The 72,089-nt window shown below is 40.8% G+C and overlaps 1 protein-coding gene across 1 annotated transcript; it reads right to left on the bottom strand.

The window, feature by feature from the left end:
• Window positions 1–29,364: 29,364 nt before the first annotated feature.
• Window positions 29,365–43,547, bottom strand: MTX3 (metaxin 3). The gene is made up of 9 exons (XM_047088475.1): window positions 43,467–43,547; window positions 42,889–42,958; window positions 42,444–42,520; window positions 41,392–41,484; window positions 40,697–40,879; window positions 40,478–40,554; window positions 39,815–39,972; window positions 38,479–38,567; window positions 29,365–34,742 (listed from the first exon to the last, which is right to left on the bottom strand). The coding sequence occupies exons 1-9, from the start codon at window positions 43,545–43,547 to the stop codon at window positions 34,632–34,634; spliced, it is 939 nt and encodes a 312-aa protein (XP_046944431.1). The 3' UTR covers window positions 29,365–34,631.
• Between the last annotated feature and the right edge of the window lie 28,542 nt (window positions 43,548–72,089).

Genomic DNA, 72,089 nt, shown 5'->3' on the forward strand with positions numbered 1-72,089 from the left:
GCAGCTCCTGCCCATGAGGTGGGCAGGAGACCACTGCCTCACAGCCCCTGGGTTTACACATTGTAGGTCCAGACACTGGATTGTGACTGTCAGCCCCAAACCCAGTTTCCTGGGGGAGTCACCCCATTGGCTTAGCCCGGGATGGCTTTCCACTCCTGCTCCGGAAAGCAACAACATGGGGCCAACAGCGCTGCTGAGGCCCAGATGAGTTTGCTAGGAAGGCTGTGTCACTGTTAGCAGGGCAGAGATCTGAAGTGTGTCTAACACTGGCCAAGGATCAGCCTCGGAAGAGCCTGCATCCCTCTCTGTAAAATGGAGCTGTGGAAGTGGCCTATTTCCATATATTCCTGAAAAACAAACACCTTTTCATGGACTAAGAAAACACTCGGTAATATTCTTATGATATTTTCTTTTATTCTTATGATAAATTCTTTTATTCTTATCCTTTGAAACGTTGGAAAATATAAGAATAGATAGGTCTGAGATCAGGCAGGAGTATGGCAAAGAGTGAGTGACTGTTTCCAGATCCTAGGCATTGCCAAAAATAGTGACAGTCCAAAGCTACAGAAAATATTTTTAAATTACCTTTTTCTCATTATAGAAGAGCATATGCTTATTATAAAGCATCCAAATAATACAGGAATGTATTCAACAATAAGTAAAATATCCCCCATGATCCACTCTTGCCCCCAACCTGAAAAATCCCAGAACAACATCGCTACAGTTTAGTTAATCCTCCTACGTGGTTTTTATGCATGTTTGCTTACATGCGTGGACTCGACACACACACACACACACACACACACACACACACACACACTCACACACTCACACACTCACACGCACACACACACGCTCTGACTCAGGTTTGTTGCTTTTTCCTACAGGACAGAGTTCTGTGATACATATTCTTTTAAATGTGTTTTTAATTAACCTGTCCTGCATCAATATATATAGATCTAGTATCTATAACCGCTGTGAAGTATCCCTTTATAAGGCCATACCACAAAATATCTATTGTTAGATACTAACAGTGACCATCGAGATACGGCTAGAGAACACTGAAGCTAAAAGAAAGTTTATTCTTTTTTTTAAAACCTTCTTTATCTCTCTCCTTAGAACATTCCAAAAGCCTTTGGAAAAGAAAAGTGGCAGGAAACCCAAATAGAGGCAAAGGTAAAAATAAATGCAGTCCCTCATCGGGTAGGTAGCTGAGCCACGGCAAGATGTCTGGCAGTGCTGGTGACCCTTATGGCACCTCAAGGGCTCAATGAATTCATGTTGAAAATATAAATGGCTGTAACTTTATCTTCAGATGTAAGAGCTCAGAATAGTATTGCGACATGTTTAAAGACATGGTTCAAATGACTAGCTGGAGGTTTCCACACAGATATCTTTATTCTGATATCCACAAATTCATCCGACATGCATACTCTGAGTCATACAGGCTTTAAAGAAACACAATTTTGCACTTATGGCAAGATGGGGTTTCTCTCCACCTGCCATCTCATCCTGGAAATAGAGCACTTATTCAGTTTTCCTCTGGTGCCTTGTCCTTATCAAACCAAGATAACAGAAGAGGTCTTCGGTAAGACCTGTTAAAATGTCCGGTTTGTATTGCCAGTCAGCAAAAGGTCATCTGAAAAGTCCCCTGTCAGTGTCATTAATCAGGAGGAAAAGAGCCCAGGCTGGACCTCCTGAGTTTGAACCACTTGTATGGGAAAGTGCTTTTCTTTTTTTCCTGTTGATAACTCCTAAGCCTTTTTGATTTTTGGCCAGATGCTTGTCAACAAGAGATAAGTGTGTGGGGGATCTTAGAAGGAGGATGGGCAATTACGGGGGCAGAACTGAGGCATACGCTGGAACTGCCTGTCTAGCCTATGCTTAGCACACGTGCCTCTCCTTCCTCCTCAGAAGGACAGACAACCACCCAGGTGGTCATGGAACCAAGTCAGTGTGCTCAGAGGCAGACGCATTTCTGATGACCTGTATGAGGGGGGATCGAGTAAGGAATTGTCTGCTTTCCATTAAACACAACCACGATGACTGGTGTCTGATGATAGGTGAAGGACTGTGCCAATTCTGGGGTGCCAGAATGAAGGAGATGCCATCCTTGGCCTCCAGGAGCTTACAGGAGGGGCCCAGATGTAATACAGACGGAATGACCTAAATAAGTTATAACTAAATACCAGGAGAGAAAAAGAAAGAAGTAAAAGAGGCTTATAGTGAGCCTGCCACTTTGTAATACGCTTTCACATCGATATGCTCATTTAGTGGAGTTGACATAGGAGTACCGTTAGTGGTATGGGACTCTCACTCCCAAGCTCTTCTACATTCAGGCTGTATTCACTGTTCCACAACATTTACCTAACTCTGGCTTCCTTCCAATTCCCCCCTCTGAGTCAAGTTTTAAGCCCCACCTATTTTTTTTTTCTTCATCTTGACTGATGCTACGCACCCCAAGACCATCTTTGTGTGTTAGGTCAAATTAAAGTCTCTATAGACCAAGTCAGATAAAAGGATGGATAAGGATTATCCCATGAGGGCAGAGAAGATTTCCCTCTTACCTGATGAAAAGAACTTGCAAATGGAGTCTTTTCGCTATGCTAACCTCACAAGGCAGCGTCGCATGTTGCTCCCAGTGAGTAGGGATGGTCAGTGGTAGGTGTGCTTAAACTCTTCAGTCCAATCATGCCCACCTCCTTCCTAGCTAACTTGGTCACTTCATACCTTTGCTGGAGTCTTTTTTAGGTTTAAGTAGCCCTGGGCTGTCTACATCCTTCAGAGCCCCCTCAGAAACAGTTTGACGGGACTCAGCTTATGGTACTGCCCTGCCTCATGGCCATGGGACTGTAGCCCTGGATAAAGTGACACGTGGTGACTAAAATGACCCTTTCCATGTCCCCAGCTGTGCCTGGCACCACAACCTGTGTTTCAGTCCTGGCCTTGAAGCTCCTTTGGAAACCTTTTACAAAGGCGCTTCCTTTCACAACGAATAATTCCGGATTTCAGGGTTGTCCTCGCAAGAACTCAGCTTCCACTTGTTGATGTGTCATAGGCTCCAATTTTCATTATTTTTTTAAACACTTTTTTCCAGATTTCGAAAAAATTTTCTGGGGGAACTGCTCCCAGAGTCCTCTGAAAACATTAGCTCCTTGGCCTTCTTTCCCCATAAAGCCTAGTCTAGGCTGTCAGATGCATGGACTTCATGGAAACTTTCTGGAGTTACCTCTAATCCTCTGATCTCGGAAGAAGAGGGATCCAGTAAGCAATTTCACAATGCCACAATGCCACCAGGGAGGCTGCAGACCTTGATTAAAGAAAGGTGCCTTCGGGAGAAGCAGAGAAGAGCCCCTAGAAGCCCCTACACTGTGGCCATTCCTCTTGTAGCCCTCTGTGTACTCCTACCTACCCTCATCATTCACCACCCCTCCAGCCCATTGGAGAGGGGAAGATGTCTGTGGCCCCACATTTCTGAGGTTCCATTCATGATCCATGCCCCACTGCATGCTACAGGTTATTGAATCTTAGGGCTCCATGGAAATCTTAAACTTGAAAAATCACTTTTGGCCAGTTGGCATCCATTTTATGTCTTGGGGTTACAACACCTCAATTTTCTTTATGGAACTGTTTCCCCCACAGTGTGTGGCTTGGTTAAAAATGTGTCAGTATGCCCTTATCTGCCTTCCCCGAGGGGTGGGCAGTGATCTGAGTGAAGCTAGTTAGACTGAATATTAACAAGTGAAATAAGGAAGGGGGAGGCCGTCAGAACTCAGGCATTCGAAAAGGACCCCACCACCACTGCCTGACAAGGCCACTGATTAAATCTTGCCAACTAGCCCCTGAAGCTGTCCTGGTTCCTGTCCTTTTTCAATCCTAGTTCTCTAATCTTTGCTTCAATTCTGTAAGCTATTAGATAGCCCCATAATAGATTTTCCTTTACTTTTTCCTTCCTTTCCTTCCCTCCCTCCCTCACTTCCTTCCTTCCTTCCTTCCTTCCTTCCTTCCTTCCTTCCTTCCCTCCCTCTCTCTCTCCCTCCCTCCCCCCTTCCTTTCTTTCCTTTCTTCTTTGTTTTTGCTTAAGTTTGCTAAAATCAATTTTTGTTGCTTACAACCAAAGCAACTTGGCAAAGGATTTATCTGACTCCACTGCTTTATTTCATGAAGAAACTGAGGACCAGGGCAAGTCTTGCCAGAAGTCACACAGCAGAAGAGAACAGAGCTAGACAGAGAGCTCACGTCCCCTTGGTCCCTCTCCAGGCTCTTCAGACTCCCCCAGGCTGCCTATGTGTCTTTGGTAACTGAGGCAGCATGCAGGACACAGGACCCCTTCCCCTCTGTGACTGGGTGATGGTGGCCCCATAGCTCTGGAAACTTCTCTGCACCTCAGGTGCTAAAAGCTAAGAAGAATCTTTAGTGTCTCTGATATAATCCATTGTCTTCTTGATGTTTTGGGGGCGTGAGTTGCTAAATGCCTACTAAGAAAATAGCTCTACACCAGATCTGGGGCTGAGGGGAGGCTTGAGAGGGTTATAGTATAAAGGAAAACACTATCTCAGCACCCAGAGACACACCCTCTGGGTGTGTGGCCCTCACCCTCTGCCCAATGCTGTATTGTGGGAGTCCAGCTGTCATGATGGCTAGTATTCCAGGAAGTGATACTTTTCAGGGTGATGGTGACATCCCTGGTCCCCTCACCTCCACAGGGTCCTTGCTTGTCCCTGCGTCTCCACTCCCAGACCCACTCTTTAAGTCAGTTCCATGTCATTTTGCACCTGGACATGTGTCAACAGCCTTCTACAAGGCCTCTCTGCCTCCCTCCATCCCATTTTAGGAGATATTTATGAGGGTAGATCAGGTCACACTGCCCTTTCCAACCTTTAGTAGCTTCCCACACCTGTGCAAGGGTGGAAAGATTAGAATAGCAGCCACAGCCTTCCCAGCCCCTTATCTGACCTTGATTTCTATTCAATGAGATCTCTCCCTCTCCCCCTCCCTCTCCCTCTCTTCCTCCCTCTCCCCACCCACCCCCCCCACCCCCCCTTCCCTGCCCGCCCTCTCCAGCTGTGCTTCCCAGCCTCCCTTCAGCTCCTCCTTTAGAAATACTTTCTTGTTCACACTCCTTGCTGCGCCCTTCCTCCTCTCGCCAGACTGCTGTCTCTTCCCTAGTGCTCCCTGCAGCGATTTGCTACTGCTTGTATTGTGGGGTTCCCACCCTGCTTTGCAGGAACATCAGTCATGGCATACACTCTCTTGCTGGATTGTAAGTGCCTCCAAGGCAGGAACTAAGTACCCCACCCACAGTGCCTAGCACATAATGCTCAGAAAGAATGTGTTCAATTTGTTCATTCAAAAAATATTCACTGAATATAGAACAGTAGGCGTATTAGCCTTGATTGGATGCCAGTTCTGACCGGCCCCTTCTCCCTCAAGAGATCTTTCTCCTTTTTCACCAAGAAGCTCTGGTTCTCCTCTGTCCCCCGACTTCGTTCCACCTTGTAGGTTCACATCTTGCCCTCTCCCAGCCGAATCACATTATAACATTTTGTCACACTGGCTCTCTCTGCTAGAAAGAAAGAAAACATTAGAAAGAAAGAGACACGTTACATCCACTAGGATGTCATCTTGTTTCCAGTTTTATTGAGAAAGAATGACACACACTGCTGCATGATTTGAAGGCATAGAGCGTGAGGGTTTGGCTTGCATGTATTGTGACACGATGACCACAAGAAGTTTAGTTAGCATAGGGCATCTTCTTGATCCCCTTCTCTCTTGTTCCTCACCAAAGGTGACCGCGTTCCTGAAGTCAGTATTTATGTGCTTTACATGTACTTATCCTATATATATGATCAGTCCATTGAACCAGGAACTTGAAGAGACCTGCTGCTTCAGCAAATAAATAAAACGTGGGCGTTTGTAAGTGTGGTGGGGCAAGAAATCTCTGTATGACAATACACTGACCCCCAGATTAAAAGGGCATTAACGGCAGTGGGCCCAGAGGTCCCCTCACTCTTTGATGGCTGTGAAGACCACGTCCTTGAGAGCCTGGGGAGAGGACTCCCCTGTTACCCCCACACAACCTTGAGTGTAAACCAACACGGGTGTCATCCCAGCCTTGCTCTCCACCCACCAGCCTGGACCAGCCCTTGTAAACTGGTCTAGTTCCTTATCTTTCATCCACAATAGCAGATTAAGTTTGCATATTTTCAATTTTATATAAATAATGTGCTGTTGTCATTTATATCATTCTGCAAAGTGCCTTTTTTTTTTGCTCAGCCTTATGTTTTGAAGGTTTGTAACTCCGTTATATCTCAAAAAAAAGTATGCATATAGCAAAATTTGTATCTTCTTTTCCCGCTGAAAAACAACCCAAATTTAAAATTCTGACAATCTACAGTGAACATACTTGTACATGTATGTGTCTTTGTTACTATGTGTGTTTCTTCCTTTTCTCACTTTATACTTTATGACAGTCTGATGGGAGTGTAAAGTCCTGTCTCCTTGTGATTACAATTTGTATTGTTCTGTTACTAGATGGAGTCCAACCACTGAGTCAGGCATCTATAAACTTTTTCTGTAAAGGGCTAGATAGTTAATATTTTAGACCATTCATCCTTTACTGCAGTACATAACCCTGCCCTAGAGGCATAGAAGCAGCCACAGACATTCATTCATAAGCTAATGTGCATGTTTTAATTAAACCGTATTTATGAAAATGGGCGGCCAGCCAGTAGGCTTTGGTTTTCTGACTTTTGTTCAGCAGACAGTCTCTGAAAGACTCAAACCAGTAGAAAGATAGTCAAGATCTGAACAGGCAGTATACAGAAGGTAATGTGCAAATGGCCAATAAATATAAAGCAGTTCAATCTCAAGTTACCCAGAAAGTTGTGATCAAATTCCCTCCCTGACACCGCCCTAAAAAGGTACTTGTAGGACAGCAGGAGGCAGCATGCAAGTGAAACCAGTGATAAGAGCATCCTAAGACAGCTCTCCCCACACAGAATGAGGGGGTAGGCCCTGTCATTTACATACACTCAAAGCATCCAAGACCATCCTTGGCACCCTCAGATGCACGTAAAATATGTACCTCCTGCCATTCAGCAAGGCAGGAGGCAAGAAGTGCATCTGGTGAAATCACTGATGAGAGACAGAGAAAATTTCCAGACCATCCTTCCTGAAGGGTAAATTCTTTCTTTGCGAAGGGAGAATTGGACAATGGAATAATAGCAGAGGCAAAGAGGTTTCCAGAGGACTTTCTGCTTGGTCAGCTGTAATATGTTTCCTCTGAACATTGCTGATGTCATACATTTTAAGTGACTCAAGCTTAACAAGAGTTTACCATTAGAGAAGCGTCCCACTACCCTGAAGTGTGATTAGCAGGGAAACTAATAGCTGCAGAGTTTGCAAAACTCTCCATCTTCCCTGGATTAAGTTTGCAACCTGGGAAAACATTGGAAACAGATGGTTCAAGATCATGGCTTAACGAGCAGACCTGTGAGGCACTGAATTTTTGCCCGTGGCACACTAATGGAGGAAACTGTACCCTGCCCCCCACTCCACCCCTGTGCAGTTGGGAGGACCCTGATATGATGGTTCTAACGTCAGGGACAGGCCCCAGGGGACAGGGCTTTAAAACACAGGCCTATCTCACCAATTAAGGAAGTGCTAATGCTCTTCTAACCCACCAGGGTGCTCTGAAGCCTTCCTTATCTCAAATGTCAAACAGCTCTTAGCTGGATGACAAGGCAGATGCTATGGGCCACAGCCAACTGAGGCACATAAGGAATGAACATAGGCCACCTCTATTTCCCCAAAGATCCCCAAACCATATTCCATTGCAGAAGTCACCACTGCAGGATGGTCCTCTCATCCGCACCCCATCCCCTGCCCGCAAACCAAGTGAGGGAACAAGTAGCCTGAGAAGCATAAATCTGCTAACACAGAAGGAGAGGCCTCGGCAACGTGCGTGGCTGGCCCAGGACTCCAGTTCTCTGTGTTAGGTCAGATTCCATAATGAGCTAACTCTAGTCAAAATGCCCCCACTGTAGAGCATTTGCAGAATGATACCAACACGGGTCTCTGGGAAAGGGCAGCCTTTCAGTCCTGACAGCTATTTCTCAACAACTAAGGTCTTTCTCAGAAACTGTTTTCTTCTTTCTTTCTTTCTTTCTTTCTTTCTTTCTTTCTTTCTTTCTTTCTTTCTTCTGACAGAGAGCACATGCTTAGGGGAGGGGCAGAGAGAGAGAGAGAGAGAGAGAGAGAGAGGGAAAGAGAGAATCCCAAGCAGGTCCCAAGCTATCAATGTGGAGCCCAACTCGGGGCTCATCCCACAAACTGTCAGGCCATGACATGAGCCAAAATCAAGAGTTGGACACTTAACCAACTGAGCCACCCAGGTGCCCCTCAGAAACTGTTTTCTTAAAGCCTCTGTGACCCAATTGGTGCCTCAGATTGTATCAGAATATAGGAACAAAGGGTTCGAAAGGGACCATTCTGACTTGGATTACACAGGCTCTTGTTCATCCCCACCTTGCTCTAAATGGGTATCCCACAAATAATATGGACATTCCCCAGAGGCAACTCACTCTTCCCTAACAAGACCTCTCCCACTAGTGGTGCAACTGCCCAGGCTGCTGGGAATCACTCTCATTCTGCTGTGGGTGAACACATTCTGCTGGGACCCCTGGGCATCAGCGGCCCCCTGCTGAATCTGCTGGGGTGAGGGGGGGGGTCCAGGTGGGGTGTGTGATGCACATGCCCATATACATCTGGCTGGACCCTACCTTGTACCGAACAGTGTCTTTTCCTCTTGGGAGGGATGATTGGCCCATTCTCTGACTCTGTGTCTCGCTTTGCTACTTGGACTGAAGTACTTCTTCGCACTTGCACTCCCATGTCTCACTGAGACTTTAACGAAATCAACTCTTTCAGCTTCTCTCTGGAGGCTTTTTCTCGGTAAAGGCTCAGGGGCAGCTGATCCCAGCAAATCGAGGCATCACACCACCCTTTCCATCCCCTCCCTCTTCTCATCCTCCATAAGCTCTCCTACCTGCCTTGCCTATGGGGCCAGTAGCAGAAGCCCTTCTGCAAACCACCTCACATGAAATGCCACCAGCACCGGGCTGCCTTGTAGCTCAAAGACAGACCTAGATATGCTAGAACATCAATTTGAGTTCAAGGTTGAAGACCCTCCTCACTCAAGGAGATGAATCACTGCAAAAGCTCACTGGACTGAAGGGAAAGTTTGTTTGAACTAGGAAAAAGCCTACATTTCTATCCACTCATCTATTCACTGGCAAACTTTATTGTGCATTTACACCCAGGAGGCCAGATGCCTTCACTCCTTGCACCCTGGCCCGTGGCAGACATTGCTTGCCAATCAAGTACTTCACCATGGAATCTACATGAGGCAGCATCTTCGTCAAAATTGCAGGAAATCATTACCAATCAATAGGAATTGGCCTGTGAAATAAAATCAGTGTGCTGTTTCTAACCAACTGCACATTGGTAACATTTGATCCTGCATATATCAAGATGAATAAAAATAAGATGCTTGCCTTTGAGCAACAGCTGGATAGGCAGACACGGGGCACCTAACTATCAATACAGATTTTGAGGGAGGAGAGCTGTGGCATTCAGGGTAGGCTGAACTGTGGTGGTGATATTCACATAAAAATAGTAAAATGTCACAGTGGGAAGGAGGAAATAGGGCAGGCCAGGCAGACAGAGCAGCACCATCAAAGGCAAGTGGGCATGAATGTCCACAGTGTATTGGGGAGTGTCTCACAGAGATGGATTGTAGCATACAGAGGACAAGGAGGGAAAAGCAGGTTGAAGCCCAACTTTAAAGGGCCTAAGGAGATGGAATGTCAATCAGAAGACAATGAGGAAACCCTGGAAAGTTTCTGAAAAGGGTAGTACTGATAGGATCAGATCTGTTTCGGAAAATTATTTCTGCTACCAGGGTGGACGATAGATGGTGGAGACATGTGACAAGAACCAGGAGGCCCAGTCAAGAAATTAAGTTGACACACTAGGCCAGTGGTATTTGTTAGTATTTATTGAATTCCTATTTATTGAATAAATAAATGAATTAATGATGGAGGCAGGGATTCAAGTAGCAGGGATCCAGGCCCCAACCTTGCTTCAACTCTCTTTTGTTTATAAATTGGATTTCCATATAGATTTTGCTTGAAATCTCATTCTGTGATTTTTTTTTTTTAAGTCTGAAAGCCATGCTCAGAGCAGGAGGTCATGGCAGCATCCATGAAAGAAGAGGTATAAAAGGCAGTTTAAGAGAGATTTCCTAGAGCACAGGAAGGAGGTGGTGACAGGGTAGGAATATGGTTTTTGTTTTTTGTTTTGTTTTGCTTTCAAGAACAGAATAACATAGGGGCACCTGGGTGACTCAGTCGGTTAAGCATCTCTTGATTTCGGCTCAGGTCATGATCTCACATCAGGTTACAATCTTCATGAGGTCAAGCCCCTGCAGAGCCTGCTTGGGTGTCTCTCTCTCTCTCTCTCTCTCTCTCTCTCTGTCTCTCTGTCTCTCTCTGCCCCTCCCCTACTTGCACTCTCTCTGTCTCTCTCAAAATAAATAAATTTTTAAAAAATTACTTAAAAAACCAGAATAACAAACAACAGAGTGCAAAACAAGATCTACCAAGATCTGTCTCCAAAATATTTGTTTTTAATGAAGACTAATATTTTAACATTGTTTTAAAGATCACATTCCTATGGAGATAAAATGTTTCCCTGTAAATTTGTTGTTTGATTTGCTTTGTCACTTCCCCTTTCCCTCCACACACCTCAGGAGGTAGTAGCTCCTAACTGAATGATTAGTCTCTCTGAAATATCATACATTTCTAATGAGTCCTAATTAATAAACTTTGAGAGAGGTGCCCTTGGGTCACCCAGAACTTTTCTTCTAAACCATTACAAAAATATTCCTTTGGAATATTTAATTCATGAGTGAGCCATGTGCTCCTAGACATCAATGGTAAAAGACTAGGGACCCCCATTTCCCATCTGGTCTTCTATTCCACTTTTGGTTCACCCCTCCCAAAGCCCTGAGGAATGAACACTACAGCAAAAAGCCTTTGCCTACAACCCAGAGAAATGGGAAGGCATTGAGCAGTGGTTCTCAGAATTGGAGTTCCCAAAACAATAGAATGAAGTTCTAGGGACTGACAACATAGGACTTGCTAATATGTTCTTTTTCCAAGAAAGAACATTCAGAAAACATGTACAATCATTTAAAAAAAAAAAAAAACCAAAAAACAAAAAACAATTTAGCACCAAAAGGCAAGAAAAGTCATCTCAAGGATAAAGGTGGTTCTTTAAGTTGAGTACACTTTGCTTTGTGAGAAACTTCCTGCACTGGATTTACATGTTGTATTTCATCTTAGACCAGTGAGACCTTTGCCAATGATGAGCACTTTCCAAGTACCAGGTTTGAGAGCCAGAAGTTAGCAACTTCCCAGGCCTTGGGGGAGAGTTCCTGCCTCTTCTCCTGACCCCAGGAACCTGGAGTCCCAGGCAACTGCAAGAGAAACCACTAGCCTGGGAAAACGAGGAAGACAGGTTGCTGCCTTCTGGGCCTGGAATGTTTTTTTTCCCCTATGAATGAAACAAACTTATAAATCCTGTCTTTTAACAGCTGGAATGTCAGAAATTGTCAGGTGCTTCAGGTAAAGTTAGGTGTTAAATTAGCTTGTCTAGATTGACCTGGGAATTTAACCAGTTATACCATTGCTTTTCTCTGGAAGTATATAGGGTTTCCAAACAAATGACTTGGAAATGAACTTGAAATGCAGACTGATCAAAGCTGGAGGCAGCCTATATTCTTCTTGGTCTCCTGGTCCCTTTGGATTCAACATGCAGTGTTATTCTTGTCCCTGGTCCTCAGATGCTATATATAGCATATATATATGCTATATGTATATATGGCACTTCTTCATTAATGTGCTTACTTTCTGAAGAGGTGTGCTCTTGGCACCTCTGGGACATGTGCCTGGTTGGTGGAAAGGACCCTATCTGTGAGCTGGGAGCCAGGGTTCTAGTCCTGAAGATGTCTTATGTTAGCTTTAAGCCTTTGGGCAGGGGGAAAGGACTGTGATGTGTACCTTTACAGTTCTTCCATTGCCAACATTCTATGATTTATGATTTTATGGCAAGTAGATCATAGATGGTGACAGGATCTTTCCATCATTCCCTTTTTCTGGTCCAATGCAGTGAGAATAGTCCAACCACTTTATTAGGATGTCTTTATTTTTATGACTTTTCCACCAACTGCATTGCTTTCTTTAGTTGGCTGGGGTTTTGGGGACATAGACTTGGCTATTATGACCACAAATGCTCTTGACAACAGGCAACAGAGGATGTGGGAGCCAGAGGCTTTGGAAGTTCTATAACTTACAGTTCCTGCTGGGATTTTGATTTGATGAACCTGTTTCATCCTAATAAGTTGCTGAGGCTTCTCTTTCCTCTGAATCTTTACTTGTGTCTTTGTTCCAAAACAGGCCAAAGAATGTGCTCTAGAAACTGGCCATTTCCCTGTTTTGAAGGTGAAAGATTGCTCGGTGTCCCCCTGAAAAAGAGACCTCTTCTCTTAGATGTTTCTGTGGTTCCAAGCCCACGGAGAGCTGTGCCTTTGACTTGGCAAAGAAAGTCATCGTTTGAAAAGCTATTTCTAACCCAGCACAGCTGTTCACAGCTTAGGTTCAGCAAATGCCATCATTTTTGCATACTCAGTCCCAATACCTCCAGAGAAATTATGACAACCCACGTATGTGACTTTGATGAGTGAACAAAGAGTGACCACACGTCCAGAGTCTCACAGAAGTCACCTATTGGACGCTGGATTATGTTCCGTCTTCTCTTAGCTGGCCTAATGGAGGCTCTGAAATGCAAAAATCCAAAGAGTCTGCAACCTTCTAGGTTCCTGCCCTGGTTTTTCACTAGTGAAATGAAGGGATTAGGTGATAATAGTGATAATAATAATAATAATGGTAACAAAAACCGCCATAGTAGCAACTCCCATTGATTTGGTCCTTATTGTACAGCAGGTAATATGCTAGTACTTTCAAAAGCTGTTATGTCCAGGGGTGCCTGGTTGGCTCAGTTGGTTAAGCTTCTGACTCCGCCTCAGGTCAGGGTCTCACGATTCATGAGTTTGAACCCCGATTCTGCTGTCAGCACAGAGCCCACTTCCGATCCTCTATCCCCCTGTCTCTGCCCCTCCACCCCCTCAAAAATAAGTAAACATTAAAAAAAAAAAAAAACCTGTTATGTCCAATTGCAGATGAGGCGAAAGAGATCATGTAGTTTGCAAAGAACTCGATAGCTAAGAAATAACCTGGAATTTAAACCTAGGTCCACCTAGGTGGAAGGTTCATCTTATTCTGTGGTGCATGGATTAAAATTCTGACATAGAGACAGGTGATGTGGACATCTGTAATTGCCTCGGCTCCTCCTAGCTTACGGGTTCTTGCTAAGGTTCTCTAACATCTTGTCCTTAATTCTGCTAAAACAGCCACCTCCCCAGCCTGTTCCTGCCCGAGGAATGACAGAACTTTCTCCTTTAGCCCTTCCTCTGTGCCTCTGGGAATATCCAAGCTGTAGCCCACATACCAGCTGCTGCTTGCCCCTCCTGTCTTGCTCCTCTCTGCTGGGCGCTTGATCAGCCAAGTGATGCAGACCACAACATCCCGTGACCAGCCAAAGCTCCTGTGACCTCTGATAGACTTTGGGCCATCTACCCTCATTTCTCCAGTTGGTTCTGGGGCCCTTGGTGTCTCTGTGACACCCGCCTACCCACCCAGGCTTCTCTATAGCAGAGGGGGAAGGACTCCACCTTCTGTGCCCTGCTTTTTTGTGCATTTCATTTTGCCTATTTCTGGTGGGGTGGGGAGATGCAGACTACTAGCAGCCTTGCCTGGGCCACACTGGGGCTCTGGTTCCCTTTCTCTATACTGTCCTCCCATCCAGGGCATAGAAGTACCTGGGCTGCATCAGGGTGGTTCCCTTGGGTGACTGTTATGCTCAGCTCATTGAGCCAGGGCTCCTTCACCAGTTACAGGAAAGTCCCAGTCCTTCCCCATAATTGGTGTGCGTGTCTGTATGTGAAGCCATAGGCTTGTGGGTCCCTGAAAATCAGTAAATGTAGTTAGAGGGTGGAAGGTAGTATTTCCTAACAAACACTGGGTGTTCAGGTCTCGGGACAGCAAGTCAGGGAGGTGTGTGTTCAGGCTAGATAAGATTTTGAGCTATCTGTCATGATTTCATCCATTTCTCTTCCTTTTCTTTCTTTGCATTCAAGCAGATAATAGCTGACTCTGCAATGCTACCTCACAGGAGGTTTGTGGCAGGACACAAGGCAAAGACCTGCCTTCCAAGGGTTGAAGACAAAGCCTAAGCCCTTAGTAGATGAGGATTCAATTAAAAAGAACACACACACACACACACACACACACACACACACAGAGACAGACAGAGACAGAGACAGAGACAGAGACAGAGACAGACTGTCCTAGAGAAACTGGGAAGGAAAGAAGTGATTTCTCCAAACTGGGAAGATACTCTGTTCAGCTAGGAGGAGGTGAAGGTGGAAGTGACAGGATTATGGTGCAAAGGCGACCAGGCAAAGATGCTTCAGAGTGAGGTGCAGGAGTGGGGAGGGAAAGTGGTTGAGCCTGAGGGGGCCCTGCAGGCTGGGCCAGGACAAGGCTAGGTTGGAGATCAGTTGTGTAGACAGGGAAGTGAGGACCAGGTGGGCCCCACCCCACAGGTCTTGGCTCTGCCTGAGCTCCAGAAACACTGGCATAAATAGCCACAGGGAGGGGACCCCAGGGAGGACTGAGGTTATGCATTCTTTTTTTTTTTTTTTTTTTTTCTGTTAGGAGAAATGAGACCTTGGCATTAGAAAATAAGTTATTCTAGAAAAATAAGGCAGTTATTCCTAAACTTTGAGCTTCTGGACTGGGATCCGTGCCAACTCCCCCATCAGTGCCCCTTTGGGCTCCCTCTGGAGGGAAGAGGCTGGCTGGTGCTCTGGCCAGGCATTTGGCAAGACTCAGACCTTTTGTCCTGAACCCCAGAATAGGTAGCCTTGACCACAACTGCCTTCGTATTGTGCTTTCTTTTCCATTCCAGTAGTCATTAGTGAAATGGTTTTAAATGGAAAGCATTCAGTAAACCATGCTGAGTGTTTCCAGGACCTGAAACTTCAGAGGGACGTCACAAAATCATCTGCAGAGAAGTTGAGTACTTGTAAGGTCAAAAAACAAGAGTCCTTAAAGAAAAGTTCTAATCATGCAGAGCAGAGCACTGTATTTTCTGCCTTGTAATTGTGATGAATGGTATGCCTTTGTTTTTAAACAACACCTAATCTTTAAAATGACTCTGCTGAGAAGCCTAGCATTTTTCCCCAGAATATGTCCACTGTGTATATTAAATTGACTAAACATTCAGAAGAAAGAACACAAATCAGACCCTGGAGAGTCTATTGCTTAGTGAAAGCAGGAGGGAGAGGGAGATGTTACCAATACTGCAAATACACTAAAATTCTGATGAAAATACCAGATCCAGTCCCATGAAGTCTCTCAGGAACACTCAAACTGTTGAAAATAAAATGGAAAAAAGCGATTACCCGCTGGCATCAGCATCTAATTGTTTAATGAACATTACATGGCCTGGATCCTATTACTAATGTTTCTCTTCTTCGACATATGTCCACTGATGAGGGAAAGTTTTTTGGTTGCAAAGTGGCCTTCAGAATTTGGACACTCTGACAGATGACAAACAGGCAACATCTTTTTCTTCTTGCTCACAAGTAAATTTCTGGCACTTTTTGACAGGTCATAAACACACATGAAATGCTAAACTTAGTGAGTTGCTAGATGCTTTTCTTAAAGTTGAAAAACATTTTTAAAATAAATTTTCCTTATGTCTCCTTTTTTCCACTGCTCAACTCTGACATTCAAGTGTACTTCTCGAACCGATGCGTAATAACATTTGAAGACCAAATTCAGAAAACCCTCATGAATCCAGACTCCACTCTTAGAGAATTTCTAAGGTTTTAGGCTAGGGGACTACAAGGAAGCTTATCTTAGCATTCTTAAGGACAAACAGATGAATACTGTAAATAAGATAGTTAAGAATAACATTTACTTCAGTGAGAGAAATGTTCATATGTGTTAGATAGCCCAGGCAATTCGTTACTTTGAAGTTCTCTGTGTTTTGGTCTTTTGGTTGAAGCACTGATGGTCATTAGACCCTTCTGGAAAGGGTCTTATCCACTGGTTTCCCTGACATCACTCTTCCTTGGGATTCCAAATGGCTGTTAGGACACATCTTCTCAAATCCTTTGTTGACTCTTCTTCCTTACTACCTACTTAAATGGTGGAGTTACTTAGGATTCCATCCGTGGACCTCTTCTTTTCTCAAGCTTCACAGCTCACTGGGTAATCTCAACCCCAAAAGTTTACCTTAATTCTAGGGAGAAAAGGCTTACATTTGGGTCTTCAGCCCTGACCTCTTCCTTAGGCTCCCTCATGTGCCTCTTGTCTCAGCAGGTGACCTCACAATCTACTGCTAGCTTCAGCCTTAAACCTGCACGTGTCCTTCATTCCGTAATCCCTCACCCATCATGATCCTAAATATCACTTTCGTAATCCACTCTGTTCTTCCCACATTTGCCAACTTATCCCTGCCCTTATCATTTCCAGTCTGGTTTTCTGGAACAATCTATTAACTGGTCCTTCTGTTTCCAGGATGTTCCCCTCACTGAGACCACTGGGACCTTTCTAGAGTACAAATCTGAATGCATCATCCCTCTGTTAAAACCCCGTGTTCAGGCCTCTCACTGCCCTCAGGATGAAGTTCAAACTCTGAAGGCTGACAAGGGCCTTCATGATGGAGCCTCGATTCACCTAGCGTAATTCACCTAGCGTAATATCCCCTACCCATGCACACAGATGGAATGTACTATACCTGCATTTCCTGTTCCCTGTGCGTAGAACACCCTTTCCCCTCACCCCTACTGTCTCCTCAATCTATTAAGCTTTTTTGGGGCCAAGACATCACTTCTGCTAGGAAGCTTTCCTTGCCCCCAAGACTGCATAAAGTACCTCTCCTGTGTGTTCCTTGGTGGTTCCCATATCATAGCGATTAATACACTGAATTGCAGTAGCAGATTTAGTCATCAGTTCTCTCCACTGAATTATAAATGCCTTCAGGAGAGATGTGTCTTGTTCATTATATCGCCAACCATCAGTTCATTCTAGACATTCAATAAATATTTGAAGGGTAAATGAACGTAGTTCTAACTTAAAGTGTTCTGGTTCTAAATTCTGAACAGGGAGAATCTTGAGTCAGTTTCTGGTCCAATGAGCTGAGTTAGGGGTATGAGGGTAGGAATAGAATGTCTTAGAAAAGAATGCAGGGGTGGAAGCAATGGGTAGCATGCTTACTAGAATTATACAATGTCCTTCATTGAAAGAGTAAAACTGCATTTTATTTTTTAAAAACCCAAACACTGTGTATTTTTCACTAATTCGTATGGCCTCTTCCCGTTAGCCCATTATTAAGAAGTGAAATTGTACTTTCGTTATAACACATAAAATAATAATATTATCACTTCTTAATGTTAGTCACTCATCCATCCACCCATTCACAAATACTACTAACTGCCTACTAAGGGCCAGGCTCTGTGCCAAGTACAGGGTAGACAGTGGAAGATAAAACAAATCCTTGTTTTCATGGTACTTACTTTAAAAAACAGACACAAATGTGAATTTCAATTCTGAAATTTACGATAATAGAAAAGAATAGGGTGATTTGAGAAGGAATTATCGGGGTGATGAGATTCAAGTATGGAGGTCAAAGAAGGCTTCTCAGGAAAAAAAAAAAACAAGACAAAACATTTAATCTAAGACCTGGCTTCTTGGGGAAGAAAGTTGGGGTGGCCAGCTGTGGCAGAGTAGACAAGAGTGGAATTGGATCTCCAAGGAATTATTTTGACAGTCTCAGCCAAAGGCTAGGGTGGTGGCAACTGTGATGGAAAGAGGTATATGGATTCAGGACATTTTTGGAGGTATAACTAATTGCACTTCTGATAAGTTGGATGTAGGGGTGAATCAGAGGACGGTGCCAAGAGTAACAGTTGGTGTACAGGTTAAGCACACGGACTCTTAAGACAGATCGTCTAAGTTTAAATCCCAATTCCACCATTAGTAAACTCTGTGACCTTGGGAAAATTACTTCACCTTTCTGTGGCTTGGTTTCCTCATCTATAAAGTGGATGATAATAATAGTAGCTACCTAACACATTTGTTAAAAGGGTTGAACAGGTTATCAAATATAAACATTTCAGACAATGCCTGGTATATTAGTAGGTTTTCTTACTAACTAAAAAGAGGTAAATTTCCAGGTCTCTGACTTCAGTAATCGAAGGTGACATTTATTGAGGTGGGGAAAACCAGCAGAAGAGATTTTGGTAGAGTGAAGATCAGAGTTCAGCTTTAGGTAAAATTCTGAGATTGCTGCAGACCCTTTGGTCATCTCTGGATAGAAATTTGATCTCAGAAGAGGTGCCTGAGCTGGTGATGTCAATCTTTGAGACTTCAAAATATAGGCAGTATATAAAGACTGGGGAATGGAAAAGACAAACAAGGGAAAGCATGTAAAGTGGGTGTGTAGTGTAAATGAGTAGAATGTAAAAACAGGGCCAAAGACTGAGCCAGGAGACTTCTCAAAGCCGAGTCGAAAAGAAACCAACAAATGATTTATGTTCAGCATTGGTATACACCTGTGTTACACTAGCAGAAATAGAAACATCTAACATAATTTGAACATAATGAATAGTGAAACAAAGGATCTCCCTTCCTTTTTTATTTTAAGGGAGCGTGAAGATTTAATTCTGTTTAGTCTTGTTCAGTTGATTTTGTGCCTTCTTCTCTTACTCATTGGAGCCTCCTCATGCAAAGACTTAAAGTATGGGGATGAGATAAATTTGGAGATTTTGGTGGTTTTGGTCACTGGATCTTCAGTTGTGAGGACAGAAAGTGGGGCATAGTTGAACTTGAACCAGATGATTAAATGTCTTATAAGCTATGTTAAGAAGCTTAGGCTTGATAACAACAAGGAGCCACTAAAAGGTATTAAGCAAGAATGATGCATGATCATTTTGCATTTTAGAAAGAACACTCTTGAACAATATGGAGAATGGTTTGGAGCAAACCCAGAAGCTGAGAGACCAATGGTGTATCTGTGGCTGTGACCCAGGACAGAAAAGGCCAGGGGGGAGCAGAATCACTCAGATTGGAGTGATAACCGTAGTGAGGAACAGAGGGGAGTAGGAGACTGACTAGATAGAGCGGGTGAGAGAGAAAATGACACCCGGGCTTCTGGGTTGTTTTCAGACTGGTCTGTGCCTTTAAAGCATTACATTTTTCCTAATACGTACTTGTGCTTCACACAGCATTCTCATTGCTTTCTACAGCGATAACCCTTTAATTTTCAAATATGTTCTCATCCTGCCCCCTGATGAATGCACACAGTCATTAAGTAGCTCAAATGGAAAATAAAGATGCAGATTTACTTCATTTGGGCTCAGTTTTCTGGGCCCCAGGCCTAGGTAGAGGAAACAAATTCTATTACCTAAACCACAGAAGCTGAAATCCTCCAAAGAAAATACCCCCATGACTGACTTGGTCTCCTTATCACCTGGCTTAACTAAGGATAAAGTATTAATATGCTAGACCTTATTTACAAAGGAAAATAATTTAGCTCATCATTGTGAGAAAGAGCCCATGTTTCAAATAGCAATATTTTCAAAATAAATAAGAAGTCCCTTAACAAATTCTGTAGACCCCATTTGGATCTCTTTTAATGGGGAAGATTTCTTAATGACCTAGCTCAACACTGCCAGCTGCATGCTGACTTGATTTGCAGCTATACATAAATATACATACATAAATAAGTGGCTGCCTCCTTGATGGGAGCTCAAGGACCCAGGGAAAGGCATTTTTACCTCTAGGTATCTCTCCCAGCCCTGTCATGCTGCTTACAGTTATCCGATTTTTCATTTGCTTCTTTTCACCCCAGTTCCTTTCCTCCTGGCCTGTCTTGAACTTACCCCTAACAACCACTCCATCCAAACTGCTCCTCAAGATCACCAATGACCCCCATTTTGCTAAATTCAATGGTCAGGTCTCAGTCCCCATCTTACAGGACCCATCCGCAACATTCACTGCAGTCAATGACTCCCTCTTCATTGACACATTTGGCCTCAAGGATGCCACGTTCTTTTGATTTTCCTCTTTGCTGCTTCTTTGCTATTTCTCTCCATCATCCTATAGTGTTCAGAATGTTCCTGAGTTATGTTCTTAGTCCTTCTCTCTATAACTTAAATCCTTAATGCTTTCATTCAGTCATATGGTTTTAAATAGCATCTTTATCCTCTTTATGGCTCTTTTTTTTCCCACAAAAAGCAAAAGAAAGAAACAGAATGGTAGTTTTTATTTGCTAGCATTTGTTGCTAGGTTAATTTATTACAAAGACAACAGTATTCTGTTGAAATTGGTTAGAATTAAACACACGGTGCCAATTCAAGATTATCATATTCATAGGTAGGGGTGGAATACGAACTTTATACCAAGCCGCACAACCAGCCCTGCTTTCATTCAAGTGAGTTTTAAAATTAGTTGGTCCCTTCCTTGAGGAGGGTCTGGATCGGAAGAATCAGGAACTGGTAGAGCTTCACTCTGTCTATAGTGACCCACCACTAAAACCATACCTGAAGGACCGTAAACTTCTGAATGCTGGTTCATTAAGGTTCCCATGTAAAACGGAACATCTCGTGTGGTGCTCCACTTGGTACTCCAAGCATCTCCACTTGGATGTTTAACAGACATCACAAACTCAACATGTCAAAAATGGAACTCCTAAACTCCCCTCAAAAGCTGTTCTACCCAGAGCCTTCCCCACTCCATTGATGGCAACCCAGTCCATCCAGTGCTCATAGCCAAAATCTTAAAGTTGCCCTTGACTTTTCTCTTTCTCTTACAACCCACATCTAATCAGCCAATAAATCTTGTTGGTAGTACGCACAGATTACATCCAGAATCCAATCTCTTCTTACTACTTCTGCCGTTACCATCCTAATCCATCTGAGCCACCACCACTTCTTGGCTAGGTTACTATAACATACTCCCAACTTGTCTTCCTACTTATACACTTGTCCATCGTGAGTATCATAGCTGAGGCAATCCTTCTGAAAAATAATGAGTGACATCACTTCTTTACTCAGAACCATGAAATGGCTCAGAGTAGAAGCCAAATGCTTACAAATGTCTACAAGCTCCCATCCTTCAGCTCATTGACCTCATCTCTTACTTTTTGCCTTGGTCACTCTGCTCCAGAGACCCTGGCCTCTTTGCTGTTTCTCAGACATGCCAGACAAGCCCTACCTTAGGACTGCTGCTCCACCTGTACCCTAGGCCTAAAATTCTTTGTCAGATATGTGAAAGGCCAACCCAACACTTCTTTCAAGTCTTTATTTAGATGTTCTTTTCACAATGAAGTCTACCCTGACATATTTAATACTGTCATGTGCCCCCAACCCCAGAACTCCCAGCCCCTTGTTCTGCTTTACTTTTTCTTTTTCCATAGCAGTTATCATTTTGTAGTACATTATGTAACCTCCTTATTCATTAGGTTCATTATTTATTGTCTCCCCAGCTAGAATGTAACACAAGGGCAGTGTTTTGTTTGCTGATATATCATCAGTACCAAGAACAGTGGCTGAAACGTAGGAGGCATGAAGTAAATACTTGATGAATGAATGAATATATCTTTAACACCTTTCCTTTCCAGCTCATACCTTGAACATATACTTTGCACCAGTGTTCTGATCTTGTCCTCAGGATGGGGAATGAATACACTGAACATTGCCTGCTTAGGGTTTGTCCTCCCTACCATATTTTGGTTCTCTTCCTCCTCATCTCCATGGGATCCTCACTCTGACCCTTGTAACTGAAAAAGAGAGAGAGAGAGAGAGAGAGAGAGTGAAGTAGTGACTCCATTAAAAAAAAACTTGGAGGTTCCTAAATTAGGCCAATATCACAATAAATCTGATTTTGTTTATTGACATCTAGAGTAAATACAAATGATTGCTAGACCTTTACAGCAAGGGAAGGATAGGGCTAGTAGGAAATCCAAGCAAAGGGCTGTGATGGGAGCTGTATGTAACTAGGGCTTAACATAAGGACACTAGAAGAGAGAAGGAGAGGGGAATGGCTGGTAGGAATAGACTACTTCATGGGTAGCCACTATGAGACACACATCTTATTTTTGCTTAAGCTGGACTCCTGTGCTAACTTGAGAAAGGTTCTGTGGTGCCTCCATCATACTGATGGCAACTAGGATAGCCTAGGGAAAACTGTGCCAAGAATTCTCAGAAATATCCACTAAGTAAGAAATGCTCAGGTAGGAATGTGAAGGACCTTTCCTTCTAGAGCTTTTCTGGAGATTCTGGGACTTCCACAATGCTCTCCAGTACTTATAACACTCTAACAAACATTAGGATCAACAGAAGAAGGCTGAGCTTTTGTTTAAGTACTGAGCTTTTGTGCATAATTAATCCTCAAAAACTCTTTCTTACACAGTACTGAATTGCTTAACCTTGGTCAAAAAGAAATCAACACATCAGTGTTTTCATTTCTTTGGGTAAATACCCAGTAGTGGAATTACTGGATCATACAGTAATTCTGGTTTTATTTTTTTGAGGAACCTACATAGCATTTTCCAGAGTAGCTGCATCAATTTGCATTTCCAAAGAAAACAAAAACACTAATTTGAAAAGATATATACCCCCCTCCACTGTTTATTGCAGCATTATTTACAGTAGCTGAATTATGGCTATTGGAAGCAACCCAAGTGTCCATCCATAAATGGATGGATAAATAAGATTTATATATGTATATAACAAAATATTACTGAGCCATTAAAAAAAATGAGATCTTGCCATTTACAACATGGATAGACCTAGAGGGTATAATGCTAAGTGAAGTAAGTCAGCCAGAGTAAGACAAATACCATATGATTTCATTCATGTGGAATTTAAGAAACAAAACAAATGAACAAATGAAGAAAAAGAGAGACAAACCAAAAAACAGACTCATAAATCCAGAGAACAGCTGGTGATGGCCAGAGGGGAGGTGGGTGGGGGATGGGTGAAATAGATAAAGGGGATTAAGAATACACTTACACTTACCATGATGAGCATGAGTAACATGAACACTGAGTCATGTATAGAATAGGGAGGAAAGGGAAGGGAAGGGAAGGGAAGGGAAGGGAAGGGAAGGGAAAGAAAAGGAAGGGAAGAAGGAAGGAAGAAGGGAGGGAGGAAGGAAGGGAGGGAGAAATCAACACAGAGAGTACCAAATCATAGTTTGGGGCACATAGTAGGCATTCAGCAACCAGTGGTTCCTGCTTTCTACCTTTCCTGGTCTCTAGTACCACCCCCCAAACTCCTTTGAGATGACTGTTTTCCATGTTTGTCTCCTTCATGGCATATCTGCATTTCTTCATATTTGGCCCCAAATGTCATATTGGCTTGCATTACTCCAGCCTGAATCACTTGATTTCCTGTCCATGTTCCTAACCTTTCCAGCTCCTCTTGTATCATTTCTCTGTCATTCCTGCTGTTTACAATACCTCTCGATTTAAAGCCATCTGCAAATCTCATTAACAAACCACTGATTCCCTCTCCCCCACAGTCACAGGACATGTTGAATAAAACAAGACCTATCACCAATCTTCTTCCTTCCATTTGAGGCACCACCACTCAGGGTCATTCTAACTCATAAACATTTTGAAATATGATTACATTATTATTACACATTACTCCCAGTCTAGGAAAATCAAATGTGAAAATCAAGATTAATCATATTTTAAATTCATTTACTATTCACTTTATAAAAAGTTAATTATGAATTCCTTTAGTCACCTTTCCTAGCATACTGAGAATACTCCTTTGCTTACAAAAAAAAAAAAAAACCAAAAAACAAAAAAAACAACAACTTTACAAGCCTACTTACATGAATATAGGAATTTAGTGTCCTTCAGCCATTTCAGTCTATAAGAAATTGTTTCTTGGTAGAGTTTTAAGAATAAAATTTAAATTCTTCCATTTTAATAGCAAGCTTCTGAGAAAGCCACCAGTTTTCTCACTGCTGATTCATTGGATCTTGGCTTCAGCTTTTCTCACTCCTTTTCCTGCTATGCTCAAAATGTTTTCAAATCCTATCTATTCTTCCTTCCTCAAAAACTTTTTGAGCTCTTTCTATGTTCCAAGCACTGTGCTAAGATACAATAAAGAAAAGAATCTCCATCCTCCAGGATCTCTTAATCCAGGAAAGAACATGAAGGGAAATAATAATGTTGAGCACCTGCCATATTCTGGATGTGCAATGTGTTATCCCATTCAGACCACATGGAAACCCCATCTTACAGCTAAGAAAACAGGGTTTCAGAGAAGTGAAATCATTTGCCTTTTATGCAGAGGATGACTAGACAACATAGAGAAGAAATACAAATGGACTATAGACATATAGGAAAATAGTCAACCTTACAAGTTATCAAAGAAATACATATTAAATAAATAGGGGCACCTGGGTGGCTCAGTCATCTGACTATCTAACTCTTGATCTCAGTTCAGGTCTTGATCTCAGGGTCATGAGTTAGAGCCTGCGTTGGGCTCCACATTGGATGTGGAGCCTACTTAGAAAAAAAAGAAAGAAAGGGGTGTCTGGATGGCTCAGTTGGTTCAGCATCCGACTTTGGCTCAGATCATATCACAGTTTGTGAGTATGAGCCCCGCATTGGGCTCTGTGCTGGCAGCTCTGAGCCTGGAGCCTGCTTCGGATTCTGGGTCTCCCTCTCTCTGGCCCTCCCCCACTTCCACTCTCTCTGTCTCTGTCTCTGCCTCTCAAAACTAAATAAACATTTAAAAAATACATATTAAATAAATAAATGTGCTATCTTTTACCTATCAAGTGGTGAAGTGAGAGAGAATACTTGAAGCTGGTGAGGTTGTAGTAATAAAGGCTCTCCTACATAGGGCTACAGAGAAGATAAAGTAGTGCAATCTTCCTGAGAAAACAGTTTATGTAACAAGAACAGTTAAAAAGAGGAATTTATCTTAATGTCCATCACAAGGAATGAAATAAACAATACTACATCCATACAGTGAAATTGTGCATAGCCTTGGGGCACCTGGGTGGCTCCGTCGGTTGAGCATCTAACTCTTGGTTTCGGCTCATGTCATGATCTCACAGTTCATGAGTTTGAGCCCCACATTGGGCTGCATTTTCAGTGCAGAGCTTACTTAGGATTCTCTGTCTCTCTGCCCTTCCCCCGCTGTCTGTCTCTCTCAAAAATAAAATTAAAACTAAAAAAAAATAAATTGTTCATAGCCTTTAAAAGTCATGTAGAACATGTAATAATATTTTGTAAATATTAAATGAGAAAGTGTATTAGAGAATAGTGTGTACTGTGGGATTACTGTATACACAGGATTGTGTATGTGTGTGTACAGAAAAAGACTAAGAAAACCAGATACCAATATGTTAACAGAGGTTACCCATAAGAGGGTTTTTTTGGTAGCTTTTAAATTTTAATAATTAAAAAAAACAACCCACACACATAAAACTGTTCCTACATTCAGATCCTGTTACTGCCCCGCATTGTAGTAAACAGCAAGGTAGACTAAGAATCAGGTAGCTTGCTCAAAATTACCAGTTGGTATATTGTGTTAAGCTGGGCTTTCTTACTCTAAAATCCACTTTCTCCATTCCATCCATCTTCCTCCCCAGAGCCCCAATGACATCATATCTAGAGTTCCTTTCTCTTGGGTTTTTTCCTTCTAATTTCTACATTTACTATATCCCTTCACACCTTTCCTAAACCTGTTGACTAAACCTGTTGACCTATTTTAGCAGTAGTGACCCTGTGATTCGGATGTCATGTGTAACACAAACTAAATCACATTCACTAAGTGAAAAAGGCAATTTTCCCCCCTCCTGGAGAAAACTGGGACATATGTCAGTATAGGCACAAGCTAAGAGTCTGCAGATAAGTCAGTTTGCTTCATGCATTTAACATAAAACTGAAGTCTGTTTGGTCTTACCTGCGATATTTGGATAGTGTCATACTTTCTTCTGTACCAAAAGATTTCCTGAATTCTTAAAAGGACCACCTTCCCCAAAGTAGGATCTGAGGAACCAATCCTTTATTGTATTTCGTATTGTTTTCACTTGCTTACTCAAAAAGTAGGATAAATATAATAGCTTCTGCTCCCTTGGCAAAGAACAACTTTTGGAGCCTCAAGTTGGCTGCGTTAGAAATTAGAAATGTCTTTGATGATGCACAGCTGTCTTCATGTCTTCATCACAGATGTCCAACGCATTCCAGGAGGCTGAGTCATATACCTGAAGAAATGGGCCATGGTTTCTCATTCTTTCTCTTGAAGCTCTTGTCAGTTCAAGAAGGGACTAGTTTATCTTTGCTCTACAACAAGGAACTGAATCACAAGATGCTTTTGAGTAAGACAAACCCTCACATTCCTCCACAACCATTTCCTTCTCAGTGTCATACAGGCTCGTCTCAAACATATTTTGCCACCCTGAGTGATCATACTGGAACCCCGTTATCTCAATGTTTCTCCTGTGGAGATTCACTTAGGACAAGCTCCCATTTTGGCGAAGCTTAAAAGTTTTCCTCCTGACAGCTGCTATTAGTGGCAAAGGAAAAACAGCTTGGTTTATGTCGTAGCTACATCCACTGAAGGACATGGTACTAAACAGTCATCCACAAGGTTTTGAGCACCCAAAACAATCCCAGACCCAAGTCAAGGCTCTGAGCTGAGCAATTAAGAAATAAAATTTTGAAGACCTTTGTTGTGTGGTTCTCAGCTTTATAACTCCAAATTGTTCTCTTTCCTCAAAAGATTTCCATTATTCCACAGTAGCACCTCTTCTTTCCTGCTCTCTTACAGAAAGCAGGTGATCATTAGTAATCACTTCAATTTACCCAGGAACCTTTCACCTAGAACCTACACTTCATAAGCAGTTAGGATTTGTGTTCTTTGGGGATAGAAGTACCAATAATAATGTAGCCAGATTCTCGTGTTAGAGAAATACTTATATATCTGATATATCTGACAGCTTTACTTGGAGCATTGATGCATTTTACTGTATGTAAGTTATACTCAAATTAATTCTAGGAGTGCCTCAGTGGCTTAATCGGTTGAGTGTCTGACTCTTGATTTTGGCTCAGGTCATGATCCCAGGGTCTTGGGATTGAGCCTGTGTTGGGCTCTGTGCTGAGCATGGAGCTTGCTTGGGATTCGCTCTTTCTTAATACCTCTCTCTCTGCCCCTCTCCCCTGCTCAGGTCCCTTTCTAAAAAAAAAATTAAAAAAAAATTAATTCTACTAACAAAGGCATTCACCCCTTCAGGGAAACTGCCCTTACTTGACCAAAGCTGTAACAGGATTCTATATACCCATATATCGTATCCCATTTATAAAAGATGGGAGGGGGTGCCTAGGTGGCTGTCGGTTCAGCGTCCGACTTCAGCTCAGGTCATGATCTCGCGGTGTGTGAGTTCGAGCCCCACATCAGGCTCTGGCTGACAGCTCAGAGCCTGGAGCCTGCTTCGGATTCTGTGTCTCCTCCTCTCTCTGCCCCTCCCATGCTCATGCTCTTTCTCTCAATAATAAATAATAAACATTAAAAAAAATTTTCTTAAGGGGGGTGGCAGCCAAAAAAAATGATTATCTTCCCCCACCACACACGGACCCCAATCCCCCACTAAAATGCATTTTTCTCTGTGTATGTCATCCATTCAATTACATGCATCACTGGGCTGTCTAGGTGGGCAAAAGGGAAAATTTTGAAGAAACTTATAGGGCCACAGGGATGAGCTGTAGCCCTGCAAAACTGTTTGAGCCCTCTCAGTCATTTGCATACCAGTGGCTGAGGGAGCAGGCCTCCAAGCTGCCTGAGCTCAGGGTAAAAAGAGCACAAGTGACCTCAATGTATCATAGAAAGAATGAACATTCAAAATCCTACCTAGCTCAGTTCCAGCACTGAATAACCATTTTTAAACACTCAAAAATTCTTCCCAATGGAAATAACTACCTCAAGGAATTGTTAACATTAAATCAGAAATTAATAGACATTCAGGCAATTTGAGATTTTATTGTGAAAATAGCTATTTTGACATTATATCCAGTTTCTCACTTATCAGAATAAATTCTTTACAACATTGATCATCATTACCACTTCTGGGTATTTATACACAGTCTCTGAGTAAAATATATTCACACTAGGCATGACTAGAATATTTAAATTATGACCAACATTGCTTATTTTAAGATGTTTACTTTACAATAAAACTATAGTAATTTGTACAGTATGACAGATATTTAAAATATTTACCAAAGAGAGGCTTGGTGAGACAAAACCAATATGTATACACATAGATTTCTTATTTATCTTCTTTGCTGTCAATCTTCTAGAAAGCTACAGTTACATTGCAAACACCTCAAATTTCCATTTCAAAATGATTAGAAAAATGGAAACATGTTATCTCCTATTGTACAAACTAAAACATTGAATCAGAAGAGGAATAAAGCTCATCTTTATGCAATTAACATAAAAGCTTGAGTACAGCCTTCCTTCTCCAAGAAAAGAGACACGAGCAGTGCAAGAGAAGTAGCCAACAGTCTAAACAGAGAGGGGCCGGCACACCCTTCTCGACAGTGCGTGACTCACTGACGACTGACGCAAACCCTGGCAAGCCATTTTTCTTGATTTCCAACAACCTGAGGCACGTAAACTAAATGATTAAAAGGCATTTCTCTGAATGTGCATGAGGAAAACTGAAGAATCAGAACAGAGATCGAACTGCTTTTCACATGGCTAGATGTTCACCGTTACACAACTCAAAACCAAAGTCCAGCTTTCTATCAAATACATAATCACAGTGTGGAGTTCCAAATATGCAACTGTACAACTGCGGAGAAGAAACAAAGAGCATCCTTATGCCCTATTCAAGATCTGGTTTTATACTTTGAAAGGAGATCAAACATACTTAGTCCTCTGACATTTAGAAGTCTAGTGATGTTTAAATTTTTTAGGCTATAGAAACTGCTGAGAGAACCCCTAGGTGGCTAAGTCGGTTAAGTGTCTGACTTCGGCTCAGGTCACGATCTCACGGTTTGTGAGTTTGAGCCCCACGTTGGGGTCTGTTCTGACAGCTCAGAGCCTGAAGCCTGCTTAGGATTCTTTGTCTCCCTCTCTCTCTCCTCCTTCCCTGCTTGCGCTCTCTCTCTCAAAAATAAAAACATTAAAAAAAAATTTGTTTTAAAGGAAACTGCTGAGAATTTTATGAAAACTGAAAACCCTCATTCTAGAAAATGCACACAAATATGCAATCCTTGTTTAGAACATGTCTTCAGTACTAGACTAGAACTTGAAAATATTAAATTCTTTTGCTTGGTCACTGACACAACTGTAAACTTTCTACAACACTGTGTATATGTGCATGTGTGTATGTGTGTGCGTATGTATTTATAAAATCAGCAGCTTGTATGTGGCTTTACCACTACAAATCCCATCACCTTTTTGTCACTTTTAAAGCACAGCCAAACATGGTTTGGAAAATTGTTCTGGAATTCCAAGCTGGTTCCCTCTGTCTCACAGACACCTGGAACCACCAGGTCACACCCTTGTGCAGATGTTCCAAGCCAAATGGGATTCTAGGGAAAAGGGATGACTGACTGACCAGGGGCCTCACAGGTGCCTAAATAACCAAACTGTTTAAACACATGGCCACCCCTCTCTCAACTTCAGGGTCCAAGGGAGTCCTGACCTGTCTTTCCATTTTATCACCACTCACTAGAGCAGCACCTAACAACAGGAAACCTTTGCAATGAGCGCAAACAAGCAAAAACACTCCAGGGCAGCATTTCCCCAAGTATGCTTTTCATCATATAAATCCCACAAGACCTACTTTAAACACACACACACACACACAGACACACACACACACACACACCCCAAAAACCACATACAATAAATCAGGAAAATAGTGTATAAAATGCAGACCTTTGCTGGAGATTGAAACTACACAATAGCATTTCAAAGGTTCAGAAAGGCTCTAGGAACTTAATGTTGTCTAACCAAGCATTTCCCAAACTTTTTTGACAACAGAACCTTCTATTGACGTAATAATGATAGAATCTGCCAAAACCCACCTACTTCTCCAAGAAACTAAAAGATGTTTTTGAAAGATCTTACAGTATCATTTCAAATGAACAATAATCACGATGCAAAAACACTTATTTTTCTGTGAACTTTTTAAAGAAACTACTTTGTTTTGCTAAGAATGCTCTTCTATCATAACAAGTCCCCTTCCTATACAAGTCCAGCTCAAAGTTTCCCTTTCTTAGAATACCTCCTCACCTCAATCACAGTGGTTTTAAGTCTAGGGCTGGGAAGCTGCGCCCTGAGCAAACAGTACATCCTGAGTTTTGGACCAAAATATTTTGCAAACCATTAAAAAAAACCAAAACTTCATCTTTACTTTCAGAGTAAAGCAGCATTCTGAACCTCCAATGACACTTCAATTAAACTTTTGAGGATAAAAGGATTACAAACCTTTAGTTCATGTAATGAACAACGAATTTCTTCACAATCTATTTAAGAAAAGTGAAAACACCGAAAAGCACATGTATATTCCACAGGGCTGAACAAGAAAAAAAGGCAAAAGCTAATTCTCAATGCCAACAATATACACAAAAGACGACAATCACAACCCAGATTATACTCAGTGGCTCTGCTCAGGATTCCAATTATATAAATAACCAAACCAAGACAAAGTCAATTACTAAATCCCTATGAGCTTAGGACAAAAAACACAGACTGCACTTGCTTCATTAAAGCCTGGTCCTCATGTCGTCTCGTCACACCGTGTCATTAGAGATAACACAGCAAAGCAAAGGACTACCACATGAAGACACAGAAGGACTGTTTTGAACGTATTTATCCTTGGAAGTAAACCCAGGTACCATAGGAAGAAAATGACACTATTACAAATATAAAAACCAGAGCATATTTTATAGGGAAAAGGAATTCTTAGTTTTAGGTTATTGTTTTTTCTTTTCTGGTGAAGCAAAACAGATCTTTAGATAACCATTTATTACAAACCTGAGTTGTTTTTTTCTTTAAAATTAAGAAGGAAGTAAATTATATTTAATTTACATTATGTATTTGTCAGAAACTGAATAGTAAATACTGTGTTTGGATCATTAAATTTAAATTGTAGTTTAGATAATGATACATTTACTTACTTTTAAAACTCTTTTATTTTGAAATTATAGACTCACAAGAAGTTGCAAAAATACTACAGACTCTGTTTATCCATCACTCAGCTTCTTACCTTTATTTATATTTTGGCTTTTAAAGGGTTAACACTTTTGACAACATGAACAACTGTCAAAAAACCTAATAGGCCTGATGAACACATATTCTTGGAAGAGGCTCTATGAAAACATACTGCTGACTTCAAATACCACTTTTATCACATGAAGGTACCTTAAAAATTGTTTTTCTGAGATTCTGTCACTGTTACCAATCTCTGCCTCTTTTGATGTCCAATGGTTTCCCACTTTTGCAGCTTCTGAAAACTTTAACTTAGCTGTTATTGAAATAAGCTCCCTTATTCCTTCATGTTAATATATCTGGCAACATTAAATGAATAGAAGTTACAAATAGAAATCAACATGCTTGGATTTATTGTAAGAATCTTGAACTCTCTAGTATCCCCAAAATAATGCAAACATACCTAAGCTGGAATTTGTCAATGCCAACCTTTGTAAGGGAAAAAACCATTGTGAAGGAATGACCATCCTCAATGCTCTCTACAGGGTATTTACTGTTATAAGAAGTGGTGGGTCTTATGGATGACTGATGACAATGTGTTGATGAGGGATCGTTATCTTATGGGAATTATCTGATGAATTTTCTAATCCTATACTAGCACCAAACATAAACACATAGTCCCTTTTATCATATTCCACCATCACATCCAAAAGAAAATAGCTCACAGTATTTTGTTTAAGACTGTGGGCCATCCATCTCAGCAAACTCAAACTTTATCCAAAGCACATCCTGCCAGGCTGATCGCAAATTCTCTTCCCAATCTGGAAAGCTGTTCCTTTCTAAGAGCTTCCTATATGTGTGGCTGCTCCCTGGAGCAGGTTATACTCAGTTATAGCTTCCAAGCATCTTGTTGGCCAGTCCCCAAAATGCTCAACTAAGTAGCCCCATATATAAATTCTCACTTATGTAAATCACATTTTGCATCTTAGGAAAGGTAGTCTGGAAACATCAGACCCTACCTACTGCAAGGCTAAAGGCAAGTCAAAGCAGGAATGACCAAAAAGAAATAAATCATATTTACAGTTGTCTTTGCTACTAAAATATGACAAATCCTTGTCATTCTAAAATGATGTCTTTTCACTAAACTTTCAACACATGAAATATTACAGTATGATTACTGGCTGAATTCTGTGTCAAAAGAACATGATCTCACATTCTTATAAAAATTTGAACACATTTCTTACCATGGGCATTAGTAGTTTTACTGACAGAAAACTGTTACATAACCCAGTATTACTTTGGACTGTGACCATGGAGAAATTTGGGAGTTAAATTTACCACTTGATTTTAGAATCTGTTAGGGTTGGTATAGCTCTCTCTCCCCCATTTTTTAGTTTTCCAAAAACTAATTTTAATTGTCCTGTTTTATGTATTTGACAATTTTAAGCCACTTCAAATGCTTCTTAGAAGGTTTAATATAAATCATGATTGAAAATGATCAACTCTAACTACAGCATAACCAGATGTCTGATTAATGTGTTAACCACCCTTCTCCAATATACATGGACCCCAGGGGACAATAAAGTCCTATGGTAATGATTTTCAACATAGAATATTCATACAGGTTTTGGATGCTGGAGTCTAATGGAAAATTAATACAAAACACACAAACCTGTTGTATAAGTAATGTGAAACTCATTACTTTCCCTAAATGCATCCAAACAGATGAACAAGATTTTGAAGATTACCTTGTTTCTCATTTAATTAAAACTTTCAAGAAAAAATATTTACAGTGACTTAAAGACTCCTGTATAATACCTAATACATGAACAAACTGGGAGGATGCGGGTCAAATACAGCTGAGCTCCATTCAGCTCAAATTAGGGGAGTCTCTTGACTACAAAACTGTTTTCTTAACACGGGAGTTTCTGCAGGATGTGATATGATTTGCTGAGCACCATAGTAATCTTTTAAGACACTAATCAAAAACATGAGCCCATAATTAAAAAAACCCAGAAGTGGTTTTAGGACAACAGGAGCACCTCAGCCACTAAAGTATGCAAGATTCTATTCTAAGCAAAACCACCTGCACAACAAATCCTTCAACAGTTCAGTAACCAATAAGTAGAAAATGTTCTTTAAAAACTATTGTTATCTCCGCATATTCCACTGGATCATTCAACTGTTGTAGTTTAACTATATGGAAAATAATAAGTTGCCATAACGCTTTTGACTACATGATAGGCTTCTTCTGAAAGAACACTGGTCTGAACCAAGCCTGGTGAACTTGGACCAGGCACACAGTAGGTACTTCTATTACTCTGGCTGAGGAAGGTCTAACAACTGGGCAAATTCCAGTAAGACTTTACAGCCTGGCGTAATAACGATGACCAACATACTCAGTTCCTGAAATCAATCCAAGAAAGAGATTACTAAAGTTAAAAATGTACTACAAATACACAGGTCTAAAGCTGCCACATTTGCCCAATAAACTAAAAGCGTCCTTGCCAACCTTAAATTGAACACATCAGCAAATACCAGAAGTGCATATAGTCAGATGAATATTATATGTAACCACCTTTGATATTTATATATATACATATATATGGTACTAATCCTCCCAAAAGATTACACTTCTGAGAGCATAATTAAAAAGCACATTCCTCTTTGTTTTTTAAATAGACTTTTCTGTTGAAGTGAATAGAATATTAGAATATTACATTTTTCCTAATGTCTAAAGTCATCAAATTTCTAAACAGAAGAAAAAAGCCTCAAAGAGCCACATATTAGATATTCAAACTGTTCTAAGAAAACAAAATTAATAAAATAACTTGAATAAATAAGAGTGCACATTCAGAACAGAATTCTAGCTTTTGGTCAGCAACATATGAAATAAAGGCAAAAATCTGCCAAGATTAAGGCAGGTTTTTGGTTTTTTTTAATATACAGTACAATATGTTTTCTTTGTTCCCCAAGTTCATTTAGCATTCACTTTGATGTTATCTAAAGTGCACTGCCAGGTCAAAATACAAGCTTCCTAATTAAGAAAAAAGAGATGTCATAGAAAGTTTCTTTTTAGAGTCTCCCTTATACCTACTAATGGCATTTTCTTTTTGCCTTCACACTTAGTGTAAGAGATTACTGCAATAATCATGACTGTGGACACAAAGCATGATGACTGTCAGGGTGATAGTCGTTGTAAGGAATTATTTTCATCTTCTGCTGGAGTCAATTTGAGTGTTGGCAGTTTCCGAGGAGGAAGTTGAGGGCTTTGGCGAAGATTGTCATCCATCTGTGGGAAGTACAAAAAGTACATGTGACTGATGGCTGTGGCACCACTTTCGTGGACTGTGACCTCCTCATCCAAACTATAGCCTAGAAGAGTACAGAACCATATGGTTCCAGGACTGCTCGAGAAACCTTTTTCTTACAGATAATCTCGCAGGAACTCTAAATGTCATACCTCAAATACCAGCTAACTCAGTTTATGTGTACAAGCAATATTGCTCATCCTTGATGCCTTTGCAAAATTATAGCAATTCCACAAAATGAATATTCTACTGAACTCAACCACATCACAACTGGATTTAAGAGGTCTCCTAGTATAGTAAGTGGAAAAGCATTACTTCTGATACACTAAGCTCCAAAGTTTACTAATTATGTTGATCATTTGATCTTCCCAACACAACTGTGAAGAAACCATGGAAGACGATCATTCCCTATTTTACGTAGCAGCAAAACGAAGCTCAGAAAGGTTAAGAAATTTGCATTAGGTTGCAAAGCTAGTATCAAAAGTTGAAATTAAAACCCAGGTCTTTTTAAAAATTTTTTCTTTAACCTTTATTTATTTTTGAGACAGAGAGAGACAGAGCATGAATGGGGGAGGGTCAGAGAGAGGGAGACACAGAATCGGAAGCAGACTCCAGGCGCTGAGCTGTCAGCACAGAGCCCAACGCAGGGCTCGAACTCACGGACTGCGAGATCACGACCTGAGCCGAAGTCGGACGCTTAACCGACTGAGCCACCCAGGTGCCCCAAAACCCAGGTCTTCTTATTCCAGTACTATTATTCTTTCAACTGCACCCCACAGCCTCAGTGAAAATGACCTGTACTCCCTTCAAAAAGACAATTTCTTTTAGGCTGCAAGTATTTAGACCATGGGAAGCTAGGAAAAGAGACAGATAGAAGGAGAAACTATTTAGACCTAATCCAGAATTCCAGGTATTCCAAACACCAGATCAGTTCTAAGCCTGCTCTAGAAAAAGAAATTACTATGGAGCATATTGAGAAAATGTCCAAGAGTTTCAGACTTGCCCTCAGGAGGACATTAGCATCCCTGGAAACACTAGGAGAGGAATCATTTAGAACTGAGTCAGGCTGGTGGGAATGCAAACTGGTGCAGCCACTCCAGAAACAGTATGGAGGTTTCTCAAAAAATTAAAAATAGAACTACCCTATGACCCAGCAATTGCCCTACTAGGTATTTATCCAAAGGATACAGGTGTGCCGTTTCGAAGGGAAACATGCACCCCCATGTTTATAGCAGCACTATCGACAAGCCAAATTATGGAAAGGTCCCATATATCCATCGACTGATGAATGGATAAAGATGTGGTATATATATAATGGAATACTACTTAGCAATCAAAAAGAATGAAATCTTGCCATTTGCCACAATGTGGATGGAACTACAGTGTATTATGCTAAGTGAAATAAGTCAGAGAAAGACAAATATGATTTCATTCATATGTAGAATTTAAGAGACAAAGCAGATGAACATAAGGGAAGAGAAGCAAAAATAATTATACGTTACTTATATATAAATAAGAAATACATATATATTTATATATGTATATACATACATATATACATTTATGTGTGTATATATATATTCCATGTATATATATATATACACACACATATATATATTCCGTGTGTGTATGTGTGTATATATATATATATACACACACACACACACACACACACACACACACACATATATATGGAAAGAATGGAGTCATACCTTACAAAGCTACCTTTCAACCAGAACACCCCACAAACAGAGTGCAGGGTTCACAGCCTGGTGCTGAGCTCTCTATCAGCTCAACTTCAAAAAAGATTTGAAAGCAGTTGCCGCCAAAGATCCCACACCAACAGCAAACAGCATCTGACTACCCACTTGATAAACAGGCTTTTCCAGAGTTTTGATTATGTGCAGAGCAAAACTCTCCCTTATCTCCTCCAGATGCTCTTATAAAGCACAGAGGAAATGTCTCAGCAGAGATACAAGCAGCTTACAGGAAAGGAAAGAGTATAAAAGATTAACTTTTAACTTTCCAATGGAAAAAAATATTCCCAGTGGACTGCTTGAATCAACTGGGTTGTCTTTTTTTTTTTTTTGTAAGAACTAAGTCCCCCAAACACTTTTTTTCTTTTTTTCTTAAGCTCTAGATTTTCTGCGCAAATGGCGAACAGTAGTAGCCAATAGGATTTGCTGCTCTTATGTCCTGCAGCCAACAGTGAACCACACTGAAGAGCAGATATGAAACAGGGGTGGGAAGGAGAGTGCCTGATTTAGAGTTAGGAAACGTTCACATGCTGATAATGACCCAAGATCAAAGTGTACAAAGCGGTGACAGGGCCTCTTGGGTTCACCTCCTGCACATGCAGGTATTTCGTGGTTCCCTTTACATGTCTGTCATGAATTTGCCAAATATAGAAAATGAAAACTGTATTGGATAGCCTTCATCCAGCAGCTAAGTGTCGAAAACAATCTGAGTAATCTTTCCATTATCCACACCTAACACTCAATATCTTTCCTCTCATGGGATTTACTGGGCTGGGCTAAGAAGACAAACTTGGCATTCAACGAGCCCACCTAAACTTTAATACTGGTCTTTTACAGTTTTACTGCTCAGTCCTACTCACTTCTCAAGTTCTAACAACACATGAGATACTCTACAAAGAAACAGAAAGGTCATTCCAGAGAGTGACAGAGGTTTCTTGCTACTAGTACTACTAGCACTGGATACATAATTTCATTCATTTGCAGCTTACTAACTGCAAAGCCCATGATGGAATCCAATTTGTAGGGTTCGAATCCCCTTTGCCTCTCACCACCTGAATGATCTCGGGCAGGTAACATACACTGCTCTCCAGGCTTCACTATCCTTATCTGTAAGATAGGACTGACGGAGTAGCTGCACACACAGCGGCTGTGAGGATTCAATGAGGTAACTTGAAAGCTCATAGGACACAATGCCTGTTATTCAGACCTCAAAAACTGCTAGCCAGTGTTATTAGGCCACATTGCCTCATTAGTTAGTGAAAGAATGAAGTATCATTCACTGGCATAAGAAAAAAGGAAGTTGATCAGACACTTGGGAAAAAATGAATCAACTCTCTTGTATTTTTCCAATTAGAATCACCCTTGAAATTCCCACTACTGGCGTGAGTGCTCTCTCTCTCTCTCTCCTACCCGCTTCCTCAGTATCTCTCTCTCAGCAAATGAATGCGACCAAAGTGGCAAAATACCCACAGTGATGAAAAACTGTGGGCAACAATTAGAAAAGAGAAGGATAGAAGAAGCAAAGCAAAGCAGTTTATGTAGAAGAAAGAAAAAGACATCATAGTGTGATTAACAAGAAAGGACCAGCACTGGTGCTTACAATCTCAAGAAATGTTAACCTTGGGAGACAGAAACAGACAAGCAAGAAGTGTGTTTGTTTTGTCTTTTTTTTTTTTTCTAAGCTAGGCTTTTGGTCTCCCAACTTGAAAAATACTAATTATGTGGTAAAAATAAGCCCAATACCACTATCAAAGTAATCGAACCACTACTGGCTTCAAAACACTATATTATATACAACTGTAGTAAATGTATATTTGAGCAGCTTTATGAAAAAATAAACTCTTTAAAAAATAAGAGGGTAAAATAATGCATATTAACTATATACAATTAAAGTTACAATATTAATTTCAGAAAGAAAAATACTAAACTACTATAAAATAATGATTGAAGTAAACTTGACCTTTTCAATCAAGTTGGATTCCTTATTTACAAGTTGTGTGAGTTTCTGCAGATTTGCGTCTACCGTTTCTTGACCAGCAGGAGAGGTGCCTAAGAAGCCAGGACAGAAATCAGAAAGACAGAAAATTTTGAAAGTCTTTAAAGCTGTTCAGACTGAAAGAATTTTGAGTCTATCCACCCTCCCAAGTACACTGCCCTCCAAAAATAAATAAAATCAAGCAAAGAGAAAAACCATTATGGGTTCAAAGGCAAAGAGGGATAGTAATGCTCCAAAACCAAACGTAAACAAAAGGACTAAATTTGTCCATGAAGTAGACAGCCAAGTGTTATGCAACCAGCCAAAGTGATTAGTAAAAGAGCACAATGGTCCTCATTTCCTTCTCCAATTTGAGCTGTACCTTTTCCCCACCCGTATCAAATAGGCCTTTAGTCACAGCTATTTGGATAGCTGTCTAAGGCAGGGACTCCCAAACAGCTATCAAACAGGCATCCAAAGTATTTGGAAGAACTTAAAAAATACAGATTTCTGGGCTCTACCCTGAAGGGATTCTAATGCGGTATCTCTGGCTTAGGACTCAAGACTGTATATGTCCTCCGGCCAGGTTTGCTAATCACTGCTCCAAAGTAACAAGGTTGAAAGTGATTTAGTTTCATGACTCACCCCTCTCTCTCTAAAAAACATATAAACCACCATGAAAAATAAACTGTCCCTAAGCCAGCTATCCTTGTACCTGCTGTTTCTTAAAAGGACAATTTCTGCCAACTCTCCCAATACAAATTTAGTATCCCAATCACTTACACACATGGCCCACACACCCAAGGAATCATATCCTAAGTGACAGGTGCCCTCTATTTACAATACCTCCAGTCTGATGCAATCAGTTTTCAAGTAGTGGTATCATGGGAGTGTACCTCACCCAAATCAATCTGCTGCTGATTTCTGTTCACGCAGGAAAATGCTAGAAGCAACATTTAAAATAATTGCCCATTTGCATTAGGATAGATGCTATCTTTCAGCAGGGACTCAATAAATACCTGTAGTTAACTTTTAGAAGAAAATGATCCACTTCAAAGGGGCAATATTTAAAGAAGAACAAGAGGCAAGAAATGTATAAAATCTAGAAGAATAGGCAAAAGGAAAATATCTATTTCTCTATTTAAAATAGAACTAACACATGGGAATAAAGTTGGAAAAATAAAATTTTTTCAAATGCTGTAAGTCAGCACTTAAAGACGATAAACTTCTTTAATAAGTCATGAATTTTGCTTATCCATCCTTAGGAGAATATGCAGATACTCTACGCAAACGCAGATTAGCTGAAGAGAAGCCAGCTTACCTCCAAGAGTAAGCTTAAAATAACTATTTAGGATGTCATCACAAAAGCGGCACAGGTTGGAGAGCTGTTTCAAATGTTCTTGTAATTGAACTTTAGGAAAGCGTATTTTATAAAGAGGTGCAAGAAAACCAAACACGTAGGCATCCAAGGTAGATGGCCTAAAAATAAATTCAGGATTTTTAAAAAACACATAGGAAAATATTAACTTGGGATCATGTTAAAAATATTTTTTCTCTAATACATTTACCAATTCTGAAGTATACAATATAGTCTTTTAGAAGGTTTACTGCACATGTAAGCTTATAAAAATGATGTAATGAGGGTTTTTTAAAAAAAATTTTAATACTCTAACCATTTATTTTATTTAGAAGAAAATTAACTTATAAATTAAAAATTCATCTTTACTTACAAGTGTTATATGAAGATATGAGACAGAGTGGGGATAGTCTTAGATATTTTAAATTCATATATATAGCATGTCTAGTCAATTTTTGATTACCATGGACAGAGAAATTACTATAGTAATTCATTAAATCTTTTTTTTTTTTTTTTAAAGCAAAACCTCATGGGTGGGAGGGGTGGCAAGAGGACTTGCTTTAAATAACTACTCATGGACTATATGCATACAAAACACGAAAACGATTTTTAAGGGAATGCACTCACGTATCTCCAAAGAAAAACTGAGACGTTCCCAATCTGTTTGACAGAAGATTTAGGCACTCCTTGGCATCTCTGTATATCTAGTAAGGATGAAATTACAACTCAAAGGTAGAACAGATGCTCTAGAAGTCCTTCTAAGCAGGCATCCAGGATGTTCATCTCTGCTGTCTCTCTTGTCCCTCCCCTGGAGGGACCTTGCTCTGAAAGTAATCCCAACCATACCTGAGCTTCCACTTCTCGGAGGTGGTAAAGGGGAGGCTCTCCTTTAGTCAGGAGAATTCTATTCAGTGCTCCCTTAGACATCCTTCCAGGCAGGATCAAACTCAAGGGAAAAGGAATTCGTGAAGCAAACCATGGCTTTGTCACAGCAAAGTAATTGTCACTCTCAACCCAGAATGTGTGAAGCTACAAAACAAAACAAACGAAAAACGCAAGCATGTTCTTTTATGAAAAGAAAGGTCATTTAAACAGTGTGAAAGTTTTGAGTAAATATCCTTGTATAAAGTGGCTTCATAAAACTTTCCCAATTAGAATGACTCAAGGATGAAGCAAGATTTTAAACACGTGGATTTGTTGATTGCTATATCCCAGGCACCCAGAACAAGGCCTGGCACATATGTGCTCAATAAATATTTGTTGAAGGAGTGAATGATAGTTAGCTAAATTCTATACATGGAGGAACAAACTCTGTCTTCCACAAATAATTTTTATTTCCAAAATGACAGTATCTTTCATGTTGTTTCATGTCTTAGCTGAATGTCTAACAGAACCCAGTTTCACAGTAACATGAAAGAATCAAAATTAATTCATAAATGAAATTTCCTCCTTTAAGCCTTTTTCACTATGTTCCTTCTAAATAGATTAAAGCATACTTTTAGTAGGTCAACTACAATGATGTAATATTCACCAATGCTCACCACTGCAGGAAGAAGCTTCTCTTCAAGGAGAGCAATGTAAGCCAGTGTATCTGCCCCCTGTTTTGCTGAGAGTTCATAATCAGCATTATATTTCTATTAAAAAATATAAAACCAAAAAACTTCAGAAGTCAAGGGTATCCCAAAACAGTGAAGTTAAATTAATTAAGATTCCTATTCTTCCTCAAAAATGGCAAATATGATATTGAAAGGCATAATGATAAATACAAATTCAATGACAAATGCCGTTTAATGCAAATACAGTTCTTAGCACATCCCGCACACAGTAAGGTCAATAAATATCAGCTACAATTTTTTATTAATTGATATTCTGTGATTGTTTACGACCTAGTTTAGCGCATGGCATGTTGTACCAACAATAAATAGAAGTTATTACCTTTAACAATAAGGAAGACGTTCTAATTGGTTGCATTTTTCCCCATGAAAAAAGAAAGAAAACCTTCCAAGTTAGAACAATTCTAAATTTTGTTGACCTAGGATTTATTTTTTCAAGAAAAGTATTGGCAAAACCAATTACAACTTTTGTATTTATAAAAGTCTTTACATGTTTAAACATTTTGTATGCATTATATAAATCTTTAGATGCTCACACATTTTAGATACCTTACTTCATGGGACATTTAACTGCAACTCTCCGGTGAAGCGCTTTTTAAAAATAAAATAGGTGCTAGTTGATGGGAACTCAGATGCCATATGCAGCAGAAAGTGAGTGGCAGCTTTCACTCAAGTGATAATCATATCAATAAGTGTAATCATAAAGATGGCTTCATTGAAGAACCTGCCTATTTCTAAACTTCAAGAAAATCCAAAAAAGTACATGAAAATATAAATTGAGTGTTCCTCACTACATGACTTTCAAATCACAGTAAAACTCATGATTCAGAGCGGTAATACTCAAGTCTCTTTTTATGTCAAACTCCAATTGTCTACTGAGTTGGTAAAAAAGAATTTAAAAAAATTCCCCAAACCTTACAATGTATTTTTTTTAAGTAACATGTAGGGAACAATCTACTTCTTCAAAAGGAACCACCCACCTGTTTTCTCAAAAAGTTTAGTATTTTCGCAGGCTGAGAAACAATGTTGTCTTCAGTTGTCAAAATTGGTACATCTCCTACAATCAAAAACAGTTTACATACAAGGAAACATTTCTATTTGCTCTGAAGAGATTGCAGTCCCCTAAAAACCATACCAATTGCACATTCGGAGGGGGCAAAATGAGTAAGCTCATCTTAGTTTTTTGCAATTTCACAAAGCAGTTGTAGAGAACAGTGCCGTATTTCCATTGATCTGACTTGTACTTTACAGTATTACTCAGAATGCCCAAACCGTAAGCAACACACAGCCAAAGTTATGGTAAGAAGAAACTAAAACCCCAAGGTACTCCATGGCTATATGCTTCATAGCTTTAAATTCAGATATGGAGGTTGGGGGGCGGGGGGAAGTCTCTTAAGAGAGGAGAAAATTGTGTTTACACTGTACCTCTTGAACCTCTCCAGGTGTTATCTATGACATTGACTTTCAAGGGTGCACCAGAAAATTTGGCGTAAGCCTGAAACAAAGTTGGTAAGAAAACATTTAGACTGAGTACGTAGTGCAAATCTGCAAGCACCTTTAATTCACAGCCCGGTCGCCCTAAGGCAGAAACTCCGGACACCGGGGCTGAATCCCTCTCCGGAGGTCTAGCCGAGGAAGCGCGCGCCAGCTACCCAGCTTTCGGGGACTTTGTTCCCCCAAAGGTCCGGGGGATGCAGAGCGGGGCGCGTGCGCAGCCTGCTTTGTTCTTAAGCTCCACCGCCCAGAAAGCTTTGCAAGGCTGAGTGGGCTCGCAGGCAGGCGGAGAAGCCTTGACTCTCCCGCCAAGGCCTCGGCGGGGTCACAAGCCAGGCTTTTGACTCCACGGGAGGGAACCCAATGTGGTACAGCGAGAAGCGCCCCGGCCGGTCTCGGCCCTGCAGCGCCGCAAGGAACCGCGGCGAGCAGCGGAGACCAGGCCCAGCCAGCCTCGCGCTCTGGCCCCGCCCATCTTTCCTGCGCCCTGGTCCGCGAGGCGGCCTCACCATCACCACCAGGGACTCGCTGTGCACCGATGGGAGCCCCCAGCCACCTCCCCAGCAACTGAGCTCCAAGGGGGCCGCCATCTTGCCGGGGCCGACCTTTGTTACCCCGGAAGTACTTAAACGCTCAATTTCCGGCCCGGTGAAACACGGGGCGGGGCGAGAGGAGGGAAGGGTACCTTTAGACTGTGAAATGCGTCAAGAGGTGGAGGGGTTAAAAGCTCTCTTAGCCTCAGCTTGGCCTGATGGCTAGGAGTCTTGGCCTTTGAGTTAGACTCCCCGCCCTCCCCGAGAGTCTTAAAATATTTATAGGTACCTAAAGTGCTCCCAGCCCTTTGAGAATTACTACCTTGGGCTTCAATTAAGCCATCTGTAAAATAGACATGATTGTTGTGTTTAAAATTATGACACAGGGAGAAATAATTTGACATACAATAGGCACTCAATAGTTCAACTCTTTCCTCCTTATATTTGGCTTTTGTCTCTTTCCACTCTGAATTATGTCACCCTCAAGTTCACTTGGTCTGCTCTCCTTAAAAGTAATCCTATTCCTGAAATTTGTGAAGTGAATTGCCTTTTTTCAATCTGGAATATCTCCTTTTCCCTGCCATTGCTCCTTCAAAAGTGACCTTAGATGTCACCTTCTCCGGGATGATTTTACAAAGTTAGGAAGTTCCTTGTACATACTTAAATTGTAGCTTCTATTCCATACAGATTTTTTGCCTTTCACTATCCTTGAAAACTCCTTGAAGATACAAAAGGACTGGCTTCATAGATGTGAGACCTGTGCAGTCACCCAAGGCCCCATGCTTAGAAGGGCCCACAATTGCCTTACTGTTCTGCTACTATTGTCTTGAAATTCTTAACTTTTGAACAAGAGCCTTCCATTTTTATTTTCTATTGGGTCCTAGTGATTGTAAAGCCAATTGAGTCTGTGGGCATGAACTAAATGTTTGTTTTTTGGTTTTTGGTGTTTTGTTTTTTTTTTTAATATCAAACTGACAGTTTCTCAGAGAAACTGTCAAAGAGGAAAAATGGCCCTTCAGAATGCCATGATCCTAACATGCTTACAGAGCGTGGGAGTTACACCTTGGGTGCTGGATCTTCTAGAAGGCACAACAGTCTTTCTGGGGTACCCTCTCAGTCACTTCTCTGAATTCTTTGCCTTCCTCTGTTTCACTAAGTTAGTTGGGTCCCCTTAAGTAACTGAAAGCTCAAAAGAAACCTCTGCAAATTTTCATAAAATTATAATTCGACATATAATTGCTAGGTACTCCCTAGGGTTACATGGTTTATATAGCTTATATGGCTATCTAAATTTTTCCTCTTTCAAATGCAAGAGTTCTCAGAAATGAGAAGGGTAAAGTATGTCAATGGTGAGAATCCATTAAAAATACTTTATAAATGGGAAATGCTTAACATATGTACCATTGAAACCAAGTATCAAAACATTTATTGAGTAGTTACTGTATGCAAGACACAGTAACGCTCTAGGAGAATACAGAGATAAATAAGACATGAACTCTATCCTCAGGAATTTATAGTGCACAAAGGAAAGATACAACTAAGGGTAACAAGTCATATTATCATGAGTAAAGGCAGAGATATAAATGAAAATACTATAGAAGCACAAACCAGAAAGGTTTGTGTCATCTGTGGAGGCTGTCATCAGTGGAGGCTGTCTCTTCAGCCTTCAGAGTAAAGAAAGTAATTCAACTTTCAGACTCAAGAAATAAGACCTCCCTGTTTTGAGGTTAAAATCTTAATCCATAAAGCTCAGAGTCCATATACTGCAACGGAGCATTTAAACTGTGAATGCCCTGAGTCTTGTTTGCAAGGTGGAGGGGGTTGGGCAGTGGACGCACATTTTTTTGTGGACACATAATATAATTACTCAGTTCAGCCTTCTCCCTTATTTCTGATGTTACATATGACAATTTCGTTTGCATTAAAGAGAAATTAAATATCTCCTCTTAGCATTGCATTCAGACAGAATAGCATGCTAATGCATCTGATGAGAAAATCCTTACACACAGGTTTATCTGTGTCTATTTAATAGCAATCTTTTATTGTTGCAATTCCTCCTGAGAGTCTGTATTTGCTAGGTTGAATTTTAAAACCCTAGCGCAGCTGATTGCACAACCAGGCTGAATGCTGAATGTTGTTCCAGAGAACCACACAGAAAGCTGAAACCTTCAGGAATTATGCCTGGTATGGATAGTTGGCCCCTGTGCCTTTTTTGGCTGCTAAAGCGTGTTGTTCAGAGTTCATCAAAATCATAATTTCAGATTCCTACCAGGAAGCATATTATCTGCAAAGCATTCACATATGTGTGGGATAACTTGAATCACAGCTTTATAATGAGTATTCCAGACAATGTTTTCCCTTAAAAAGAAATATTATTTTTGAAAAGAAGGACATTAAAAAGGGCCTCATCTAGTGACAGTCATGTGAACTCAGGGGACCTGACCTTGGCATCCATTTGTATCCTTCATGTGTTTCCTAACTTGAAAGCCATGGTGTAAGTTCTATTAGGATCTTTTTGTTTGGGTGATTAAGAATCTGTGAAATGCCCCTGTCAACAAAGATGAAAGTTTTGTGATAAGTGATCAGAAAATATGGTCCTTTGTGGAAAAGGTAAACCAAACAGCCTTGACTATCTCTTTCCACTCTGAACATCTATAATTTAGTTCCGTGTTCGGGGATAAAATCCTTGGGGAGGAAAAGCAAACACTGAGTAGAAGTCAGGAGTGTTGGTTTCTTACTTTGCCTCTAATTAACGATAAGACCTTAAGCCAATCATTTTACCTCTATTACTCAACTCATTCACTTATAAAGTAAGTGAGATACTGAAATACTATCATGCTATGTGTGATAAGCATTTAATAATAGTTAACATTCTTGCAACAATTTCTACATGACAGAAACTGTTCTTTGTATCTGACATAACTCATTTGATCTTCATGATGACTCCATAAGGTAGGTAATGTTATGTTCTCCTGTTTCCAAGGAGAGAAATTAAGGCACAAAGATGTTCATTAACCTTCCCAAGTTCACCTAGCCAGTAAGTGACAGAAGTAGGATTTGAACACAGATAGTCTGGGCTCATACTCTTAACCACTGTGTCATACTGCTGGTAGCCTTCTAAGTAGTCCATTAAAAATCCTAGCTTCAGTCAAAATAAACCTATCAATGCCATGATAGTACTATCATTACCTGTTTTAATAATATTTTTTGGTATTAATCCATTAAATAATTTCCTTAAGCAATTTCTGTATGCCCAGCACATTGCTGGGCTATCAGGGAATAATAACTTATGTTCACGCTTTCCTAGGGATAGTTGATAAAACAAGGCCTACATGTTTGAGGTAAGTAGAGGTGATTAGGAGTACCATTTTGTCCAGCAGACCACAAGTCTAATGTGATTTTAGACAAGAGACTTTAACATACTGCACTGCATGGCAAAGGCCTAGTGGAAGAAGTGGGACTTCAGCTGACCTGGCAGGAAGGATGGCTACATTGGATTTAGATTGGCACAGGGAAGATATTCCACATGAGCTATGCTACCTTAGTCAAGGCATAGTGCTGGGAATGATCATGGCAAAGAATCTTCAGTAAATGGATGCTGAATTTGATAACAAGACTGATCGGGATGTTGACTGACTAACTTAAGAACCAGAATTGGTGATGTTGGAAGGCATGGATATATGTAGTTTTGAGAAAGTAAAAAAGAAGAGTAAAAGTCTGAATACAATATTAACAGACACATGTAGTCATGGATAGAAGGTGGGATGCTATCGTCTCATGGACACCGTAAGAGGAAGGGCTTTATGAACCTATCAATTGTACTAATTGAAGGAAAATGTTGTGGCAAATGAAGTGAGGAAATGAGGCTGAGTATTAATAGAAGAAAATCACCTGGCACCCTTGTGCTGAGCATTTTTCATTGAATAGGTTGTTAGAAATCAAATTGGAAGGGATTGTAGAAGAAAATGGTATTAGGAACAGGGGCAAGGAAAAGATCATAAGGCATGTGACAGATGAAGGAAAGAATGGGACGGGAGCAGATGACTCAAGATAAATGTTTTGGAGGAGATGACATGGTGAAACTACATACATATGAAGACAAAATTGGCTACTAGTGAGCAAAAGCCTAAAGATGCCAGATAGAAAGATGCCTTGTATCCTATTCTTAGAGTTCTCAGAATTACCCTAAGAGTTGAGAGCCTGAGATCAGGAGTATGAGCAGTGCAGCTGGCGCTGAAAATGAGAGAGGCTTTCTTTCTGACACCAAAGGAAGTTTCAAGGACAGCATGGGATCCTGAGTTAGCCCAAGCCAGTTACCTTCAAATTTCTGTCTTACATTAGAAAAAAATCAAAAGAGCCTGAAAGAGAGATTGGGGCTTCAGAAAGAAGAACAACAATTTAGAGAATGTACTGGTGAGTTAGTAAAAAGTGAATGGAAGCGTTGCTGACAGTGGCAAAGGTCAAATTTAAATTAGTATGAAGGAGATAAATCAAGTGAGAGTCATGGACAGGCTAATAATTAGGCATCCTTTCAGTTATTATTTAAATATTCACCATTTTTCAAAAACTGTAATGTTGGTAGCTAGAGAACATAACAGGATCAATTTAAATTTTAATCTTTCCATCTGTTAAAAGTCCTACATGGAAACCTAGGCTTTAGTACCACTTAAAGTTTGCTCCAGAGGATGGCACAGAGAAGAGGGAAAGGATCCTAGGAATTGTGTGAAGACGGAACTTATGGATTCAGTGGGGCTCAGCCATCTTTATGTCTTGCTAAGTTAGCACAGTTGTGTGGCTTCCTCCAGTGGTACTTTGTGGCCCAGAAGTTTAAATAGGGGGCCAGCTTCATTTATTCATTTAGTATCAAGGCTATCAGGCAGTGGTGTGTATTGTAAGGGATTAATTTTGTTTCTCCAGCATAGTGAACCTGATGTCTGTGTTTTGTGTGAAAAAGAATTAGATAAAACAAAAATAGTAGTGTTATCTGACATACCAATCAAACAGGAAAATTATATTTTAAAAGTGAAGATGGTGAAGAGTCTTAAGAGGAAATAAGGTGTGTATACCTCCTCAAAGTGGTAAAGAACTATAATACCAGTAGACTGTGGCAACTTATATATGTATATTGTAATGCCTAGAGCAACCACTAAGAAAAGTATACAAAGAGATATACTCAAAAACACTGAATAAATCTAAATAGAATTCTAAGAAATGTTAAGACAAAAAACTACACACATGTTCGTTAGCAGCTTCACTCATGATTGCAAAAAACTAGAAACAGCTCAAATGTCCTTCAATAGGTAAATAGTTAAACAAAGTAGCTCATCCTTACTCAACAGTAAAGAGGAACGAACTACTGATACACCCACAACAACTTAGATGAATCCAGAAACAATTATTCTGAGCAAACAAACAAACAAAAAAAAACTTCACAATGTTTCACAGTGTATGATTTCAACAGATTAGTGGCTACCAGAGGTTGGGGATGTGGGTGATGGGCTGGGTGAGTCCACAAAGGGATAGCTCAAGAGCCTTGTAGTAATGAAGTGATTTTGTATCTCAGTTGTGGTGGTTACTCAAATCTGCACATGATAAAACTACATAGAACTATATACACATAGGCACATGCAAATGAGTGTGTAAAACTAGTGAAATCTGAAAAGGCTCCACGGGTTGTACCAATGTTAATTTCCTGGTTTTCTGTTGTATTATATGCAAGATGTTGTCATTGGGGAAAACAGTATGAAGGGTATACTGAAGCTCCCTTTACATTTGTTTTGCAACTTCCTATGAATCTATACTTATTTGAAAATAAAAAGATTTTTTTAAAGAATTATGGGCCTCTGGGTGGCTCAGTGGGTTAAGCCTCTGACTTCGGCTCGGGTCATGATCTCACAGTTCGTGGGTTCAAGCCCCACATTGGGCTCTGTGCTGACAGCTCAGAGCCTGGAGCCTGCTTCAGATTCTGTGTCTCCCTGTCTCTCTGCCCATTCCCCACTTGCACTCTGTCTCTCTCTCTCTCTCTCAAAAATAAATAAACATTAAAAATTTTTTTAAAAACAGTTATGACGTAATAGTGTGTGATGCAAAAAAAAAAAAAAAAATTCGTATATAAAATGTCCAGAATCCTCAACCAGATGGCAACTAAAAATGTAGACTATCTGCCTTCATGGACCTTTGTACTTAGGACATCCTTTCATCAACAGAGCCATGCCATTTATATGTTTTCCCAGAAGAGGTGTTGAGCTACGTTCAGCCAACCCCACAGCTCTCCATAATCAATAATGATGAATAAGGATGGACAACTGGGATTAAGGAGCTCTGCAGGACACAATCTTAGCACCAGATAAACTTCCCTGTACCACTGGGGTTCAGTCAACCTTGGAACTTTTGTATGACCTACAAATAATCCAGCTACCTCTATTTTGGCTAAAGATATAGTTTTGAGTTTTCTTTAAGAAAAGAAAAGTGATGCATAAAGTTGCATAGATTCAGTTCACGGATATAAAGGAATTATATATTAAATACAATATATAATATATGTATAAAGGAATTTATATACATACATACATAAACTTATATATGTGCATATAAATATACATACATTATGTTATATATGATTATATTAATATAATTGTTATAACAATAAAGTTATATTTAATATAGTGTATATTCACTATAATTTTTGTATTAATTGATAACTTAAGTATTAATTATTATATTAGATATAATAATTATATTACTTAGAATCATATACATGTAATTTTATATGTACATAAATTCCTTTATGTTTCTTCCGTTGAATTAGCTCATTTTACAAGGGGGAAATCATTAAATTCACATGCCTCATTTTTTATGGTAGTTATTAAAAAGCTATAAAGTACCATCTTTGTAAATATTTAAAAATGAGTATATAAAATAATCCTAGTTATTTCCAGAACTTAAGTCATTATGATACTTGTCATTCATGATATTGTTAAGTTTTTAGGGAGCTGCATTAACTTTCCCAGATTAATAGGCTACCATTAACAGTGAAAGACAAAAAAAAATCCTACCTTGTGAAATCTTGAGATCTGGATAAGTAGTCATTCATTTGAGGGATTCTTTGCTTTATACATTAAGTTGTTTTAAATAGCAAAACCCAGTAGCATTTTTAAATAGCTCATAAATACAAATTCTGTCTATACACAATCATATCAGTTGTGTAAAATGACACATATCTGGTCTGATACCCTACTTCATGGAACCTCCTCTTGAAATAACCATTACTTACATAAATGTTTTAAATGTTATCTTAGCAGGCTAAAAGGAATTAGTGTATATTCTGAGTAATGGAAGTGATTTAGGATGAGGAAAGGACAGAATCCAACATATTTGAAATGATGTCACTGGACAGTTTTACGTGTGTGTACTGTTTACAGCTCTTGAAATCCTTTTGTTCTCCATATTCATCAAAGGTCTGAGGCAACAACATTAAAACCAAGCCAAAAGGTATACTGAGTAGGTATATAAAAGAATGGAATGTATGTTGACTATTTGACAATATGTCTCTATGTAAAAACTTGTGAATTATTATTAACTTGTTTTATTGTATCTACTCACACCCTATGGTTGCTTGCACATCAGGCTGCACTGACTTTCGACTTCAAATGCAGGGGCTAAGTCTTATATCCTCCACAGCCAACAAGCACATCATAGATGTTCATAGTTGATGGCGTTCCCCTAAAGGGAAGGGAAGGACACCAAACATGTTCAACTATTTTTTTTTTTCAACGTTTATTTTTTTTATTTTTGGGACAGAGAGATACAGAGCATGAACGGGGGAGGGGCAGAGAGAGAGGGAGACACAGAACCGGAAACAGGCTCCAGGCTCCGAGCCATCAGCCCAGAGCCTGACGCGGGGCTCGAACTCACGGACCGCGAGATCGTGACCTGGCTGAAGTCGGACGCTTAACCGACTGCGCCACCCAGGCGCCCCTCAACTATTTTTTTTAATGTTTATTTATTTTTGAGAGAGAGACAGAGCATGAGCAGGGGAGGGGAAGAGAGAGAGGGAAACTCAGAATCTGAAGCAGGCTCCAGGCTCTGAGCTGTCAGCACAGAGCCTGATGCGGGGCTCGAACCCTCAAGCCATGAGATCATGACCTGAGCTGAAGTCAGGCGCTTAACTGACTGAGCCACCCAGGTGCCACATGTTCAACTATTAAAAGAGTGAATCTTGGGGTGTCTGGGTGGCTCAGTCAGTAAAAGCCTGACTTAGACTCAGGTCATGATCTCATGGTTCATGGGTTCAAGCCCCACATCCGGCTCTGCGCTGACAGCTCAGAACCCGAGGCCTGCTTTGGATTCTATCTCTCCTCTCTGTCTCTCTCTCTGCCCCTTCCCCACTTGCTTGTTCTCTCTCTCTCTCTCTCTCTCTCTTGTTTTCTCTCTCTCTCTCAAAAATAAGTAAACTTTAAAAAGAAGAAAGAAAACTTAAGCCTAGTTAACAAATCAAACAAACAAAAAAGAGCAAATCTTTTAAAAGAGCAAAAATTGCTTCCTCAATTTCCAAAGTCTCAGACTCACCCATTCCATCCCATCACAATGTCTGCCCCTTCTTACAGTGGTTTCCTCTGAGGGCTGTGTTCTATCTTTCCATTGCATCTTTTCTCCACTTCTGGAACCTTTTTTCCTTTTGCTGTCTCCTGTCTCTACAAGGCATATTCATCCATTAGCTTCCTGATACTTTATGCTTTCTATTACTGCCACCACAGTCTTCCACTCTGCACATCTGAATCCATCATGTGTATGAGACAATAAGACTATTCTGTGAATAAATACAATTAATGTGCTTTTCCTCCTCTTTGTTGGAGTAGATAATTAAGTGACCTTGAACTCTCATGCAAATCATGTTAGTCATGCAAGACTAACTAAATGCTGGAAACCAACAGGATAAAGGAAAGTGAGCAAAGCAAGTCCAGAGGATATTCTCTTGGGTGTATTTTCCAGTGTGGAACAGTGACTCAGTATGAATATCCAGGGCAGTGCTTCCAAGAACATGTATGTGTGTGCAGTCAGGGAAGTGTTACAAGGCAGGAATTGTGGTAGAAGCTTCCTCAGGCAAAAGAAATATTCTCAAGCGGGTCTCTACTTTGAAGAAAAAAAATCTCTCTGATCTTTTTATGTGTAGAGGTATTCATTATGTGTGTGGGCCTGTTTTTAAAATAGTGTATTTTTAAATTCATTCTTCTTTAAAATAATTTGTACTTGGAGATATGGCCAACAGTTTATAAAAATTAAAAGAGACCAGTTGACTCTCAATTAAACTGCTCATCCGATCCATAAGTATCCTCCCTCTATTTGGATTTCAAAAGCCAAATGGTGTCTTCAAATTGGCAAATATAGGCGCAATTCTGTTGAACATATTTTTCCATGAAAAATGTTATGAGTACAAAAACAACATCTTAGAGGTGACTGTCAATACATATTTTCCTTGCAAGTACTCTGTATTTGTTTCTGTATTTTAGGAAAACCTTAAGAGAAGGTTGGGTAACAGAATTAGCAGTAGCATTCTTGAATCTTTCCTCAAAATAACCCTAGGGATAGTATTATTATTTTTTTTATAATATATGAAATTTATTGTCAAATTGGTTTCCATACAACACCCAGTGCTCATCCCAAAAGGTGCCCTCCTCAATACCCATCATCCACCCTCCCCTCCCTCCCACCCCCCATCAACCCTCAGTTTGTTCTCAGTTTTTAACAGTCTCTTATGTTTTGGCTCTCTCCCACTCTAACCTCTTTTTTTTTTTTTCCTTCCCTTCCCCCATGGGTTTCTGTTAAGTTTCTTAGGATCCACATAAGAGTGAAACCATATGGTATCTGTCTTTCTCTGTATGGCTTATTTCACTTAGCATCACACTCTCCAGTTCCATCCACGTTGCTACAAAAGGCCATATTTCATTCTTTCTCATTGCTACGTAGTATTCCATTGTGTATATAAACCACAATTTCTTTATCCGTTCATCAGTTGATGGACATTTAGGCTCTTTCCATAATTTGGCTATTGTTGAGAGTGCTGCTATAAACATTGGGGTCCAAGTGCCCCTATGCATCAGCACTCCTGTATCCCTTGGATAAATTCCTAGCAGTGCTATTGCTGGGTCATAGGGTAGGTCTATTTTTTAATTTTCTGAGGAACCTCCACACTGCTTTCCAGAGCGGCTGCACCAATTTGCATTCCCACCAACAGTGCAAGAGGGTTCCCGTTTCTCCACATCCTCTCCAGCATCTATAGTCTCCTGATTTGTTCATTTTGGCCACTCTGACTGGCGTGAGGTGATATCTGAGTGTGGTTTTGATTTGTATTTCCCTGATAAGGAGCGACGTTGAACATCTTTTCATGTGCCTGCTGGCCATCCGGATGTCTTCTTTAGGGAAGTGTCTTTTCATGTTTTCTGCCCATTTCTTCACTGGGTTATTTGTTTTTCGGGTGTGGAGTTTGGTGAGCTCTTTATAGATTTTGGATACTAGCCCTTTGTCCGATATGTCATTTGCAAATATCTTTTCCCATTCCGTTGGTTGCCTTTTAGTTTTGTTGGTTGTTTCCTTTGCTGTGCAGAAGCTTTTTATCTTCATCAGGTCCCAGTAATTCACTTTTGCTTTTAATTCCCTTGCCTTTGGGGATGTGTCGAGTAAGAGATTGCTACGGCTGAGGTCAGAGAGGTCTTTTCCTGCTTTCTCCTCTAAGGTTTTGATGGTTTCCTGTCTCACATTCAGGTCCTTTATCCATTTTGAGTTTATTTTTGTGAATGGTGTGAGAAAGTGGTCTAGTTTCAACCTTCTGCATGTTGCTGTCCAGTTCTCCCAGCACCATTTGTTAAAGAGACTGTCTTTTTTCCATTGGATGTTCTTTCCTGCTTTGTCAAAGATGAGTTGGCCATCCGTTTGTGGGTCTAGTTCTGGGGTTTCTATTATATTCCATTGGTCTATGTGTCTGTTTTTGTGCCAATACCATGTTGTCTTGAGGATTACAGCTTTGTAGTAGAGGCTAAAGTCTGGGATTGTGATGGGTCCTGCTTTGGTCTTCTTCTTCAAAATTACTTTGGCTATTCAGGGCCTTTTGTGGTTCTATATGAATTTTAGGATTGCTTGTTCTAGTTTCGAGAAGAATGCTGGTGCAATTTTGATTGGGATTGCATTGAATGTGTAGATAGCTTTGGGTAGTATTGACATTTTGACAATATTTATTCTTCCAATCCATGAGCAGGGAATGTCTTTCCATTTCTTTATATCTTCTTCAATTACCTTCATAAGCTTTCTATAGTTTTCGGCATACAGATCCTTTACATCTTTGGTTAGATTTATTCCTAGGTATTTTATGCTTCTTGGTGCAATTTTAAATGGGATCAGTTTCTTTATTTGCCTTTCTGTTGCTTCATTGTTAGTGTATAAGAATGCAACTGATTTCTTTACATTGATTTTGTATCCTGCGACTTTGCTAAATTCATGTATCAGTTCTAGCAGACTTTTGGTGGAGTCTATCAGATTTTCCACGTATAATATCATGTCATCTGCAAAAAGCGAAAGCTTGACTTCATCTTTGCCAATTTTGATGCCTTTGATTTCCTTTTGTTGTCTGATTGCTGATGCTAGAACTTCCAACACTATGTTAAACAACAGTGGTGAGAGTGGGTATCCCTGTCGTGTTCCTGATCTCAGGGAAAAAGCTCTCAGTTTTTCCCGTTGAGGATGATGTTAGCTGTGGGCTTTTCATAAATGGCTTTTATGATGTTTAAGTATGTTCCTTCTATCCCGACTTTCTCAAGGGTTTTTATTAAGAAAGGGTGCTGGATTTTGTCAAAGGCCTTTTCTGCATCGATTGACAGGATCATATGGTTCTTCTCTTTTTTTTTGTTAATGTGATGTATCACGTTGATTGATTTGCGAAAGTTAAACCAGCCCTGCATCCCAGGAATGAATCCCACTTGATCATGGTGAATAATTCTTTTTATATGCCATTGAATTCGATTTGCTAGTATCTTATTGAGAATTTTTGCATCCATATTCCTCAGGGATATTGGCCTGTTCTCTTTTTTTACTGGGTCTCTGTCTGGTTTAGGAATCAAAGTAATACTGGCTTCATAGAATGAGTCTGGAAGTTTTCCTTCCCTTTCTATTTCTTGGAAGCGCTTGAGAAGGATAGGTATTATCTCTGCTTTAAACATCTGGTAGAACTCCCCTGGGAAGCCATCTGGTCCTGGACTCTTATTTGTTGGGAGATTTTTGATAACCGATTCAATTTCTTCGCTGGTTATGGGTCTGTTCAAGCTTTCTTTTTCCTCCTGATTGAGTTTTGGAAGAGTGTGGGTGTTTAGGAATTTGTCCATTTCTTCCAGGTTGTCCAGTTTGTTGGCATATAATTTTTCATAGTATTCCCTGATAATTGTTTGTATCTCTGAGGGATTGGTTGTAATAATTCCATTTTCCTTCATGATTTTATCTATTTGGGTCATCTCCCTTTTCTTTTTGAGAAGCCTGGCTAGAGGTTTGTCAATTTTGTTTATTTTTCAAAAAACCAACTCTTGGTTTCGTTGATCTGCTCTACAGTTTTTTTAGATTCTATATTGTTTATTTCTGCTCTGATCTTTATTATTTCTCTTCTTCTGCTGGGTTTAGGCTGCCTTTGCTGTTCTGCTTCTATTTCCTCTAGATGTGCTGTTAGATTTTGTATTTGGGATTTTTCTTGTTTCTTGAGATAGGCCTGGATTACAATGTATTTTCCTCTCAGGACTGCCTTCGTTGCGTCCCAAAGCGTTTGGATTGTTGTATTTTCATTTTCGTTTGTTTCCATATATTTTTTAATTTCTTCTCTAATTGCCTGGTTGACCCACTCATTCGTTAGTAGGGTGTTCTTTAACCTCCATGTTTTTGGAGGTTTTCCAGACTTTTTCCTGTGGTTGATTTCAAGCTTCATAGCATTGTGGTCTGAAAGTATGCATGGTATTATTTCAATTCTTGTAAACTTATAAAGGGCTGTTTTGTGACCCAGTATATGATCTATCTTGGAGAATGTTCCATGTGCACTCGAGAAGAAAGTATATTCTGTTGCTTTGGGATGCAGAGTTCTAAATATATCTGTCAAGTCCATCTGATCCAATGTCTCATTCAGGGCCCTTGTTTCTTTATTGACCGTGTGTCTAGATGATCTATCCATTTCTGTAAGTGGGGTGTTAAAGTCCCCTGCAATTACCACATTCTTATCAATAAGGTTGCTTATGTTTATGAGTAATTGTTTTATATATTTGGGGGCTCCGGTATTCGGCGCATAGACATTTATAATTGTTAGCTCTTCCTGATGGATAGACCCTGTAATTATTATATAATGCCCTTCTTCATCTCTTGTTACAGCCTTTAATTTAAAGTCTAGTTTGTCTGATATAAGTATGGCTACTCCAGCTTTCTTTTGGCTTCCAGTAGCATGATAAATAGTTCTCCATCCCCTCACTCTCAATCTAAAGGTGTCCTCAGGTCTAAAATGAGTCTCTTGTAGACAGCAAATAGATGGGTCTTGTTTTTTTATCTATTCTGATACCCTATGTCTTTTGGTTGGTGCATTTAATCCATTTACATTCAGTGTTATTATAGAAAGATATGGGTTGGGGCGCCTGAGTGGCGCAGTCGGTTAAGCGTCCGACTTCAGCCAGGTCACGATCTCGCGGTCCGTGAGTTCGAGCCCCGCGTCGGGCTCTGGGCTGACGGCTCAGAGCCTGGAACCTGTTTCCGATTCTGTGCCTCCCTCTCTCTCTGCCCCTCCCCCGTTCATGCTCTGTCTCTCTCTGTCCCAAAAATAAATAAACGTTGAAAAAAAAAATTCTTAGAAAGATACGGGTTTAGAGTCATTGTGATGTCTGTATGTTTTATGCTTATAGTGATGTCTCTGGTACTTTGTCTCACAGGGTCCCCCTTAGGATCTCTTGTAGGGCTGGTTTAGTGGTGACAAATTCCTTCAGTTTTTGTTTGTTTGGGAAGACCTTTATCTCTCCTTCTATTCTAAATGACAGACTTGCTGGATAAAGGATTCTCGGCTGCATATTTTTTCTGTCTAGCACACTGAAAATCTCGTGCCAATTCTTTCTGGCCTGCCAAGTTTCAAAAGAGAGATCAGTCACGAGTCTTATAGGTCTCCCTTTATATGTGAGGGCACGTTTACCCCTTGCTGCTTTCAGAATTTTCTCTTTATCCTTGTATTTTGCCAGTTTCACTATGATATGTCGTGCAGAAGATCGATTCAAGTTACGTCTGAAGGGAGTTCTCTGTGCCTCTTGGATTTCAATGCCTTTTTCCTTCCCCAGTTCAGGGAAGTTCTCAGCTATTATTTCTTCAAGTACCCCTTCAGCACCTTTCCCTCTCTCTTCCTCCTCTGGGATACCAATTATGCATATATTATTTCTTTTTAGTGTATCACTTAGTTCTCTAATTTTCCCCTCATACTCCTGGTTTTTTTTATCTCTCTCTCAGCTTCCTCTTTTCCATAACTTTATCTTCTAGTTCACCTATTCTCTCCTCTGCCTCTTCAATCTGAGCTGTCGTCGTTTCCATTTTGTTTTGCATTTCATTTAAAGCGCTTTTCAGCTCCTCGTGACTGTTTCTTAGTCCCTTGATCTCTGTAGCAAGAGATTCTCTGCTGTCCTCTATACTGTTTTCCAGCCCAGCGATTACTTTTATGACTATTATTCTAAATTCACTTTCTGTTATATTATTTAAATCCTTTTTGATCAGTTCATTAGCTGTTGTTATTTCCTGGAGATTCTTCTGAGGGGAATTCTTCCGTTTGGTCATTTTGGATAGTCCCTGGAGTGGTGAGGACCTGCAGGGCACTTCCCCTGTGCTGTGGTGTATAACTGGAGTTGGTGGGCGGGCCAGAGTCAGTCCTGATGTCTGCCCCCAGCCCACCGCTGGGGCCACAGTCAGACTGGTGTGTGCCTTCTCTTCCCCTCTCCTAGGGGCGGGATTCACTGTGGGGTGGCGTGGCCCGTCTGGGCTACTTGCACACTGCCAGGCTTGTGGTGCTGGGGATCTGGCGTATTAGCTGGGGTGGGTAGGCAAGGTGCATGGGGGCAAGAGGGGCTGGCTTAGCTCGCTGCTCCTTAGGTGATCCACTTCAGGAGGGGCCCTGTGGCAGCGGGAGGGAGTCAGATCCGCTGCCGGAGGTTTGGCTCCGCAGAAGCACAGAGTTGGGTGTTTGCGCGGAGCGAGCAAGTTCCCTGGCAGGAACTGGTTCCCTTTGGGATTTTGGCTGGGGGATGGGCGGGGGAGATGGCGCTGGCGAGCGCCTTTGTTCCCCACCAAACTGAGCTCTGTCGTCCAGGGGCTCAGCAGCTCTCCCTCCTTTTGTCCTCCAGCCTTCCCGCTTTCCGAGCAGAGCTGGTAACTTATGACCTCCCAGACGCTAAGTCGCGCTTGCTGTCGGAACACAGCCCGTCTGGCCCCTCCACTTTTGCAAGCCAGACTCCGGGGCTCTGCTTGGCCAGCGAGCCGCCCCTCCGCCCTGGCTCCCTCCCACTAGTCCGTGGAGCGCGCAGCGCCTTGCCGCCCTTCCTACCCTCTTCTGTGGGCCTCTCGTCTGCGCTTGGCTCCGGAGACTCCGTTCTGCTAATCCTCTGGCGGTTTTCTGGGTTATTTAGGCAGGTGTAGGTGGAATCTAAGTGATCAGCAGGACGTGCGGTGAGCCCAGCGTCCTCCTATGCCGCCATCTTCTTCCCTCTAGGGATAGTATTATACTCATTTTATAGATATATCCCTTTCAATCCAACAAACATTTATTGAGTTTACTAAATGCCAGCACAGGTAATGTCAAGGTAAATAAGATGTAGTTCTTGTTACTGAGTGGCTTACATTGGAGAAGATAAGCATATAACATGCATTCTGTGCAGCTTGTGCTCATTGGGATAAATTCAAGGTATTATGGGACTATAGGGGAAGGATAATTCACCCATCTGCAGAGGGCTTGGAGATGAAGTGGGATCAGACAAGTACTCTTGGAGGCAGTTGGCCAGGAAGGAGTTCCCAGCAGAGACAGTAGCTCCAATGGAGTAAAACCTACTGAATGAAAGAAGATATTTTCAAATGACACATCTGATACAGGGTTAGTAGCCAAATATATAAAGAACTTATACAACTCAACACCCAAAAAACAAATAATCCAATTAAAAAATGGGCAGAGGAGGGGCGCCTGGGTGGCGCAGTCGGTTAAGCGTCCGACTTCAGCCAGGTCACGATCTCGCGGTCCGTGAGTTCGAGCCCCGCGTCAGGCTCTGGGCTGATGGCTCAGAGCCTGGAGCCTGTTTCCGATTCTGTGTCTCCCTCTCTCTCTGCCCCTCCCTCGTTCATGCTCTGTCTCTCTCTGTCCCAAAAATAAATAAACGTTGAAAAAAAAAAATTTAAAATGGGCAGAGAGGACATGAACAGACATTTCTCCAAAGAAAACAGCCAACAGACACATGAAAAGATGCTCAATATCACTCATCATCAGGGAAATGCAAATCAAAACTACAATGAGTTATCACCTGTTATGACCTGTCAAGGCTAAAATAAAAAACACAAGAAAAAAGTATTGGTGAGAATGTGGAGAAATAAGAACCCTCATGTACTGTTGGTAGGAATGTAAACTGGTGCAGTCACTGTGGAAAACAGTATGGAGGTTCCTCACAAAACTAACAATCGAACTACCCTATGATCCAGTAATCACACTACTGAGTACTTACCCAAAGAATAAGAAAACACTAACCCAAAGAGATATATGCACCCCTAAGTGTATTGCAGCATTATTTACAATAACCAAATTGTTGAAACAATCTAAGTGTACATTGATAGATAAATGGATAAAGGAGATTATATATATCATATATATATGATATATACAGATATTATGTCTATAAAGCATTACAATGGAATATTCTTCAGCCATAAAAAAAAGAATTAAATCTTGCCATTTGTAGCAACATGGGTGGAGCAGAGTATTATGCTAAGTGAAATAAGGCAGTCAGAGAAAGACAAATACCATATGAGCTCACTCATATGTGGAATTTAAGAAACAAGACAAATGAACAAAGGAAGAAAAAAAGAGACAAACCAAAAAACAGACTTTTAACCATAGAGAACAAACAAAGAAGATGTAAGGGGGGGTGGGAGGGTGAAATAGGTAAAGCGGATTAAGAATATACTTTTCCTGGGGTGCCTGGGTGGCTCAGTTGGTTAAGCATCCACTCGGCTTGGGTCATGATCTTACAGGTGGTGGGTTTGAGTCCCATGTCAGGCTCTGTGCTGACAGCTCAGAGCCTGGAGCCTGCTTCGGATTCTGTGACTCCCTCTCTCTCTGCCCCTCCCCTGCTCATGCTCTGTCTCTATTTCTCTCAAAAATAAATAAACATAAAAAATTTTAAAAAAGAGTACACCTCTCTTGCTGAGCACTGAATTATATATGGAATTGTTGGATCACTATATTGTACATCTGAAATGAATATAACACTGTATATTAACTATACTGGAATTAAAATTTTTTAAAAAGACATGGAGTAGAGAAATACTATGTTGTCATCTGAGAACTATGTATAATTCAACTTTTCAGGAGGGTGAAGTGAGCAGTAGATAATGATGAGAAGTAAGACTACAGACATAATCAGAAGCCTATGTAGCCACACCAGCCACACTAAGGAATTTGGACTTGGAAGCACCTGGGGTAAATATCTTGTCCTGAAAAGTGATTCTATGAAGATTTTTACCCAGTTCTATTTGTCCCCAAAGCCTGTGCTTTTTACATTATTACATATTTACTCCACAAACAATCTTAAAGTTCAGTATTTGCCAAAGATATAAATAAATCGTCTTGTAAGTCGGAAAAAAATAATATTAACTTGGAAAATACTTGAATAACATTACTTGGAAAATGTGTGTTATAATCCTGCTTTCAATATTTTTTGAACTTTGAGTCTATTAATTAGACATCTTACCCTCTGCTATTTTAATTTATTTTTTACACCCTGCTTTTTTATACCATACCATGCACTCTGTTGTCATTAGTATTAAAAGAGCAAACTGACCAGCGTCTAATATTGGGCTTATACTTGGTGGGTGCTCCAAAACAGTCACTCTACTTTTTGAGAATCCAGCCACCGCCTTCAGTAGCTACCTGACATGGATCTGAGACCAGACCTTCACATCAAGGGCATTTCTACCAAGGCACATCTGCTGGGCCTGATGGGAGCAGAGGTCTCTCCCAGGCTTGACTTAGGGGACTGACATCCCCTCGCTGGAGGTCAAGGGAAACCCAGTTACTAAGAATGACTCTGCTGCCCCTAAACCATTAGCATTTTCCAAAGAGGAACAGAAGCACAAAGACCATGCCCTCTGTCATATTTAACAGTCATACTGCCTCAGGAGGGCTGGGAAGAACCCTCTGGATGACCTCACGCTCCATCCTAACATGAATGGTCTTCATCCTTTCCCACCAAACCATTTAAATAGAGAGGGTGCAGAGAAAGTCAACTGTAATCAATTGGTGCAGAGCAGAGAGCAGAGAGAGAACATTTTATATTCAAGAATAAATTGTCCAAGCAGGAAATGTCATTGTGGTGAGTCCTGTAATGAGACAGGAGAGAAACATCAAACAGTTGAGGAAACTCCAGGAAAGAAAAAGGAAAGCTCGAGAACTAGATGAAAGAGCATTAAGATTCTACGTCTTCAGAAAAAGACTTCTGAACAAAATTGCATCGATGGTGCTGGAAAGCCGACCTAGGACATACCCCCACCACAGGAGGTGGGTCAAGGAACTATTATTGCAATGAAAGCTCATGTGACAAACTTTGCTTCCTCTTTCTCTTCAAAATTTTTGGTTAAATGCCCTGATTCTCATCATAAGAACAAAGAATGTAAATGTTTTCCAGTAAGAACAAGGTCGTCGGTTTAAACTTCCATATGATAGTCTGTTACAGATGAAGGCACATTCAATATTGTGTTTAACTCCGGGGTTGGAGAGTGGAGGGTGGTTATTAGCAGGAGAGGGAGATGGACGGGGTGTCAGTAATTTGCAGTAACGAACTTAGCTGACAGTGGGAATGAATGTTTGTCATATTATTCCTTATAACCCTGTATATACCTGAAGCATTTTATATACATTTAAAAAGTGGATTGGAGATTCAGGCAATAGTTAGAGAAAGGAGAGAGGGGGCAAGAAAGAAATCAGAAGGGCAGGCATGAGACAAAGAAGAGAAATAAAGGAGAGATAGAAAAAAGACGAGAAGGGATGGTTTTGAACCTACAAGAGTTTTTTGACTCAATGCTGTTTGCTAGTGGTTTGCCCTATCAGCCATTGCCCTGATTGAGTAAGCTCTCTGTCTCTCACCACACGAAGCTCAAGGAGAGGCTGAAGCCAGGGGCATTGTGATCTTTACAACCCAGACAAAAAAAGCAGTTCTTCTGAAGGAAAGAAGAGAAAAGAAAAGGAGGGGGAAAAGGACAGCAAATGCAGTTATTTCAAGAAGAAAAGAAAAAACAATCAACACATATATATATATGAATGAACCTAAAGCCGCTCTAAACTATTCCCCTTTGGGGACAGAAGCAGATACCCCAGCCAAATTCAAAATGAAATCCCATATCCCTCCAGACCCTTTTCTTGCCTTTACTGTGTAATTTATATGCAAGTTGTCTGCATAGTTAATCTTTTGTAGCATCTGGTATTTATCATCAGAAACAGATTTGGGGGAGATTCTGGAGAAGCTCTTCGTATATTGTGGGTTTTTAACATTTCTCTACAAGTCTATTTCTTTAAAAGTTGGAAGTGCAGCTGAGTACAGGGAAATATGTAATACAAAGGAGGGGGGCACATTACCAGGGAGGTGAAGATAAAACAGAACTAAATTTTTTTAGTGTTTATTTATTTTTGAGTGGGGAAGGAAAAGAGAGAATCTGAAGCAGGCTCTGCACTGACAGCACAGAGCCCGACGTGGGGCTCAAAGTCACAAACTGCGAGATCATGACCTGAGTGGAAAGTCAGATGCTTAACTGACTGAGCCACCCAGATGCCCAAAAGGGAACTAAATTTTACAGCTAAAGGGACTTTGAAAGTCTTCCAGTTTGGCTCCCTGATTTTTTACAAGGAACACTGGCTACAATGGCTGAGCTAATACTAGAAGCTAGGTTTTCTGAAATGTCATTTGGGTTTGCCTCAAGGTTTTATTTCCCCCCCAAATGGGGAAAATGGAAAGGTTTTATTAGATTATCCATTTAGAGTGATGACTAAGACGTGTAAAATGATATTGTTCAACTTCTGTAAGTGGGATCAGCATTGCATTCAACCGGCCTGAGAGAGTCAGGACTCTCAGTGTTCATTCTCAAGATGCAGGTCTGAGATCTTGCCAGACCCATCACACAGGCTAGATCTTTGCAGGACATCAGTTGGACCCATCTTCCTTCTCACGTACTACAGTCATCCCTTCTCTGTGGCCTGTAGATTTGATTTAGAATTTCAGAAAAATCTAGAGATAAATAGATGAAAGTTCAGAGAAGCGTTTGCCCATTGGAGCAAAGATTCAACTTTTAGCACTCTTCAACTGTGGTGAATGAAAAAATAAAAAATAAAAACCAATTTAAAATTAGAATAATAATTAGAGAGCAGAAAATGACAGTAATTAGACAGAGCTCATGTGGGAAAGTCACAGTCCATATATTTTGGAACAAGGTAGGCTTTCCATGTTCTGTTTCTTAGCTCCTTTTGTGTATATTTATTTTAGAAAATCCAGAAAGTATTGTAAATGTCTTCACTTTCACTGTAATATTGTCCAGCTTTCCCTTTATTGGCAAACATAAACGGATCATGGTTTTCTCAAAGTTTAGGGGCTTGTACTTCCATGTGTAAAAAAAAATCAGTATAGTTAAAGGTTAATTTAATTAGTAAATTTGCAGTTATCTGAATTAACTATCGTTTAAAATTTAATTTACCAGACATGACAATTTTGATTAAATTAAGTCATTCCTAATATATTTTAATAGACCTGAACCACGAAGTACCTTAAACTCTGTATGGAGACAGCTTGGCCTAGAGAGACGAACAGTATATGTGAATTCTAGAGAGTTGGGGTTGACCACACGTTGACCTGAGTTCTTCACTTTACTGCTCTGAGTTCTAGAATCCTAATTTGTGTAGAAGGGCACCAATTGCCCTTCTGCCTGGCTGGTGGGCTGTTGTAAGAATCCAGAGAGATAGTGTAGTTAGAGATGTTTATAACCTGGAACACCGTGCACACCATATATGTTTTGTTTGTGGCATTGTTATTAAAATAAAGGGTTTTGTATGCATTATCATTTTCCTGAAAAGCAATGGTTTTCAGAAAAGGAATTGGGGAAACTTTTTTTCCCTGTAACTATAAAATATCAAGAGGTTTCATTTCCCCACATGAGTCAATTCTACTCTGCTCTAGTTCTTTCTGGAGTGACACCTCTTCCCTCCAGATTCTCTTGCCACTCACAGTCAGATTGGACACCACTCTCCTCACTGGACCTCAACATCGCCCTGCTGGCAGATGCCACAGGAGTGCATTTCTTCTCCCATGGTGCTTGCATTCCAGAATACGAGAGCCAAAGACATCAGAGTACCAGAAGGATCAGATAGGAGGGTGAGTAGTTGATGCCCAGTGAATAGGATAATGCCCATGAGGTGTTTATCCTCTTCCATAACTTCATAGCCCAATGTGACTAGATACTAACAGGGAGAAATTAAGCTTATTTTTTCTTAGGAATTTCACAGGCATATGAAAGAACATGGTTAAAAAGGACTAAGTTAATTTAACGCTAGTCATTTTTTTCAAACTTTCTGGTATTTAGTGTCAGTTCCTACTCGTCCCAGCCACGCCCGCCTGTAGGTGTGTGGGCCTTAAAAGGACAGTCTTCATGTTGCTCTGAGTGAACAAAAGCAAAGTTGAGTGCAGGGACATCCTGTGCCTCCTAAAATTAGTTTGTACCATCAAGCCAGGTGAGTAGTGTTCAAGGTCAGTCACCCCACCCCCGAGAATCAGGCATCCTTCTTCCACGCCCCATCTGCAGGACTCGCCTGTTACCCAGATCCTTGTTCTTGATCAGGTTCTACCTCAAGACTGGAATCCTGCCAACTGACACAGCTCTTGGGCTCCATTTGCTTCAGGAACCCAACTTGTCTGTGCATCAAACAGAAGCCCAAGAGTAGATGAGAGACCCAGAGTGAGCTAGTAACAGGATCTAATCCAGAATGCAGGTCTTCCAGTACCAGTCCTGGGCCCATTCACATATCACATATTTTTATGAAAGACACATGTCGTTTTGGGTCTTACTGCCACTTTTCTTCTGGTGATGTGGATGGTATGTTGCGTTTTGTCTGAGATTAACAGTATCAGTTATTCTTCTCAAATGGTAAATACTTAGTTTTATTTTGAGAGTGAAGAAAGCCATAGATGTCCCTGCAAGAAAAGAAGGTATAAGACCCTGATCTGTGTATTTTGGGTATGATCTTATTACAAACTGAACCCATGTCCAGAATAAATGTGGACCACTCTCAGCAGAGCTTAGGAGCATTAAAACATTTATTATCACATCACAGCAATGCTAATAAAAATCAGATTGGTATGATTTCCAGAGAAGAAACTAAAGATACACTCAAGCTGTGTTCATAGTAATAGAGTCTTTGTGAAAGATAATTAGCTTGTTTATGTACTGTATTAACAACAAAAAATTTTTTACAGACCAGTGAGCATCTCCTAACTAAAATCAGTGATTTATATTAAGACATAAAAATGGTTCTACCAGTGAAAAAACTAAAGCACATGTCTCCGTCTGCGGTAGAGTTGCCAGGTAAAATACAAGATGCCCAGTTAAATATGAATTTAATATGAATAACAAATAGTTTTTATACTAGTAAAAACTTTAAATTTAACTCAGCTTCCCATATTTTTGGTAAATATGGACACTATAATTTAAGGGGCAAATTTTGTTTCCAGCTAGTGGTCCTGTATAAAACCAAAGGATATGATGGCACACTCATTTGGAAAATATTTAAATACAATTTCAAATCTTACTGAGGCAGGGTTTCTTGGCATTGTCACTACTGACCATTTAGGCTGGATAATTCTTTGTGAGGGGCTACTCTGTGCATTGTAGGGTGTTTAACAGCATCCGTGGCCTCTACCCACTAAGTGCCAATAGCATTCCCTAGTTGTGACAGCCAGAAATGTGTCCAGACATTGCTAAATATCCCCTGGGACACAACATAATCTCTGGCTGAGGACCACTGTTCTGAGGGAAGAAGCTTATTTATAAGTAAATATGGTGCATGTATTTTTTTGGTAGAAAACTAGTCTGTCCTTGTCTGGAAGAAAGAAGGGAACCCCCATATTTTATACAGTTTTCATTTTAAAGCATCTTGAGAGAGACACCAGTGGAGAACTGATGGAAAGTGGTTGAGAAGCTGAAGAGCTGGTAGACAGGATTGTTTTGCAATCTGAGGCTCTGTGAGAGAAGCTTCTGCTTCCTCTTTGAGATAAAAAAGGCAGTAGAAAGGACTTAAGTGAAGGCTCGTGTTCCCAACATAGCCTCCATCCAGGCTCTGAAAGAACAGTTAGTACAGAGTCTGCTGATTTCTGGAAAAGGAGTGTTGTATTTGGATAGCAATAATTGAAATTCCAACCTAGACCACCTAGCTGAATAATCATGTGTGTGTCCAAAAAACCCAAATTGCCAGGAGATGTGTTGAGAACCAGAGTGGGGAAAACTGTTTACTGTTTGATCTCCAGAAAACAATTTGACAGGAAATTTTACTATGGTGTTGTTGCTTCTGTTTTCCCCAAGAAAACATATGAATTTAGTTTATTGTCTAAACCAAGAAAGTAATATGGTTACACATATTGTGGAGGCATTTTTTAAAGAATTAACCTTTCAATCCTTTGTGGCTCTAATTACTGTTCTTTGGTCGTACATAGAGAGTCACTAATCATTCATTCCTCCAAAGAATTTACAGCATAATCCTATTTTCCACTCAAGTTCTACATGATTGCCAGATTGGAGTGAAAAATCAAATCAACTTCCAATGAAGAGAGACTCAAAAGAACAGTGGTTCAAACAAAATTCCAAAGAGAATACATGAGCTTCTTATTCTGCCTTTATTAATTTGAAATCTACAATTTTGTATTTTGTGAGGGTAGTGCAAAAAATATTCTTTTAATTGAATCATTCTAACAAAATTTAGGGGACAAATATCCCCACTAATATTCTTTTTTAAAGTTAGGTCAAGGCAATTCTGCTCTAAGGGTGAAGCACTTAAGTTCTGGTCTGAAGTTCTTTGTTTAGACACACAATATACACAATGCAGCAGGGACCCATGGCCCTTGAGATAAAGTCTTGAATCCGTACTGCACTCTGCAGGGTCCTGACGTATCTGGCTGGAGTTGATCACACTTTCTCTAGCTCCTAGCATATAGGCTAAGCTGCTCCAACATAGAGACCCCAAAGTGAATTTGCTCAAAAAAGATCAAAGTTGGTTATTCTCTCACAAAACAGTTTAGAATGATGCAGGTGTTCAAAGGCCCGGGATTCATGTGGAGCTCGACCCATGAGGTGATCTAGTGACCAGGTACTCTATCTTGTTGCTCCTCATCTATATGGTCAAAGCTTACTCACCAGCACCCTCTTTGTGCTCCAGTCTGAAGAAATATGGGCAGAATGGCAAGCGAAAAAGCTTTCTTTTAAAGATGTGTTGCAGGTGGGTTTCCTAGGAAACAGATTCTGAGGCAGGGATCAGCATGCAGGAGGTTTGTTAGGGAGTGCTCCTGAGATCAACAGCTGTAGGGGGAGAGGAACGAAGCAGAACTGTGCAGGGGAGAAGCTGTGCTGCAGGACAGGCATGACAAGGCCTCAAGTGACCCTCTCGAGAGCCCTGAAGCTAACATGGCCCTTCAGAAGGGGGATGGAGAGTTGGGCCTTTATATCCCTTGACCAGTGATAAGCTGTGAGCGGCTCCAGGTCGGAAACGTTGCCTGGGATGAGATGGCTCTTTTTAGCTCAGGCGATTTTCAAAGAGGGCTGTTGGCCAACAGCTATCTGGATGGCTACATGGCAGCACAGCGCAGCAGCCAGGACGTGATGTGACCTGGAAGTTGCACCAACCTCTTCTACTTACATCCATTATCTGGAATGTCTCGAATGACCTAGAATGACCACCACAGTTGCAAAAGAGACTGAGAAATATAGCCTTTAGCTAAAAGGCATGTGCCTATCTATGAACTAAAAGGAAGAAGGGGAGAATGGGTATTGGGGAACGATCACAAGAGGGAAGATAATCATTGCTTGAGTTTGTTCCACTTATTGACTATTTTAGATCAAAAGCTATTTCATTGAGGAAGCCACCTGCAAAGCACCGAGGCAGAAAGAAAGCTAAAATTGGGGCAAGAACAACAGAGGTTCCTTATATCCAGTGATGTCCCTTGACTAGTGATGACTACACCAAACTTAGCTAGATTTTGGAATGAGCCAGGGACTGATTCCCCAGAACTCTGCAGGAAGAGGTTCCTAGGGGCACAATTCCAATCTCCTTCCCCAAAGCACAAGCTACAAGGAGAACTAAATAAAGCAGTATCTCCATGAAGGGACTTACTTTGGGCTCTATCTATATCCATCTATGGGATGAGGGGCTTTTCTAAGACCTGCTGCATGTCAGAACAAGTCACTTAATATAGAGGGTAAAGTGTACTAAAATATGATTCTGATTCTGCAGAGAATACAGTAACTGTACTGACCCAAATCAAACACACATCAGATAGCACTGAAATACTTTATCACTTTCTGTGAAAGGTACTTGGATTTCAGCATAATAATTGTGTGTAGAAAGGAAGGAGACTGAGGGAAGCTTAAGTGCCTGCTGTCCCTCTTTCTGAACAAAGCAGCCAGACTGGTTCCTGCTACTGACTAGACCAGGAATTGGAAGCTAAAATCACAGCCACTACTATAGGCTGAGCGCATAAGGAGATCATTAGCCTCAAAGGAAGCCTGGTAATTAACCCTCACCAGTAACAGAACTGTATTGCATAGTACGGCAATAACCAACCAACCTCTTGTGCATTTGGAATAAGAGAAAGGAGGAGCCAGTCAGTCTGCAGGAACAGGAAAAATAATAGGGAAACTATAGAGACCAAAACAAAGAGAGTATGAAGGACCATAACAGTCTGACTTCCAGAATGCCTGACGGACTCCTAGAGGATTCCTCTCTCCTCTCCCCTCTGCCCTGGTCCCCATCCTCTCCCACACACCCAGAGCTGGATTACCGTGTGCTTCTTTAGCTACACACAGGCACGTCCACAGGGATCCTCCTGATGGGCCAAGTTTCTGCCGTCCTGAAAAAGTGTTTCATTTCTTGACTTCTGAGGAGTCATGCCAGGATTCTGCATACTGATATTTTAAGAATAAAACGAAATTACCATGAAGAGAACTACTTTGAGGCCCATCTAGGTCCACTTCTGGGATTTAGCCATAGTCAAGTATATGCAGGTGATAGTGATGGCCTGCCCTAAGCGTATTTGTACCAGGCAGGGAAGGAGAAAGATTAAGAAAGCTGTCTCTGGATTTGCACAGACCTGGGTTTAAACTTCAGCTTTGCCGCGTATTAGCTATATGGCCTTAGAAAAGTCCTGTATCCCCTTTAAGCCTTCAGCTTCTCATTTTTAAAATAAGCACATAAGGATAGTGTCTGCTTCCTTCTTGATTGTGAGAATTAAAGGAGGTAAAAGTAGCTCTTGGCACAGGGCCTAGAATGTAGTAAGCACCCCCAAAATGACAGCTGTAATAGTAGCTACCACATAAGTAAGACCCCGTGGAAGACATTTACCTTAAGGTAAGAAGAAAGTCAACTTGACCCAGTAAAACAAACAAACAAACAAACCTCAAAAGGAGAGAATCTGAATACAGTTGGCTGGTTCCCAGCTCTCACCTCTGTGTCCCCGCCCAACATCCCAGCAAATCATCATCAAATTCCACGTGGAGGTGGGATTATAAGTAAAGCGTGACAAGAGCTGTTTCATTAAAAGCTCGTTGAGGCTTTGAGGTACAAGGCAGTGTTGCTTTGGCACCACCACCACTTCCTGCAGTGTGTATGTCTATGTTCCACCTGACCGGGGAAGCTGTAATCCCTCAAATTTCACTTCACAATGCTGCACAGCTTTGGAATCTCACAGGATCCAAAGCGTCAGCGGTGACACCTGGAAAATGTGACACGCGTTTCCAGCAGACGTGACTGTGGTCATGATGTGATGACAGTACCTAACAGACATCAACATGGTTGGTATAACAGTGACCTCCCGCAGACACGACTGCAGTACTCAGCAGATGTGACAATGGTTCCTAGCGGTCATGGTGATATCTCCGGCGCTCTCTGGCTAAAGCAGGACCCTCAGAAGCCACTACAGCCTGAGGCTGGTTGAGACGGAGTGGTGACAGGGCCCAAGATTGTGGTATTTATTGGCCAGTGGTTGGAGGAAGAGAGGAAGAACATGGCTGACACCAGGGAGTGGCTGCTAGTGTTTAGTTATGAACATGTGCAGCTCTAGTCCAAGGTATAGAAATTTGGGTATGAGGGAAGTGGTGAAGAGATTCTGAAGTGAGCTGGAGGGAAGAAAATAGGCAAGGAGGTATGGCATACACTTCTCTTATCTGGGATCCCTATAAGCATCAAATGAAGAACTTCCCCCATGGCACCATATTTCAGTGAGGGATTGGAGTGAGCACTGCACCAGGACCGTAGAGCCCTAGATTTTCATCCTACCCTGCCACCGACTCTCTCTGGGGAAGTGCCTTAACCTCTTGGGAGCTCAGCTTCTCATCTGCAGAAAGGAGGGAAGAGAGTTGCACTTGATAACCAAGACCCTTTCTATAATGGTTTTACTTCATCACTACCGGATTCAGATAAAGCCAAGGTCTCTTTAGCACTCTTCTCCAGTGGAAATGTGTAACTCCCAAGGACTTGAAACTGTTACCATTTTGGTAAGGAATCTTTTCATGGAAATATTACATCCTTTAAAGTAATTAACATTCAGTACTCAACCTTAGAACATTATCCAAATTTAGATGAGAAAAGATGAAGGAAGGGAAAAGGTGTTACCCTATCATACTTTTTCTTTTGGGCATGCAAATAAAGATTCATTTAGGGGATGGGGAAAGTTTTCATTTCTTTAGTACTGAGTTGGTGGCAGCAAGAGCTAAGTAGGAGTTGACTATCTCAGGTATAGATTTTCCTGAGGTGATTCAGGTATCCAGGCTGAGTCCTTGCAGCCAAGGCAAATGATGCCCTTCTGGGGCTTGCATGCTTGATTACAAGTAAGAGACCTTCTGTAGAGGTCTACAAGTCCCTAGGGAGATAGGAGGGCACATTCTAAAGGGCTAAAGCTGGTGCACCTGGGGGGCTCACTTGGCTAAGTGACCAGTTCTTGATTTTGGCTCAGGACATGACCTCGTGGTTCATGGGATTGAGCCCTGTGTCGACTCTGTGCTGACAGCACAGAGCCTGCTTGGGATTCTTTCTCCCTCTCTCTCTGCCTCTCTCTCTCT

The sequence above is a fragment of the Lynx rufus genome, unplaced genomic scaffold (assembly GCF_022079265.1).
Source record: "Lynx rufus isolate CCGP_SWC_20201006 ecotype Redwood Valley unplaced genomic scaffold, mLynRuf1.p SCAF_1, whole genome shotgun sequence".
In the NCBI taxonomy this organism is placed as follows: Eukaryota; Metazoa; Chordata; class Mammalia; order Carnivora; family Felidae; genus Lynx; species Lynx rufus.

Coding starts and splice junctions, on each gene's coding strand:
- MTX3 (XM_047088475.1), bottom strand. CDS start 43,547: ATGGCGGCCCCCTTGGAGCTCAGTTGCTGGGGAGGTGGCTGGGGGCTC. Junction 40,880..41,391: donor AGAAGCTTCTTCCTGCAGTG/GTGAGCATTGGT, acceptor TTTGTTTTGTAG/CTTCACACATTCTGGGTTGA. Junction 40,555..40,696: donor TCCGAGAAGTGGAAGCTCAG/GTATGGTTGGGA, acceptor CATCCTTACTAG/ATATACAGAGATGCCAAGGA.